Genomic DNA, 67,778 nt, shown 5'->3' with positions numbered 1-67,778 from the left:
GATCTTCAGGCAGGAGCGGCCCAATATAATTGGGGGCCTATGGCCATTTTGTCTTTGAGGCCTTCCCTGCAGTATGCCGGCTTAAGGCGAACTCACAGAGAGGCATTTTTTCTTTCCACTTTGTCTTTGAGGCCATTCCTGCGGTGGGTCTTTTTTGGGCCGGGGCCTTAGGCAACCGTCTTAGTTGTCTAAGAGTTGGGCCAGCCTTGTCTTCAGGGGTGCACCTCCTGAAAGAACAAAATATTTTATCGTTCCATCTCTAACCTTTGGCTTCCAAGGGTCGACTCTTGCCAATCTAGGGTTAACTCCTGGCCTATGCCAATCAGCTACCAAGTACTAGAGTTGATCATAGAGTATAAGGGTCAACTCCTATATACCTAGGGCCGACTCATGATGCCCAAAAAATTTAAAACCCTCTATTTTGACTTGTGGGCATCCAAGGGCCGCCTCTTATGATACTTGAGTCTGCTCCTATGATGTAGATGCCTCCGAACAACTTCAAATTTCTCTCCAACATTTATATTTTGATATTTTAAGCTTCTCCATGCTTCTCCAAGTTGCTCAACAAAATAAATTAAACTACTCCAAAAGAATACCAGCATTAGTAACAACTCAGTTGTTTTGTAATCATCAAAATCAATCTACTAGGTCAAAACAAATCACTTTGCAATTAAGAGATATACTCGGAATCCCTTATATTCCGATTGAAGAGAAAGGAAACAAATTCCTTCAATCCACTGAACTTGATCAAAATTTTCACAAAAGGTATAATAATAAAATAAGATTACCAAAGCAGGGCTCCGGACTCTCGTTCGTTTTAATAATTGATCCCAGAACTGATATGAGAGCTCATATTTATAGCAATGAGGTTCAAATGCCTAAACCTAGATTGAAATCTTACCCCAATTTAAAAAAAAAAAATCCTAAAATAGTAAGAAATTTTTACCTGTCCTGGGGATAGATTTCAATTCCTATATCAACTTTATATTTAGGCTCATTTCCTAATTTCTCCATCCTTCACTGGCTCCAAAGAATAAGGAAGGCAATCCTTCTTCTGCTAGTAGAGGCTAAGGAGGAAGGAAGGATATGGCTTCTAATAACCTTCCGTAACTAGACAACGCTAAAAATGGCGGAGAAATAGGTTCAGCCTTCACATAGCCAGCCAAAGTAAAGAAGGGACAGAGGCGGGTATGATCTAGGTCTCGCCCCTAATATTCTTTCTAAAGATTAAGCCATGCACCCAGAAATTTTACTGATAAGAAGAAAGGAAGAGGTACGAAATTCCCTATTTGAAATAGTTCTCCTCATGAGATTTGGCCTAAAATCCTTCCAAGTAGCTCTATTCACATTATGCTTGCATATATAAACATGATGCGATGAGCCCAGTCATCATATCTATCAAATATGTCATCTCTTATCTGATATATATTGTGACATATTTACCACATAGAGAGATGTATAAAGACAGGATCAAGCATTCGGATAAGGTCTCTGAATACGTTGTTACCAACTACGAACACTCGACATATATTGAATCCTAGATATCTTATAAAAACGGGGCCATAGTTTCACTTCTAAACAAACCACCAAGTAAATTTCTTCCTCAATTCTCTCGGTCAGCCCTCTTAGTTATTTGGTTTGCAAAGGCTTTGGTAAGCTTGGATTCTCTCTCTCTCTATCCCTCCTTCCCCCCCTCCCTGCTCCTCTATTTTTATGGTATTATACAGACCTAAACAAGCTCATATTTTCTATTTTGTCCTAGTTGCACATATGTTCCATGCTTCAAATTGACTAGAAAGTTGTTGTGACTCAAGATTCAAAGACCAGTTAAGCTCAAGACTCTGCTGAGCTGAGCTTCGGCTGAGAGTTAAATAGTTTCCTTGTTTCCGTTAATACTGTTCATCACAGTTGGTTAATAATTCCGTTATTCAGTTATAACAGAACATGGTTATATATATGTGCAATTGGGATCGTGTAAGATTATTCATTCAAGAAGTGAAAAGTAATCGGAAGTCTTTCTTCCGTTCTCCCTTGTTCTTCGAACTCCTTCGTTCATCATTTTCTACATGGTATCAGAGCTTCGAAAGCTCCCCACCATAGCTACCTCTGCAAATAGTAGCGCCAACTCAGTCCCTTCACCCATTCAGAGTATAGCGGAAGATCCAATGAGTCCATACTTCCTGCATCGCGGGGATAACACAGGTTTGCAGCTTGTTTTCTTGATCTTGAATGAGAAAAACTACTCAACCTGGAGCAGATCGATGATCATGGCCTTGAGTGTCAAGAACAAGGAAGGTTTCATCGATGGAAGTATTCCCCAACCTCCACTGAATGATCCATACCATGCGGTTTGGAGGAGATGTAATATGATCATGTTAGATGTATGCCCTAGAAGCCAATCTGGCTGACACATTGTTAATTCTAGGGACATAATTTTATACTTGACTATTTATTATTGAATAAATAAAAGGCATCTTTTCATTCATATTATTTATGTGTCTATGAATCGTCCAAGAAATTAATAAGATGATGATGCATATTCTCAAGAGTTGAGAATTTGAGCCATGCATCATTGGTGATTAATTTCTAAATGCTCCTGATCAATGGATCATCACGAGGATGGTGATCGATCCGATCAGTGCACAGATCACTTTTCTTCTGGATGGACGAGACTTGAGTCCACAGTGTAGGGACACTGAAGTGATAGTGCAGGTGCTTGTTAGAGAACAAGGGTACTGAGCGTGACCAAGACAAGAAGTCACTTGGATGTCTATCCACTCGTCAGTGACTTGCTTGATGTTGCAGTAGTGTGACTGGTCCTTTGACCTGCGGTGCTTCGGCTACTCACAATGAGGTTATTGTAGTTTGACTGCACACATACATGGTCTCTAGCCATATGGGTCCATGCAGTGTAGATTGGCTGCAGTAGGTTCACTGTAGGAGTAGGGTATGCACCTACAAGGAATCTATTGACCTTGATAGAAGAGGAGTGATCCTATGTGATTTGTTAGACTGAGTTCTAAGACCTTGGCCAGGGCAGTAATATAAAGTGGAGAAAGAGTTTTTCCACTATCGAACTCGAGTCGAATAAATCTTGACATATGACAGACGATGGGGTTTGACGAGTTGTCCATGACCTCCGTCCTGTAGGGATCCACGATAGTAGGACTGTATCACACGTTAACTGCACCTAGAGGTTCATCTTTCTATTCTACTGGGTAGCCACTACATGCTGCTAGGTGTCACTGGTGGATGGTGGGACTCATAGGGATTATCTTGATGATCGATAAACCCTAATGAGTTGAGTTGGAATCGTTCCAACCCATTGAAAGGAGTTTTCAATGATGTTGTGATAGAGATCATAATATATCTCACTACCAGTCAGAGTAGAACCTATGGGGTCACACACACTAGAAGTACTGACCGATCCGATGGTTGAATAGTGATTATGAATCACGAGTAATCAATTCGATTGATATTCGGTTGAAGAAGGAACAAAGGGAATTAATTAATTGGACTTAAATACAAATCCTACTTCGGGTAGGATTCCTAGAGTCCTAATTGGATTAGGACTGGGAATCCTAGTTGGAGTAGGACTGGGATTCCTACTTGGAATAGGATTCCTGCAATCCTAATGAGATTAGGAGTTTTGAATCAAAATTGGATTCCTACTTGGAGTAGGATTCCTAGAGTCCTAATCGGATTAGGACTTCGGATTCAAATAGAGTCCTAATTGGATTAGGACTAAAATTAAATATGTCCTAATTTGGATTAGGGTTTCTTAAGTCACAATTAATTATTAATCTAATGAATCAATAAGACTCCTAATTGGATTAGGATTGAAGAGTTCAATTGAGTCAAAATTGATTTAAGTTCTAATTGGATTAGGACTTACCTAGATTGGATCCTAATTGGTTCACCCTTGGGCTAAGCCTAATTGGATTAGGGCTTGACCACATTAGGGCATTTCAAACCCTACTTAATGTGGATTAGGGTTAACCATGAGGAGGGGAATATGCCCCTCCCTTTTCCATGTGGAGAAGGGAGAAGAGAAAGGTAATTATTCTACGGCTCCTAGATTGTAGGAGCCCTAGATGGTTATAAAAAGGGGCAAAGGGGGCCGGCGCCCTAGATGAGCTCTCCCTCTCCTCTTCCAAGCCGTGGCCACCCCTCTCCCTTCCTTGGTTCAGCCGCCATCAGCAAAGGGAAAAAGAAGAGGAGGCGTCTCCCTCCTCTTGGTCTTCTTCCTTGGCTCCAACGCAGGGAGAAAAAGAAAGGCTGCAAGGGGCTTCGTTCTTCTTCCTCTTCTTCATCCTTCTTCTTCCTCCTCTCAAGCACAATCAAGGGTTGATTGAAAGAGAGGAAATCAGCCATCAAAAGAAGTCTTTGCAAGGGAGCTAACACCCCGGGAAGACAAGAGAGCTTTGATCGGATCACTGCTTCGTGTGGATACCCGTAGAGGCCGGGCACTTGAACGGCTTCAAGCGAACCTTCATCCTAGACCACGAACTTTAGTTTGCGGTGATCATCTACCCGCACAAGGTGAAGATCTGATCTTCTAAATGCATTTAAAAGTTTTAATTCTTATCTAACTACGAACGGTTCATGAAACAACGTTCATGCGATGAACGTCGATCCCGCATATGCCTCTTCCGCTGCCATCTGATTTAATTTTTGAAATATCAGCGGCATGGGCGGGTTCCCAACAGATCATATCTGCATGGATCTTGAATTCCATACCGAAGGAGATGAGCACCAGCGTCATCTATATGAAAACAACACAAGAAATTTGGCTTGATCTGAAAGAGAGATTCAGCTAGAGCAATGGCCCAAGAATCTACCAACTACAGAAGACGATTTCATCTCTTTTTCAGACTCATGGCAGTGTGATCTCTTACTTCACCCGTTTGAAAGGACTGTGGGAAGAATTGGCCAACCTCAGACCTCGGCACCCAAGCGAGTATCAATCTGAAGAACAAAGTCATCCAATTCTTGATGGGATTGGATGATTCCTATTCAAGTGTTCGTAGACAGATCCTGCTGATGGATCCCTTACCACCCATCAACAAGGTGTTTGCTCTCGTTCTTCAAGAAGAGAGACAACGTGAGGTAACTGCGGCTATGACCCAAAGTTTCTGAAGCCTCTGCTTTCATTAGTAAATCTTGTGGTGATTCAGTTCACAACCAAAGTCAATTTCCTACCTCCAGCTCGAAGTCCATTCAAAAGAACCAAATCCGTAGAAAGGAAAGACCCATGTGTAGTCACTGCGGAAAATCGGGTCATACAAAAGAAAAATTCTATAGACTCCATGGATTTCCATCCAGTTTCAGTTTTACAAAAGGGAAAGGAGGGACCTCTTCTACTGTTGCAAACTAGATTTCCTATACTTCAACACCAGAATCCTTACCTGACCTCTCCAAGGTCAGTACCATCACCTCGGATCAGTGTCACAAGATCCTCACAATCCTGCACCCTCAATTGGAGTCCCATAAGACAAGCACTGTTGTACAAAGGCTATCATAGCCATCGATGAATCAGGTCGGGAGTTTACAAATCAAGTCGCCAATGCCTGGCTTTTCAGGTAACCTTACTTGTTCGATAGGCACTTTTGCTCAAAATCAAGCATATATCTCTTGGATCATTGACACTGGAGCCACGAACCACATGGTGTGTTCAACCTCCTTCTTTTCTACCATCGAATCCAATGTAAGTGCCACTGTTAGACTTCCCACCAGTGAGAGAGTGCCTATGACTCACATAGGATTAGTCAGAATTTCTAGATTCCTCACTCTAAAGGATGTACTTTGTATTCCAAGAGGTTATGCTGAAGCCTCCATACTCCCTGAGTGGTGTAAAGCGATGGATGCTAAATTAAAGGCCCTCATTTCAAATAACACTTGGACTATTACTGAACTACCAGAGCGAAAAGAGCCGGTTGATTGTAAATGGGTTTACAAACGAAAATTCAAAGTGGATGGAACTGAAGAAAGGAAGAAAGCAAGATTAGCTGCAAAGGGATATACTCAACAAGCTGGAATTAATTATCATGATACATTTTTCTAGGTTGCCAAGTTGATCACTGCAACTTTTAGCAATTGTAGCAGTTAAGGATTGTCACTTATACCAACTTGATGTTAACAATGCCTTTCTACATAGTGACTTGAATGAGGAGGATATGCATGAATCTGCCACCTGGTTATGAGTAGTAGGGGGAGAAAGGGAACCGGATGGTTTGTCGACTAAACAAGTCCATATACGGGTTAAGGCAGGCTTCAAGACAATGGTTAGCAAAACTATCTTTATTCATCACTTTCCATGGTTTTAATCAGTCTAAAGCCGATTACTCCTTGTTTATAAAGAGAAATGGCTGCTCATACATTGCTATACTTGTGTATGTGGATGACATAAGCAGGTAATGACATTGTATATATAAATCATCTTAAGCAGGTCCTTGATGCACAGTTCAAACTCAAAGACCTAAGGACTTTAAAGTTCTTCCTTGGACTCAAGATTGCTAGAAGCTCACATGGAATATCCATTTGTCAACGGAAGTATGCATTGGAAGTTCTTGAAGATGCAGGATACCTCGGTTCGAATCCGACAAAATGCCCAATGATGCAAAACTTGAAGTTGAGCCGGTTTGAAGGGGAACCAATTGAAGATGCTGCTGTTTAAAGAAGATTGATAGGACGACTGTTATATCTCACCATAACAAGGCCGAATTTGAATTACTTTGTGCAAGTGTTGAACCAATTTCAAGATTTGCCTAAACAGCCACACTTAGAAGTTGTTTATCATGTATTGAGATATTTAAAGGCCACACCAGGACAGGGGTTGTTCTTCCCATCGAAGTCTGAACTTCATCTAAAGGCATTCTGCGATGCAGATTGGGCAGCCTACTCAGATACACGTAGGTCGGTCATAGGCTTCTGTGTCTTCCTTGGTGAATCGCTCATTTCATGGAGATCAAAAAAGCAACACACAGTTTCAAGATCTTCAACCGAAGCAGAGTATCGCTCTATGGCCTCTACTTGCTGTGAACTTACATGGTTTTTGAATCTTCTCAAAGACTTGGATGTGGAACATACAAAGCCAGCATTGTTGTTCTGTGATAATCTAGCAGCGATCCAAATAACTGACAATCCAGTGTTTCACGAAAGGACGAAACACATTGAGATTGACTACCACATTGTAAGGGATAAGCTTCAAGTAGGAATAGTTCAAACTCTTCATGTATCCGGCACCGTTCAACTTGCTGATCTACTTACAAAGCTGCTTGGAGCTACCAAATTTTACAACCTGATTCGCAAGATGGGTGTCCATAACTTGTACGCTCCATCTTGAGGGGGAGTATTGTGACTCAAGATTTAAAGATCAGTTAAGCTCAAGACTCTGTTGAGCTGAGCTTCGGCTGAGAGTTAAATAGTTTCCTTGTTTCCGTTAATACTATTCATCACAGTTCGTTGGTTAATAATTTTGTTATTCAGTTATAACAGAACGTGGTTATATATATGTGTAACTAGGATCGTGTAAGAGTATTCATTCAAGAAGTGAATAGTAATCAAAAGTCTTTCTTCCGTTCTCCCCTGTTCTTCGAACTCCTTTGTTCATCATTTTCTGCAGAAGTTACTAGAAGGAGTTACAATAATGTTTCTAAAGTGTTGATGGCCAGAACTAGTGGCCAGTAACTAACAAAACAGCGAGAGATAACGGGTGATAGGAGCACATGGCATCCATGGAGAATGTGTTATTCCTTTTTGTTGCTGCTTTCAGTCTTCTCATCTCAAGCTTTGTTATTCTTGTTGGTATTTTACTGAACCTTGCGAACATTTGTTATATAACTATCTAGGTAGATTGATGGTATAATCCCTATTTAGCACTTTGTTTGCTACTAACAATGTTATAAAAATGCTATTTGTCACTGTTGTATTAATATTCTTGCAGCTATAATGTTGTATAATATAAATTATAATATATTATATTATATCAACCAAGATAATAAATGCTGAGATACCTATAAACTACGCCTATAAGATTTTCAAGATTAGATTGTATTAAAGATTGTTGAACGGTGCAGGAGCTCAAGGCATTGCCATAAACTACAGCTTGTTAGGAGACAACCTCCCCCCACCGAACGAAGTGGTTGGTCTCTTAAACTCCCAGAACATCAAATTGGTCCGCCTCTTTGACCCCAACCCTACCGTCCTTACCGCCCTCCACAACTCCGACAATGCGGTCATACTCGGCACCCTCAACAACGACCTCCAGACACTTCCCAATGACCCAACCTTCGCGAACACTTAGGTCCAAAACAATGTAATTCCGCACGTTCAGGTCGGCACCAGCTTCCGCTACATCACCGCTGGAAATGAGCTCATCCCCGGCGACCTTGCTGGTTACGTCCTCCGTGCCATGCAAAACCTCGACACCGCACTCACCGCTGCCAACCTCAACATCCCGGTCTCCACCGCCATCGCTCCCAGTGTCTTCAGCATATCATACCCACCTTCCCAAGGTGCATTCTCTGATGCATCATCCACTCTCATTCTATTTCTAACCTTTGGCTTCTAGGGGTCGACTCCTGCCAACCTGGGGTCAACTCCTGGCCTGTACCAATCAGCTACCAAGTGCTAGAGTTGATCATAGAATATAGGGGTCGACTCCTATATACCTAAGGCCGACTCTTGATGCCCAAAAAATTTAAAACCCTCTATTTTGACCTGTGAGCATCCAGGACCGACTCTTATGATACTTGAGTCCGCTCCTATGCTGTAGATGCCTCCAAACAACTTCGAACTTCTCTACAACATTTATATTTTGATATTTTAAGCTTCTCCATGCTTCTCCCGTTGTTCAACAAAATAAATTAAACTACTCCAAAAGAATACCAGCATTAGTAACAACTCAGTTGTTTTGTAATCATCAAAATCAATCTGCTGGGTCAAAACAAATCACTTTGCAATTAAGAGATACACTCGGAATCCCTTATATTCCGATTGAAGAGAAAGGAAACAAATTCCTTCAATCCACTGAACTTGATCAAAATTTTCACAAAAGGTAAAATAATAAAATAAGATTACCAAAGCAGGGCTCTGGACTCTCGTTCGTTTTCCTAATTGATTCCAGAACTGATATGAGAGCTCATATTTATAGCAATGAGATTCAAATGCCTAAACCTAGATTGAATTCTTACCCTAATTAAAAAAAAAAAAATCATAAAATAGTAAGAAATATACCTATCCTGGGGATAGATTTCAATTCCTATATCAACTTTATATTTAGGCTCATTTCCTAATTCCTCCATCCTTCACTGGCTCCAAAGAATAAGGAAGGCAATCCTTCTTCTGCCAGTAGAGGCTGAGGAAGGAAGGATATGGCTTCTAATAACCTTCCGTAACCAGACAACGCTAAAAATGGCGGAGAAGTAGGTTCAGCCTTCACATAGCTAGCCAAAGTAAAGAAGGGACAGAGGTGGGTATGATCTAGGTCTCGCCCCTAATATTCTTTCTAAAGATTAAGCCATGCACCCAGAAATTTTACTGATAAGAAGAAAGGAAAAGGTACGAAATTCCCTATTTGAAATAGTTCTCCTCATGAGATTTGACCTAAAATCCTTCCAAGTAGCTCTATTCACATTATGCTTGCATATATAAACATGATGCGACGAGCCCAGTCATCATATCTATCAAATATGTCATCTCTTATCTGATATATATTGTGACAAATTTACCAACATAGAGAGATGTATAAAGACAGGATCAAGCATTCGGATAAGGTCTCTGAATACGTTGTTACCAACTACGAACACTCGACATATATTGAATCCTGGGTATCTTATAAAAACGGGGCCATAGTTTCACTTCTAAACAAACCACCAAGTAAATTTCTTCCTCAGTTCTCTCGGTCAGCCCGCTTAGTTATTTGGTTTGCAAAGGCTTTGGTAAGCTTGGATTCTCTCTCTCTCTATCCCTCCTTCCCCCCCTCCCTGCTCCTTTATTTTTATGGTATTACACAGACCTAAACAAGCTCATATTTTTTATTTTGTCTTAGTTGCACATATGTTCCATGCTTCAAATTGACTAGAAAGTTACTGGAAGGAGCTACAATAATGTTTCTAAATTGTTGATGGGCAGAACTAGTGGCCAGCAACTAACAAAACAGCGAGAGATAACGGGTGATAGGAGCACGTGGCATTCATGGAGAATGTGTTATTCCTTCTTGTTGCTGCTTTCAGTCTTCTCATCTCAAGCTTCGTTATTCTTGCTGGTATTTTACTGAACCCTGTGAACATTGTTATATAACTATCTAGGTAGATTGATGGTATAATCCCTATTTAGCACTTTGTTTGCTCCTAACAATGTTATAAAAAAATGATATTTGTCACGTTGTAATAATATGCTTGCGGCTGTAATGTTGTATAATATAAATTATAATATATTATATTATATCAACCAAGATAATAAATGCTGAGATACCTATAGACTGCGCCGATAAGATTTTCAAGTTTAGATTCTGTGAAAGATTGTTGAACGGTGTAGGAGCTCAAAGCATTGGCATAAACTACGGCTTGTTAGGAGACAACCTCCCCCCACCGAACCAAGTGGTTGGTCTCTTAAACTCCCAGAACATCAAGTTGGTCCGCCTCTTTGACCCCAACCCTACCGTCCTTGCTGCCCTCCACAACTCCGGCATTGCGGTCGTACTCGGCACCCTCAACAACGACCTCCAGACACTTGCAAATGACCCAGCCTTCGCAAACACTTGGGTCCAAAACAACGTAATTCCGCACGTCCAGGCCGGCACCAGTTTCCGCTACATCACCGCTGGCAATGAGGTCATCCCTGGCGACCTTGCTAGTTACGTCCTCCATGCCATGCAAAACCTCGACGCCGCACTCACCGCTGCCAACCTCAACATCCCGGTCTCCACCGCCATCGCTACTAGTGTCCTCAGCATATCATACCCACCTTCCCAAGGTATATTCTCTGATGCATCGTCCGCTGTAATGACCAGCATTTTAGGATTCTTGGCATCGAAGAAAACACCACTCCTTGTCAACGTGTACCCATACTTTGCGTATGCGAGCCAGCCGGAGAATGTGCGGCTCGACTACGCGCTCTTCACGGCACCTAGCACGGTGGTCGTCGATGGTGCGTTGGGCTACACTAACCTTTTCGATGCGGTGGTTGATGCCATGTACTCTGCATTGGAGAAGGCCGGTCATCCGGATGTCAACGTTGTGGTGTCGGAGACTGGGTGGCCATCTGCTGGTGATGCAACCGGAGCGACGATGGAGAATGCTATGACATATAATAACAATGTGGTAGCGCATGTGACCAGCAACACGGGGACACCTAAAAGGCCTGGGAATGTGATGGAGACATATATTTTTGCTATGTTTAATGAGGACTTGAAGCCTGCTGGAGTCGAGCAAAACTTTGGGTTGTATTACCCGAATATGACTAAAGTATACCAAGTCAACTGCTGCGAGCACCAAACTGATTGTTTTGCGGAGTTACGGTCGTCGCAAGAGGACGGTCCAGCCACTTTCGCTGTGGCTGCATTGATTTATGTTATTTTATTTAATTTTGGTTGGGCTTTTTTGCATATTGTCATTTGAGGACCCTTTTTGTATTGTTTTCTTTGTAGCGACCTATTTATTATTTTGTGGCCCTATATATATATATATATATATATGAGGCCATACATTTGTTTAGGGTTAATGAACGATGAATGAAAATTAGCCTCCTTTCTTCCTCCTCCTCCTCCTTTCTCTTCTCCTTCCCCCCCCTCTTCTTCTCCTCTTCCCCTCTGTCTCTCCTTCCCTACCTTCGTCCTGCATTTGATAGTGGATTGGATAAGGGGCTGGTGAATGTTCAGTAAAAAGGGGCTATAATTGGATTTAATTATTATGAATGAACTAATAAAATAATTATTCTTACTTGATTTAGTTGTTACAAAATGTGCTTTTTATTAGTTTCATCTTGATCATGATCTTATAAATAACTAGCATAATTTTCTTCGAAGCTGGAGAGAAACGAGAGAGGTACACCAATGAAAGACAAGTGAGATTTAGTGGTTGTTTAGAACCATGAATCACTTCTTCCTCTTTAATCAGTCTGGTACCTAGAGCATGAGGAACACAACCAAAGAACCAAGGGATCTTCAAAATCCATCTACAAGCTATGAGTTATGCAATCTGCAAGTCATGGGCATGTGCAATGCAATACATGATGCATTAATGAACATGACCATGTCAAAGGAAACATACCATGATTTTTACGATAAAAAAGTTCCCAGTTTTGGACCGTGCGTTTTTTTTCTCGCTTTACCCCCGTTGAGCAAAAGCCGAACTAACTAGCGATGAAATTCTAAAAATATTACATATCTAGCAAGACCACCGATTAGAATCATTGATTGACAACCTGACCAATCTCATGAGCATCCATGCAACACAACAATATTACATATCTACATAATGCAGCAGATACTATGGAGGATAAGCAAGCGACTCAACTCAGCAGGCATTCAAATAAGCCAAAGGCTGGTCTTTTGTAACTCTAGAGGCTGAGCAGACTTTGGCCAACAATAAATAAATGCATGAACAGGGATGGGAAAAGACTACTAGAAAAGATTGTCCTTCCAAGGCAGAAGCCGAGAAAAGGAACCTACATCAAAATATTATTCCAAACTGCAACAAACTGTTCATGGTTCCATTTTTGGGATAATCTTAATCAGATTTATTTGTGCCAAAAAATGGAGTATGGGGTTATTCCTGGAATCAAACAAAAGAATCTGTTTTCTTCGCCAACTGAATATTGTTGAAAGACAACAGTTGTGATATAGTCTTTTGGTCTATACGGCCAACTGATTACAAGTTGTTGAATTCATCAATCATTATGCCAGACTCTGTTAATATCAATATATTTAGAAACACGACCATTTTACACAAATACTAATACAAGAAAATATAGCACAAGAATCAGATATACAGAATAGAACTACCAAGCATTCCAATCATTAGTTAGCACTTATCACTTTGTGCTGCTTGTTTACACAGCAGCCCCACATGCCATTTCTACCATCTGGCAATATTGATGGCCTTCGGTGCAAAAAAAACAAAACTTTGAACATTATCACCAAAAAATATTAAATATAACAAACAATACACAAAATACACTAGATATCTCATTTGATCATCCACTAACTCTGAAGACTCCAACCTGTGCATAACCATTTACTGTGCTTAACAAACAATACACAAAATACACTAGATATCTCATCTGATCATGCACTAACTCTGAAGACTCCAACCTGTGCATAACCATTTACTGTGCCAATGCCAACCGCAGGCTGATTGTTTCCTGATTCCATATGACCATAGGCAACCTCCTAAAACTCCAAAGCTTATAATGCTTATTCTCTGGAAAGCATGCAATACTCGCCTATAGAGCCTGAGGCCCAACCACCCTGCTAGGAATACATGATTACTCGTGTATCTCCACGCCAATTATCGTTAGGGCTACCCTAAGACAGGCTCGATGCTTTCAATCCTCCATCAGAAACTTCTATGCAGTTGGAGAATGAGCATGAAGTGGCATTCCTTCCTGTATACCAGCCCTATAGTCACCAGGGCTAAATTCATATGATGATGTCCGATACTCAGAAGAGTTTATCGTGAGTGTGCTGGCAGTGGAGTTGAAGGCAGGTTCAAGGTTCTCATTGACACTCTTTGTAGGCCTCTTCAGTCTTTTTGGCCTCTGTTGCATGACCTGACCCTCGTATCCACTCGCGCTTGGTTCATCCATCTCCGCAGGCAGATCCGCATGCTTGGCAGTTTTCTGAGGATTCTGTGGCTTTGGAGTTTTCTTTTGAGAATCTGATTTCCTCTGAGCAAAAGTCACAAAAAGGTTCACTAAACCAAACATTTGCAGGAAGATTTAAAACTTAGGATAAGATCATTATTGTGTATGTGTGCTAGCATTATTTTGTTCTGTGTTAGCATTCATAGTAAGAAAAATTAGCTTCAATGGTAAGAAAGAATCGAGCATAGTTTGTCCAAATCAGATTAAGACATTGATTCTTAATCAGCAGTTGGACAAAAGATCGACAAGTGAAAAGCATGAACACCATCCAGGTGTTGGAATCCCCAGCTATGGAGATGTGATGGACCCATATATGAACAACAGAAACATCTCTAAAGAATTCTCAACAGTTTTCATTGTAATGATTTCAGAATTTAGAAACTCAAGGGCCATAATTACCCAATTACCCCTTGCAGATCCCAGTTGAAGATCAGAAAATATGAAAAAAAACAAAATACTTTATGAGTAATACTATAAGAAAAATACCTTTTTGTTAGTTGCATTCTCTGGTTCATATTCTGCATCCTGTGTGAAGTCTTCCAAAGACACATCGCCTTCTGCATCTACACGTATACCTTTTGTTACTCGTTTTTTCTTCTGCCTGTCCTTGGCCTGATAAAGGATAAGTAGCATCAGTCATTATGCAGTACCCAAACTATACTCTTATGCATTAACAGGTATCTTGATGCATGGGATCAATAATATGAAACCCAACAGAGAGGAACTAATATGGACCTTCTCGACAAAGAAAATCAACACAAACAAATACCCACCTGCAGGGGTATTTCTCTTAGTTTCTGCTCTAACTGCGCATCATCAAGAAGTAGAGAAACAACATCCTCAGGCTTCAAAATTTCACCCTGCACATGGCCACCTGTCATGACCAGCTGTTGTACAGTATTCTTCTGGCTTGCTCTTTGCAAAATCTTTTCTTCAACTGTCTCTTTGCATATTAGTCTATATACAGTAACCTAAACAAACAATCAAGAAACCGCATCAAATGCAGGCTTTTAATTACACTATTACAATTGCATAAGCTAAAGAAACAAACTCCATATAGCAGAGTCGAGCTTTAAAGATGTATGCACTATATGCCTAAAGAATGACAAGCTATCAGAGAATCATCGAGCAATAATTTTCATTTTCCGAGTTGCTTTTCATCTCTAGTCAAATTACTGTGAGCTAAATTCAGAACAGGTGCAACATTAAAAAATTTGCATATGCAACACATGCAAGCATAAGCGATACCTACACATTATAATAACAAAATCACCCCTACAAATTTAAAAACTAAATGAACTCATTGAACTTCTGATCTACATGTCATATCCATCCAACTCAGGGAACGAAGAGGAAATAATAGATACAGAACTACAAACACATGAAGGCCAATCATGACATGCTTACAAATGTAAGACTCTGATTTTTCAGTCCATAACTTTCTTTTCTTGAAGACAGTTAAGCTAGAATGATTTTGAGCCTATTTGGATACCAGGAAGCTTTATCCTGTGCATGATCTCTAATGAGAACTAGAGTTGCTGACTAATGATGCTTAATTTAAGGAGTAATCACAGGAAGATGGGGAGTCTTCAAATAAATTAATCCTAAAATTTCTGGATAAAAGAAAACACTGAAAATATGGTTCACTTGATGTTCAAACTTTCAGGATTCTGGAATTCATTGATGTTGCCCATGCCATAGATCTCTCCATGTAATTGCTTTATTCCTTCAGAACTCTGCATCACTACAGTTAATGTCCGACAGAGAGCATGCCACGTGTTACATCCCAGTAAAGCAAGGTATAAGCACCAGATTTATAGTCCAATATACAAGAATCTAGCATTGTTAATACCTCATTTTGAAGAAAAAAGCATTGGATGATGAAGATGAATACCTAACTAACATCATTTATAAGCCAGATTAAAAGTAGAAATTTACCATGTAGAAGAAGGTCATGCTGGCCCATGACTCCAGAAAAGTAGCACTTCATCCTTTCATACAAACAAACTTGATTATCTAGTTGATTTCTACACACTTCAAAGTCAAGAGCCATTCTGGTCCATAACTATAGCATTTCATCAATTGCCCCGTATCTTTCATAGCCCAACAACCCACATGCAACCTCTTTAGGTTAAAGACCAAAACACACTTGTGGCGTAGAGAAACCACCTCAGATGCGGCCTCAGTTGTTTTATCATTTGTATTACACAAGTCTTGACTTGCCCATCTCTTGCGTTTACTTACATGTAAAAGCTCTATAGCTAAGAATGATTACACAATATGGGAACTGAAAACAGTAATGAGACATGGACAACCTCTTTCTCTCATGTTTTTCTATCTGAACTAATTTTGCAAGTCTAGCAATATTTATGTCATATATTTAATTTATACATATACCACATACTTTATATGAGTAATTAGATATCAGAAAAGGTGTGGGAAGAAATCCTGGGCTCAGGGATTTATAGCACAAAATGGTCATCTGAAAATCAAAACTAACTACATGATGTGTTGCACTTCCCTCTATTTACTCTAAATTAGCAATTAATGCAAAGGATGGGACTCAAGATTGTTTCGATGGTAAGTATGTGACATGATGAAACAATCGAGTTTTTAATTGGAAAATAAAAGATATGTGCACGCCAAACAACCAGTGCTTAAAACAGATGATGCACATATTGTGAGATGAACCAGCAATTTTACACTAACATACTTAGACATGTCAATGGGCCAAAAACAAACCAGGTTTGGCCCAAGCCTGAGAGCAGCCTGGCCCAAAGCTAGCCCAAGGATGACTGGCCTAAACCTATGGGTTTCTTATCAAGCTGAGCCTCAATTACGGCCTATTCCTAACTCACTAAAACCTCTAAGTCCAGACCCAGCTCCTCGGGCTTCAAGGTTTCAGGCCCAGGGCAAGCTAAAGGGCATGAAATCTGAATCTGCGCTCACTTTTTATAGGCTGGAGCCTCCACCAATCAAACTGGCCTCACATATTGACAGTCCTAGACAAGCTGAGCATAAGCAAAGGCCTCATGCATATAACAAAGGTACAATTGCTGTATAACAAATCACATTCTTCAAGAGTTTGATAGATAGCCCATTTGATTAAAACCCATGATAAGACAAAAATCAAGAATTCCAGTATTGGTCAAAATCTAGATTGGAGGATATCAGTTTCACTGACCTCCTTTGTCTGACCTAGCCGATGTGCCCTATCCATTGCCTGCAGGTCTAATGTTGGATTCCAGTCACTTTCATAGAAGATTACAGTGTCAGCAGCTGTCAGATTGATTCCAAGTCCTCCAGCTCTAGTGCTCAGCAAGAACACAAAAATGTCATTCCTGCAAAAGGAAACAAAAACTTGAGCCAAAGTCTAACTCAGAGTGTTCAATGGCTTCATCTAGTCTTGTGAACACAAGCTGATCAGCAACCGTACATAAACATAAGTTGTGATAGTGAAAAAGTAAATGCCTACCGGCGCTGGAAGTCTCTAACCATGTCACGGCGATCCATGATACCAGATGATCCATCAAGTCTGAAATATTTGTATTTTCTGTAATTCATATAATCCTGTAAAATGAATATATTAAGTGTTGAGAGAGAAAGAGACCAGGAAGAAATGTTAATTGTTAGCATCAGCTTGTAATTCATTTAATCAGGTGATAACGACAATATACATGTTACGTGTGATATTGTAGAATCCCATCAAGATCTCCTACGATAATCATAGGACCATGATAAATCAATAAACTCCTAAATGTAAGCCTAGATATCTGCTGTTAATCTGGTGGTTAATGACATCAATATAAAAATACATGCAAAAAATCTAGTCTTGAAAACAAACATTTCCTTGACACGAATTTCATAAAGCAATTTAGATGACTGGGACATGGGGCTATCTTGCACTTCTATTTCAATTATTTAGTAGAGTTAATGTTCAAATCCATGAAAAACTACACTAAAAAGCATAATCAACATGATAAAAATAAGGTTAAACATACAAGTTCACCTGAAGCTAACAAATTTGATACAGCTACTCATCATGTGATAGTAAGTTTACAGCATGTAATCAATGTTCGTTTTACAAACTCATAATTTTGTTTCCCATGATTAGTAGAAAAGTGGCTGACCAACTCATCAAAGAAAAGGTGATAAGAGGCTATAGTTTTTTAAAAGCAATTTACTATCCTTTTTTGTCTTGCCAAACACTTGAAAAGAACTTCTCACAAGCTATGACATGGACCAATGATGATGATGATGCAGAAGAAGAAGAAGAAGAAGATGCAGGTGCAAAAATTGGAAATGAGTGCGGGTGCAAGGAAGCAGATATTCTAGAGACACTTTAAGTAAGGAAGTGTTTAGGAGGCAGGTGCAGGCTAGAGATGCCAGAGAGATCCCGAAGTAGTTGCATTACCTTAGGTAGTAGATTCTAGCTATTAAGGAATTAACTCTCTGCTAGCTGGTTCGAGAAAAATGCTGGTATTCTACTGTATAGAAGCAAATGACTAAACTGACAATCTGCTATGTTAAATAATTTTTCTAAATACCGATAATATTATATTTTGAGTTCCTCATTTTGATTTCCATCCTCATACAAAAATATCTTTGAGCCTTTCACATCCAAGTTGTTGAACCACAACAGACATGCTGAATGTTATCAACCAGATATTTTCACTTTAAAAATTTACACACCCATGACAATAGGTACTTTTGCAGGACAGAACATTCCATGAAAGTGCCAACACCAGAATTATCCATATAAAAAAAATAAAGGATAAGAAATACCTCAAGAATATTCAACATTTTTGTCATTTGTGCAAACAAAAGCACACGATGATTTTCTGCCCTAAGGCGTTTCAATAATATATCCAGTGTCTGAAGCTTTCCAGAATCCTGTGTAAGAGAATTTACATAAGTAGCCAATAATAATACTCACAATATAGGTATGATGCTAAATCACTACCACAATAATGGCTAGATATAACAATTCAGTAGAAGAATTAGAAAAGTGAGGCCATTACCAACATGAATGCTTGAGTTCCATATGGATTTTAATTCTTGGACATTTTGAACATTATTTGGACCTAATATATCATTTTAATTTCTACCTTAAAAACAAAAGGGTAGCTCTTATATACCGTGAGCATTTTAGCAGGATCAAAGCTTCGCATCGGTGGAGAGGAACCAAATATGCTGTATGGGAGCTCAAGAAGAGGCTGAACATGTGATTCTGAAGGCATCTCTTCTATTAAATGATGAGGATTGATAGGCATTCGGGGACCATTAAACTCGGAAGTACGAGCAAATCCAACAAACAGTTTTTTTGTCCAAGGATGGTGCCATTCCTCAACCATTTGGTAGGCAAAGCTCCTGTCAGGGCACTGAGCATTAATCTGTGAAGGAGAAGAAAACAACTATTAGTAAAGAAAGGAAGCATACGTCATACACATGAATATAAGAAAAAACTGAGACAATGGAGTTTATGTTTAAAGACCCGAAAAAACATATGAGTAACAGACTAAGCTGTAGATTCAATAAAGTGGCCATCTTATTCTACAGCAAAAAGAAAATTTATGACGTGGGTATTTAAGAAACTGAAAGAAACAAATGAAACTTACAGGTGGAGCTCTGGCTCGTGGAATGAAAGTATATACTGCATGCAGAAGCCTGATATTGGATATGAACCTATCCTGATGAGAGGTGACTAATGCCTCATATGGGTCATCACCTGGACCAGTTGCAAGCCTTCTTCTCAGTAAGCTTGCCTCAGATTTTGTTGGCAGCAGCAACATCCGTGCGACAGCCCTAACTGTTCCTTTACCCAGTTGATTGTATTGAAGATCATCACCTTCTGGATACATGAATAGGTCTAACAGATCATCAATGAACTGTCTATCCCACCTCATTACAGAAAATACCAACCTTTCAAGTACAGAACAATTAGCTAAAAATGAAACTTCTGCCGGGGATAAATTTATCAAACGAGTAAATCCAAAAGCTCCAGTAATCATGCAAGACTCATTTGAGCATCTGTATTGCGGCACTGTAGACTGATAAATGATGTCTGGTGAAAACATATTAAAGAGTCTCCTGAAAGATTCATGCTGAATGCCATTCCCAAAAACTAATGAAGGCATTTCAGCATTTTGGATGATCTCTTGATGGACCAGCTTAGGCACCTGAATAAAAGGAAAATCCAGTAATGGATAGTAGAAAAGGGGAAAAGAAGAAGAAATGTATAACAGAAAGCACAGAAGATAATAGATAAATGAAAGAAGATATTATAGAAAAGAACCTTATAAATTATAGGATTCCAATCTCCTGCATAGTGTATATCTTCCAGTTCCCCAAATGGAGGAGGAAGAAGAGAATTTGGGATATCCGCAAAGTAAAAATATGAACTTCCCTCGTTACGCTCAAATAACTCCGGATGGTTGCATACCTATCATTAGATAGCAAAAGAAACATTCCCTGTATCAACACAACTAACCACTCGAGACTAACAAATCACCAATATAGAAAGCCTTTTCCAATTACTGTTTCACAATGGCACTGATCTATACCCTGCCTAATTTTGGATGCACTACTAAACCATACAAATTGCAAGAATTTAGAAAATGTGTGCATGAAATAAAAAAAATCACCTTTCGTAATTGAATAACTATGTTCATCAAATTAACTATCTTCTTCTCATTTAGATGGCCACGACTACCATCAAACAGCTCAGCTAGGGATATCTTGTTCTTTATAGCTCGATAAAAAGCCTGCTGCCGGGAACTCAATTTACAGTGAACTGTGACTTCTGTCTTCCCAGTCATCTCTGTTATGACATCTTTCTTAACCCGACGCAACATAAAAGGCTTTAGAACTGCATGCTGTTATAAAAGAAGAAGAAGAAGAAGAAGCAAATTATGTACTCTCCAAAATTCCTATCAAGCTTTAGCAATTAAAAATAAAGAGATTGATCCCAAGATCAAGCCCCCACCCCAACTAATGGAAATGAAATGCAATAAATGTACAAGAAAGTTTTCTAGATATGCCAAGAGCTCTAGAAATAGTGCTTAAAATTAATAAGGTACAATAAATGGATCAATCTAAATTGTGTTTAGATTCCCAATCTTTCTCAAGTAACATTGTAGCTTGGTAGCTGGTACATTCCCTTTTTTTAATTTAAAATGATTAGTCAATTTGATTCCGAATAAAGAAAATTGGTACTTTGTGCAAGCCCATCAAGTCTAGTCATAAGTAATTAGTATGAAATTGCTGATAAGTATTTAGGCTTGCAAACTTCCATTTTTCAGGTAGTTAAGCCGACAAAATGATTCTAACTCAAACACAAGATTGTCAGTTTAAATTATAAATCTTATATTTCTTACTGTATTGCTTACCAGTCTATTAAGCTGATGCTCATTCAGAGTGCCTCCATGTTCTGCATGGTTCTCAATTCTAACAGAAACAACAGGATATATGAGCATGAGAAATATGAAATCAAAATGTTCAAAGACTGAAAAGGTACAACTGATAAAGAAATACCCTTTTGAAAACCATTCATTGAACTGCTCATGGCTGTCAAATAAAGTAGGCATAATGAAATGAAGAAGAGCCCACAGTTCAGCCATGTTATTTTGTATGGGTGTTCCAGTCAGAAGCAAGCGATTTCTACAGTTAAAGCTGAGTAATGTCTTCCATCGAATACTACAGGAAAAAAAGATAAAAAAAAAAAGGGAAAATGTGTAAGAAAAAGTTAAAGCCAGATTGCAGGTCAAGTGGAAAAGCAAAAGCAAATTGCCTGTTTGAACTCTTTATTGCCTGGGCTTCATCTAACACCATATATTGCCATTTCACACGCCGTAGGTACTTTTCATCAGTCACAAGCAACTGGTAGCTAGTAATTAGTATGTGAAATCCAGCCTCCCTAGAAAATAATAAAATAAGTCCTTATTGATCGGTACAATGAGAATATGGTGGAAGATCACCTAAGAAAATATCTGAATGTGATCAAAAGGAATCAGAGCTATGGCAGCTTACCTTCGATATAGTCGCTTAGGGTTGATATTTTTTCTAAGTACCATTCTTTCTTGAAGCCCGCCCCAATATGGAAGTGTTTTCAGATCAGGAGAGAATCTACTAATTTCATCAGCCCAATTGTTCAAGACAGATGATGGAGCAACCACCAGAAAAGGACCCCATATATTCTTCTCCTGCTCAAAACAATTATTTACAGCAATTTGAAAAGCATGTAAGAAAAGCAACTTTAATCAACTAAAAAAACTATTTTAAAATCTTGCACTGTAATCAAAATTGGTGACATTGCATGGATGGTTAAGAATTATTAATCTAACAATCACTTCTACAACCAAGAAGCAGATTCGCCAACCTCAGCTAAATGAGCCAAGAACGCCATTGCTTGGATGGTCTTTCCAAGGCCCATTTCGTCAGCGAGGATACCATTCAAACCCTGTAAGGAAAGACAATAAGATTAAAGTGTGAATAAGGGAGGGAGGGAGGGGGGAATCCCAATAGCGGCCTATACAAACATCAGATAAAACCCATTATCAATCTAGAAGTTTCACATGGTGATTCTTCCAATAATTACCTGCTCATAACAATTAACTAGCCACTGCAGTCCCTTTAACTGATATTCTTTAAGAGTGCCCTTGAACAACTCTGGTGTCTGCACAGTCGATTTTATGGGCATTGTCGAGCTGAAAATATAATCAAGCATGACCAGTTAATTCAACTAATAAATAAGAGACATTATGGTTGCTACAAAAGCATCCAGGATTCTATTTTCTCTTGCTCCTTTTTCTCTTTGTTTTTCTTTCATGGGGCTCTTGTGTATGCTTGTTGACGTGGTATTAGTGAGTATGAGTTTAACTTACGGGTTAAGTAGGTCTATGTTACTAGACCCAGCAATGGATGAATCATCCGCTGGAACATTAGCTTCAGCAGCTTGACGCAGCTTCAAACATTCATTATCAAATTCATTTGTTATCTTCTTTTGCTGGGAGACAGCTTGTTGAGCTGTCCTCAAAGCTTCTCTTTTTAATTCTGCTTCCTCAAGATCTTCTTCCTCTCCTGGTTTGACATCTCCAAGGATTGGTCCCACTTCTGGACCTTTAGATTCAACTTGTGCAAGGGATAAGTTTTCAGCAGGTTGTGCAGTAGACTTATTCTGCATAAAATGACTATACAGTTCCGTTTGTGATAACAGAAAGTTGAGCCTCTGCTGCTGTCTCCTTGCTTCACGGAGCTCTTCCTCACGCTTCAGCGCTTCAGCTGCATCCCTTTCTTCTTTCTTCCTCAGTTCCGCCTGCCAAGGGACAGAACAAAGCATTTTGTTACATAAGTTCTCCTGAATTAGATCTAGCATACATCCATACATACAAATGTATATATGTATCGATATATATGTGTGTGTACATACATACATACATACATACATACATACACACATATATACTTTGCATATATATATATGTGTGTGTGTGTGCCTCAAAATCCTAGCATGACATCTAGATCCATTTTGATGCTTCAGAAAAAAAAAAACACAAAAAAAATTGTGCCAAACTAACTTTTCCTTTGAAAGTCAATCAACAAATATATAGAAACGAGACAAGATCTTCATATGATGTTTCTTAATTTAGAGAATGCATATAATAAAGATCCTACAAAAGTCTTACAGTGGATGTTAGAAAAGAAAGGAATTTCCATTAGATGTACTAATATGATTAAGAGCATGCCCAATGGAGCAGTTATTAGTAATGAGAACTACCGGTGGTAATACTAGATAATTTCCAATCACAATAGGTTTATATCAAGGATCTGCTCTAGCATTTGAACTAGTTACAGATACGCATACTACATATATTCAGGACGATATTTCTTAGTGCACGGTATTTACAGATAATTTAATCATAATGGATGAAACAGAGGCAGGAGTTAATCATAAGTTATAATTATGGAGGGATACATTACAATCCAAAAGATTTTAGATTAAGTAGGACCAAGACGAATTAAATGGAATGTAATTTTTTTAAATTTAGAAATAGAGATAAAAATTGAAAATTGCGGATCATGAAGTTCCTAAGAGCGATCATTTTCGGTATTTAGGGTCGATTATTATAAGGAAGGCAATTTAAGAGAATGTTACCAATAAAACTAAAACAAGTTGGATACACAGAGAAGTGCAACTAGATACTATGTGATCAAAGGATACTTTCCAAGTTAAAGAAAAAATTTTATAGTACAATCATATGACTACCTATGTTCTATGATACAAAATATTGGGTAGCTAGAAAATAACATGAGAATAAAATAAGTGTGGCTGAAATGAGACTATTGAGATGTATGAATGCTAATAAAATAAATAATAGAATAAAAAATAAAGTCATTCGTAGAAAGATAGAGGTAACACCAATTGAAAATTAATTGAGATGACAATTTAGATAGTTTAGGTGTATATACAACATAGACCGAGAGATGCACCGATACAAGGAAGTGATTTGATACATGAGGAAAGAAGGGTAGAGGTAGACCAAAAGTCACATTCACATAGGGTGAACTAGTAAGGAAGGATTGATATCGCCATATCTTTCATGAAAGTATGGCCCTAGAGCAAAATGGAGGAAAAAGATTCATACGACCAACCCTAACTAGTACGGGATCAAAGCTTAGTTGAGTATCAAGTTATTTAAGAACAACACAGCATACCTTCCGTTTATTCCTAATAAAGAAATATCCAAGCTATCATATAAGTCAAAACATATGATTGAGCAATTTTACAATTAATACCAAATTGTAAAATCTCCAAATCATTTTTGAGTAAACAAGCCAACCTCATTGGAAAGACACATGCTCTACCCTAGGAAGCTTGCTCATTGGATAGATTTTCCTATTTAAGAGAAGCCTGAAATCAGCAAGAACATCTCAATGATTTTCCGGTTTTGCCCCCACTATCCTGAGTTGTTTTTAATGCCTTAGTCACAAGAAAATATGATAATGATAATAAATTGTGTTCTTAAAATATAGTCTTTTTGGGTAACAAACTTCATCCGCAGAAATTTAATACCAAGCAAAATGACCTCGGAATTATTAGTTGAAGGTACAAAGTCTAAAAGGAGGGAAGATGAGTGTTTGCTTGTTGCAAGGGTGGACAAAGTTATTAATGATGATAAAGAGAAATTAATAGAGAAATTCTTTGGCGGACAAACTTCACCAAAGAAGGTAGTCGTAAAGTTATTAATGATGATAAAGAGAAATTAATAGATGATATTGCAATCATTCAAAGAAAGTAACATAAGACATGAAATTGAACCAATATGAAATAATGACAAGACAACCACCCTTAGATTTACTAATTTGATGAGCTCTAATTTTAACAAAATTGTTATCATTTTTGTTTACTGAATGGTCAGATTATCTTAATGTTGGACCGATGATCTTATGCTTTCAATGAGGTCAACACATCCTTCTTTACATAACTCAGTACACCCATGTAATCCGATGGATGTTGACCTGAATCCCTTAGAAGTTAAAAACAAATCCTAAGAATATGACTATTTTTTAATTATTCATAGGCCTAAACACTAATCAGATCATAGTCATCCATTAGCTATTATATTTAGAAACACCACGTAAATAATTCATTTTTGTTCAAAATTCAGGTTAGAACTAGAAATTCAAGCAAGCCATTGAATGACTCAGGGCATCTCTCATCAACTCTAACTTTTTAACATTCCCCTACCCTCTCTTGCATTACTGGTCAGTTTGCACGTCACAGAAACTCATATTTTAGTTATTTCCCTTACAGACTTGGGGTGCACAGCACTCTATATGTAAATATATATAAAGAAAAATAGATGGAATTTATAATACCACTATAAACATGATTGTGTTCTTATAATCAGCACCAAATAGCTTGGAATGGTTAAACTTTCATTTTATAACCCAAGACATCTGCAAAATGACAAATTAAACCATAAACTAAGGGATCGAAATTTTTTGAAGGTTGACCATCTTGACATATGATTAATGTGCCAATTCTTATACCTAATCAAATACCAAGACAAACGGATAAATGCCATAATTAAAAAAAAAAAAAAAACTAAGCAAATGTATTAACCTTGTACACTACAAGGCTTGCTTCGACCATCCCAAAGACATGAGCTAGATAGCTTATAGACATCAAACATAGCCATGATCATTGCACACAAGGAAAGACTTCGACTAAAAAGAGAGGTGTATCCCTTGACTACCATTATGTGATTCTGGAAAAAAAATACATAGAATAATAAATTGGTTTTCATTATGTTATTGATTATACATATAACATATATCTACATACACTCTATAACTTGAGTCCTCATAAACACCGCTATGGGACTGCAATCAAATTTTAAAATAATAAAAATGTTTACTTAGAAAAGAAAAAAGATATATACCTGCTCCTTATCTACTCTTTTCCAGAATATCAGCATGTCCCTAGCAAGCTTTCTAGTACGGATTGCAGCACCTCTCATCAATTTGAGTGACCTGCTCACCTTCAATTTTACCTGGATATTGTATCATGAAACTTGTTAAAGCAAAAGATGATTCAAGATTCAAATAAATGTAAAATTCACTAGGAGAGCAGGGAATATCAGAAAAGTTCTCATTAACATGTAAAACTGCAAATTCGACACAAAAAATGAGTACCTCTCTTTGGCAGGTCTCTGAAAAGCGCTTGGCATCAGCAAGCTGTTTCTTATGAAAATTAGTAAATAACCTGTGATGTTTTGGAATGTCTCTTCTCGCAATATTAACCCACACTTTCCCAATCTTCTCCAGCTCCTCTTTCTCAATTACTGAAGGATCTTTCTTCACTATTTGCTTCTTAGGCAAGCTGCGCTCAATAATCTGTACTCAAATATAAGAAAATAAATTGAAGAATGCTTGTTATAATACTAAAAAATAATACCTTCTGAATGCAATTTTTAGTGATGAGAAGTGACCTCGTATGTATCTCCCTTTTCCAAGACTTTAACATAATAAACCTGTACGGTACCAGATTCAGACATAATCGACCGTCGTATCCTCCCAGCTGCTCCTTCTGGAACTGAAAAGGGATCCAGGCCAACATCACATACTTGGAGAGTGAACTTCTGATTCGAATTTCCAGATGAAAGTGCATTTAACCTGGCCTGAAGTGATTCATACTGTGGTTGAGGCTCAGCCAACCAACTTTGATTCCGAGCCTCAAACCTTCGATCTGTGCCAACCATAGCTGCCAGAGATCGTAAATCCAATGTACCCTTTAGGAAATGCTCCTCTACCCAAATGTCCGAAAAACTTGGCAGATTTAGGGTAGTCACAAGTTTATCATAAGTTGGAGGTATCCTATAAGTGATACCCTCCCCGATATCTAGATAAGCAGAATCAAGAGACGAAGCAAACCTGCTAACCCCACTATAATCCAAATCAAAATCTGCTTCATAATGCTCCAGTGACCTTTCAATCTCATGCAGTGCTACCTCTTCCTTAGCAGAAAGTATAGGCTCACTACTGAACTTCCCCACCTTTGTACTATGACTGTGTTTCAGACCTTGCATTGCCATCCGAGCAGAAGCCAACCCTGATGAGGAATCTCTAAACCTCACTCTCCTATACTTTTGCATATGCTCACCGAGCATTGCACGGTACTGATCCTCAGTGATACGTGATTCATACAGCTCATCATCCTCATCATTGCTATCAGCATCTTTTGGCATGGACGAGTTCAAAGCAGCCTCAGTCTCAACTAAACGCCTCTTCCGCCTCCTACTCAAGTCTGAAGACCTATTGGTGATGGCTCCATTACAACAGTCCAGCATGGCTCCTTGACCTGATTATCAATCGACCGAACAAAAAAATCTACACATTACATATAATGACACTAAAGGGAAGCTAGCAAAATTCTCATACCTAACAGTCATAGTAAAACAGCATTAATTTATGAGAAAATATATAATTAAATCATAATTGAAACTAGAATTCCAAGTATAGCTACAGGTTCCACTAAATAATGAATAACAGAATGATGAATGAAAACAAACTGATAACAAAGATAAAGGCAATGGGTTACCTTCACTACTTCTGCTCTCACCCGGACTACTATTGCCGTAATTATCAAAATCATCCTCTGGCTGGGGGACTTGAAAGTTCATCAAAGACTACAAATGAAAACCATGAAGAGCAACAATATACACAATAAATTTCTCTCAAAAAAAAAAAGAATATATATATAATAAATTAGCAGTAAAGGTTAACAAATAAAACCAAATTTAAGCCCATAAACCAGCTCCAATAATGAAAACAATCGCAATAAAACCCACAAGCGCAAACAAAAAACAGTTAAAGCAGTGCAATCTGTGGGAAGCCATCCCCCTAATCCATCAACAAACGGAGTATAAAGAAAGACAACAAGACAAGAACTAACTGGATTTATGACCAAAACCACAACCACCAGCACACTGAAAAACAGAGATATAAAGAAAGACGATAAGAAAACAAAATAACTGGATTTATGACCAAAAGAACGACGACCAGCATACCGAAATATGTACTCAAGAAATTGCAAAAACCCTAACTTTGAATGAAACCCTACATTACCTACTTCGATCAGACATCAAGAAAACCTCAAGCCGAACCCAAAAGCAGATCCCGAGCACTGCCTCCCGAATCCCCCAGCCGAAAGCTTCGATTTTTCCCAAAAATGATTGGATCTTTGAGCCCAAAACCACAGCGAAATCGCAGAAGCAAAGCAGAATCGGGGCGAAAAGCCGGAATAATTACCTCGAGATCGAAGAGTTTGGAGTAGGATAGGCCATTGCCGGGGTTCTTGTGGTGGCGCCACGGGTCCATGGGGGCGGGCGGCTAGGATGTCAGGCCGTCGTCGCCCGGGCGCGAAGGGGACGTGGGAGCCAAGTCCTAGGGCGGTCCAAGGGGGGCCGGGTATAAAGCGGGGAAGGAGCCGGGAGCGCGGGGGCGAGTTCGCACGTGCGGGAGGCACGTGAGAGGGGGGGAGAGAAGGGGAGAGAGGGGAAAGGGGGAGACTTCGAGGGGGAGAGGGGAGGGAGACGTGGGAAAGGGCATGGCGAGCGTGTGATGGTAAAGAAGAGACGAAGAGGGGATTAGAGAGAGACGGTAAGCAGGAAAGCGAGAGGAAAGGACTAACGTGCGCCGGCAGTGTTAATAGTTCGTAATCGTGCGGTTTGTAGCTAGGGTTTGGAAATTGGGTTTCCAGTGGGAGGGATTCTTCGTCTCCTGGGCTACGGGAGAGAGAAGGGTATGAAATTACATAAATACCCTCCAAATCTGGGAGTGTACATACGTTTTATGCTTTCAAGACTGCGCGAGCTGGCAACCTTCTTGTGGCCACGTGGGAGGAAGCGAGGAGGAGAAATGGTTTGAGAAGCGTGAGTGCTCATATTATTATGTTTTAGTGGAAACCTTGAAAGGAATGATTGATTATGTTGTAAATATGATGACCTTCGTATATTTGTTATTTATGACAGAAGAGGGAAGATCAACCGTAAGCACCTAATAGCAATTTTTGGAGATATGAAACCTTGTTTAAAAATAAATATAGTTTAAACTCAAAACCTAAAGCTAACTCGCTTTATTAAATAAATAAATAAATAAAAGATCTTGTTCGACAAAGAAAGCCTTGATCAAACTAGCTCTCATTGAGAATGATCCTCCCTTTCTCTCCCTTCAATCACCGGTGACGTTTTCCAATCTCATCCCAGCTGCTGAAGGCCTCTAGGACCTAGGCCTTCACCCACCCGTCCATGGAGTAAGAAGAAGAGATGAGTTCAAAAGCCAAGATGAAGGTCAAGGAATGGAAACTGGCCAGGTTAACTAAATGAAGGCCCGAGGCCACCTTAAGATGACTCCGAATCCTACATTTTATGGACCTAGAAATCTCACCAATATGGATCTAAGATGATTGTCTCCACCACCTTGACAATGGACCACCCAACAGGATGGCATTTGCACCAGTCAAAACCTAGACCATATTTCTACTCTTCAAACCTTGATGAACTCCAATTATTATGGGCACCATAATATTAACCGAGTTGGCTAATATAATACTAACAAAGTTGTCATCATAACGAAGTGTTGTTATCAAAACCAAAAATTTGTTATAGTTGGGCTCTATATATGTCACGCCTCGAACTTAGAGCGGAACAAATGCTGTATACATGTATAGCAAACCATACAAGAATGCAAAGCTATAGATCATATCAAAGCAATAATAATTTCTCAAAATTTAATCTAATCAAAAATTTATTCAAATGGTTCTAACAATAGTTCCAAAGTGACATAAGTCAATGTTTGCTAACTATTAATATAAATCAAATAAAATATTCTAATAGTTTAACTAAAACTTCAATAACTGAAATGTCTTCAAAAGAATTAGCGCACTTCCCAAGCTTCGAGCAATCATGCATCCGAATCTGAAAAATAAAAAAAATATAATAATGAGCTACACTAGTCCGGTAAGCAACATAACACCCCAAAGTAGGGTCTAAGCATATCAAATAATAAATTAAAGAGCAAAATATTGATTGAAAAATAAATCAATTCTTGAGTAATCCATATATCTCTTTTTTAGGTATACTTTGTTTTCATACAGAAATACCAAAAATCCAACAATAGGTTATGGCCATATAACTCAGTGGCATGGGTCAGCACAAAGTGCCAAACACCACTATTATTAACCACCGGTAGTGCAACGTCCAACTACTAATATTCTAATAATCGGTGGTACGGTGTCGAAATCAGTTTCTTAAATTACAAGTCAATAGGGCCAACAAATAATCTTCATTGGTAAGGCCAGATCATAGTCGTGCTGAGAATTGATACATATAAAATAAATTTTATAATTTTTTCACGCATATTTTTCAAATTTCATAACATAATATATAACATAATTTAAAATAATTACAATCATAGCAATAACATGCCTGACCCATTTGATCAAGTGTAAAACACATGTCATAATTAAATTAAATAAACTAATTATTATTTTTATCAAGAATTTGAAAAACATACTTTGAAATATTAGGTTATTTACTTCTTCTCACTTCAAAAATTTCACTTCAGTTAGACAAATCAAAGGCACATATTTTTATATCATTAAAATATTATTAATTTCATCATCATTTTAGGAGCCATGCAAAGTCAAAAATTAAATACTACCGAAAACAACCTCATGCGGCAATCGGCAACGGTGGCATGGCTCGATATCCACCCTCCGGCGAAGATCAGGACGACAACAACGACCACAATGGCCGGCAGTAGAGAATAAGAAGAGAAAAGCCGATGTTAGGTTGTCCCAATATAGAGAGAGTTGGTATTCCAGTTCATCGGCCGACAACTGAGTCTTGGCTATGGTAGTAGAGCTCGTTAGAAGCTTGATCGAAGCTCCAGCAAGGACCTCATCCTCAAATCATGGTGCAGAAGACGGAGAAAAAAACAAAACAGGAGAGACAAAAACAGAGCATTGGGTCTTCATCCAAATCTAGCAACTCGCCAGCAAAAATCGAGTCGATGAAGTCATTGATAACAGCCGAGGAATTCTAGGATAAATACAGAAGAGAGACGGGGTTAGTTACCTTGTGTCAATGAGGCAAATCTACAGTGGTTTTGATGCCGGACCAAATCTGGAGGGAGGGCTTCAGCGGGTTTTAAAACCAGAACAGAGAAGAGGGAGAAGAGAAAGAGGAGGAGGAGGAGAAAAGGGAGAAGAGAAGTAGAGAGAAAGAGATTAGGTGGGGAGAAAATTTCTAATTCTTCATTAAAAAACTTAATCAACTTAAAAGTTCCCTTTAAATAGGGCCCCATAAGAACAATTAAAATAAACCCCTTACATAAAATAATTTCCCACAATTAAGCCCTAAAATGCAAATAAACCCAGAATAAAATAAACAAATAAACCACAAATAAATCCCTAAACACAAATAAACCCAGACATAACAATAAGCAAATATGCAAATAAAATGGGGAGCTAGCTGATGTCCCCATCAACTCCTTCCGGGTGAGAAAAACTCGACCCCGTCGAGTGTAAATCGGGTCGGCTGTCGTACTGCTCCAGAAGATCCGGGTCAATGCGCTGCAACTCAGCTCGCGAAATCCACGACACATCTGATTCGGGTCGACTTTTCCACCGAATAAGGTAACGTTGGTAGCTTCCTCTCCTGGTAGATATAACCTGCTCATCTAATATATGTTCTATGTGTTCTCTGCGTGCATGAAACTGTGGAGGTGGAGGCTCACTAGCAGGTGCTAGAGCAGGGTGATCAACAACAGTGGATGTATCAACAAAAGGGTCAGAAGGAATGAATGTTGATTTCTTGTATGGGACTAAATCTTCAATATTAAATGTCGCACTAATCCCATAGTCTTCAGGAAGATCTACAACATACGCATTCGAACTGATTTTCTTTAGGACTTTAAATGGGCCCGCACTACGAGATTGCAACTTTTTGAACGTCCCCGAAGGAATTCGTTCAGGTCTAATTCTTACCATGACTGAATCACCTACATTTAATTCTTTATAACGTCGGTGCAAATCAGCAAAGGATTTATATTTTAAGTTATTAGAGTGAATAAGTTTGCTGATCTCCTGATGCAATGAATGCAGGTGTGAAGCAAATGATTGTGCAGACTCAGAGACTCTATGTTGATGAGACATGGGAATCAAGTCTATGGGTTGTCTAGGTTTATAACCATTTACCACTTCAAACGGACTCATGCCTATGGTCCTATTGACCGAACTATTATATGCAAACTCGGCAGTTGGTAACACGAGATCCCAAGTCCTAGTATGCTCACCTACCAGACATCTGAGAAGACTCCCTAGGCTTCGGTTGACAACTTCGGTCTGGCCATCAGTTTGGGGATGATAGGCAGAGGAAAATTTTAACTTGGTACCCATCATGTGCCAAAGAGTTTTCCAAAAATAGCTCATAAATTTAACATCCCTATCGGATACAATAGATTTAGGAAGACCATGGAGTCTAACAACTTCGTCAAAATAGAGTTTCGCAATTCTAGAAGCATCAGAAGTCTTAGAACATGGGAGAAAATGAGCCATTTTAGAGAATCGGTCCACTACTACAAAAATGGAATCGTGTTTGGTCGAGGTACGTGGAAGCCCTAACACAAAATCCATGCTAACATCTTGCCACGGACAATCAGGAACAGGTAGTGGAGTGTAAAGCCCAGTGTTCTGTTTACGTTGTTTGGCTAATTGACATGTGCGGCACTGAGCGACGATCTTGGCCACGTCTCTCTTGAGACTCGGCCAGAAGAAACGTCTCTCCACCATCTCAATGGTTTTGTCTCTCCCGAAATGCCCAGACAGTCCTCCAGCGTGTACTTCCCATACTAGAAAATATCTCAAAGAAGTTCGAGGAATACACAAACGGTCAGAGCGAAAGAGATAATCATCGTGTAAAAAGAAATCATCGTGCTCTCTCTCTACTCCATCTCGTAAGGTCAGGTATACATTACTAAAATCGGGACAGGTGGTATATTGTTCCCTGATCCTTTCAAAACCAATTACTTCAGTGCTCATCATGGATAGGAGGAAGATCCGTCGACTGAGCGCATCAGCAGCCTTATTCTCAACTCCAGCTTTATGTTTCAGCACAAAAGTATAGGCTTGTAGAAACTCAATCCATCGGCCATGTCGAAGGTTTAATTTCTTTTGAGAATTGAGATACTTTAAAGCCTCATGATCTGAATACAGGACAAATTCTTGCAGTAGCAAATAGTGTCGCCAATGTCGCAAAGTTTGTACTACCGCATAGAATTCCTTATCATAGGTGGAATAACGCAACCTGCCGTCACTTAACTTTTCGCTAAAGAACGCGACAGGGTGACCTTCTTGGCTTAACACACCACCTATGCCAACGCCAGAGGCATCACATGCGACCTCGAATACCTTAGTGAAATCAGGGAGGCGCAAGACAGGTGCTTCGGTCATCCTATGCTTAATATCTTTAAATGCTTGGGATGCCGACTTAGTCCAGATAAAGTCTCCTTTCTTCATGCAATCTGTGATGGGAGACATTATTGAACTAAAATTCCTAATGAAGCGACGATAGAAAGTAGCCAGACCATGAAAACTGCGTACTTCGGCTAAGGTCTTGGGCTCAGGCCAATCGACTATCGCGCTTACTTTTTCTGGATCAGCGGAGACACCCTTGGAAGATACTATGAACCCTAAGAAAGTGACGTGATCAGTCAGGAAGGCACACTTCTTAGGGTTTGCAAAGAAGCTTTCTCTCCGCAGGACTTCACAAACCTGCCTTAGGTGTGAGAGATGGAGCTCTTGAGTTTGACTATAAATGAGGATGTCATCAAAGTATACAACGACAAATTTGTTCAAGAAAGGTCGAAAGATCTGTGTCATCACCCTCATAAAAGTACTTGGAGCATTTGTTAATCCGAAAGGCATTACTACCCATTCGTAGAGTCCATCTTTGGTTTTGAATGCTGTTTTCCATTCATCCCTAGGACGAATCCGAATCTGGTGGTATCCACTCTTTAGGTCGATCTTGGAAAAAACTGTAGCACCAGACATATAGTCTAAAAGGTCGTCCAGCCTAGGAATGGGAAAACGATACTTTACCGTGATTTTATTGATAGCACGGCTATCGACGCACATCCTCCAAGAGCCATCTTTCTTGGGAGTGAGGAGTGCAGGTACAGCACAGGGACTCAAACTCTCACGAATATACCCTCGAGTGACGAGTTCGTCAACTTGGCGTTTCAGTTCAGTGTGCTCGTTTGGATTGAGTCTATGGTGGGGAAGATTTGGCAGTGACGCTCCAGGAATGAGATCAATTACGTGCTGGATATCACGCATTGGAGGGAGTGCCTCTGGAAGATCAGTGGGGAAGACAGAGTGAAACTCCTCCAACAGAGGAACTACGGCGGCCGGATGTTCGGCATTTGACTCCACATTGATAACTCTAGCCACAAGAGCGAATACAGGTGAATGGCTTTCGATATCTTTCATTACCTCTTTCGAAGTAATGATGTGAAGTGACTCATCTTTTTGTGGCGTAGCACCCTTCTTCTCAGGGCCGGGTTCTCTAGGAGGTAATGAATTCAGTATAATTTTCCGACCCTGGAACATAAAACTACACGAATTTGATCGACCATGAAGTGTGACGTCCCTATCGTATAACCAAGGTCTTCCTAGAATGACTTGACCTACGTCCATCGGAAGGCAGTCGCACCAAATCTCGTCTTTATAATATAGGAATTGAATCGGGACAAGGCATCTTTCTGAAACCGAAATGGACGTCTTATCTACCCAGGCTACTTTATATGGATTAGGATGAGGGGTAGATTTCAGGCCAAGGCGAGAAACAACTCCAGACGCAATGGCATTGATGCAACTCCCGCTATCAAATAAGATTTTGCATGTTTTACCATTGATCTTAATAAGTGTATAAAATAGGGAGGTTCTTCGCCAGTCTTGTTCGATCTTTGTTTGGGCTAGTGTGCACCTAACCACATGGAGCCTATGGTTTTGGTCATTCCTATCAGTGGGCTCATTTTGGTATTCAGTCTGAACAAACTCTAACCCAGTCTTTTCGTCTCCAAAGTCATCTACAAAATCCTCGATGTTTGGTTCATAGACTTCTTCGACACATTCAGTATCTTGGGTTCCTGCTTTCAGTTCAGTCATTAAATAGGTCTTGGCATTACATTGGGACGCAATATGGCCAAACTTTTGGCACCTGAAACACTGGGTTTGGTTTCTTAAGGGCGGGTTGGACCCTAATATGCCTTTTCTTTTATCAGTTGATGTACTTTGAGCAGGCACCGGGAACGTCCTAGTCGGTGTTTGGCTAGAACCGGGCTGGGAAGGATGGTTGGAGAGTGGTCTGGGTTGTGGGAGATTGCTTTGGTTAGGTCGGGCTCCTGGGGGTAAGAACCGAGAGTCGGTACGTCTCACCACAGGGACTCGTAAAAAACTATCCACGTCTTGAGCCAATTGGTATGCCTGGCCAAGGGTAGTAATCTCTCGGAGGATCAATTCTTTCTGGATCTCCTCACGGAGTCCAGCTCGAAACCTAGAAAGAGTAACAGTCTCCTCTTCGATTACACCACACCTCATGTGAAGCTCCTCAAATTGTGCAATGTAATCGGCAACAGTTGAAGTTCCTTGAGTTAGTTTCTGCCACCTATCCATAAGGCGTTGTCGGTAAGAGAATGGCAGATACTTCTCATTCAGTTTTTCTTTCATATCCTCCCAAGTGGTGATGCGTGGAAGCCTCTGGGTCTCACGCCGATGTTCAACGTTATGCCAGTACCAGTGAGCTTGCCCAATAAGCTTCATTTTGGCAAACCGCACTTTTCTATCTTCAGTCATATCGTACCACTCAAAATAATTATCCATGGCTGCTCTCCAATCAAGGTACACGCTCGGCTCTAATTGACCAGCAAATGTGGGGGCTTCTACTCGCACGGTACGAAGTAGTCTCTCGTCAAGATCGCGCTGGTGATCAGGATGATGTTGGTTCCTAGGGGGATGGGGAAAAGCTGCAGGCGGTGTGGTCAAACCAAACTCGGGGTAAGCTGCGATTGGGGATGATGGTTCCGGAGTCCTAAGGTGTTGTATTTGAGCACGGATCTCACGTTTGAATTCGTCGTTATCAGCTCGTATTGCAGCTAATTGTTCCAGAATATCTTGTATGACTCTGGGGTCCATGGTGGATGAAGGGGTCTGGGAGTCAGTGAGGAGGTACTCTCTACCACTACGGGTGGGCATACAGGAACTACTCTAGTTTGTAATATGATATGCAATACTACTAATGAACCCTAATTGTCCAAAGGTAATGCAGGACAACCTACTGATGCAACCCACTAATGCAACCTACTATGAATTCGGAAATCAGCAACTTTTCACAAAAAAAATAACTTAAAATTAAATGTTACTAATTTGTATTTTGGTTATTTCAGAATTAAAGTAGAAAATTAGTCACTATAAGAAGTTAGGTTGCAAACACGTTTTACAGTCATTCAAAGTCTAAAAGTAATATGATCTATGGATGTTGATGATGTCCTGACACTAAGGTGTGCTAATTTAATATTTAGATTTAATTGGTAGGTAGGACGGGTGTGGTGGAAAATGTTCTAGGTTTTGCAGTTTGACAAGAAAATAAGTTTCAAAATAGGGCTGTCATGCAAGAGAACTAGAACATATTTAGTTAAGCAAGCCCAAAGGAGGAAGAACCTATTACCTGTGGTGAATGCAGTTGACCAGAATCGTCTGCTCGTGGAGTCTCGAACACGAAGTCAGTACTGGGCGAAGTTAGCTGGAACCGTAGACCCGGGGCTGCAGCACAAAAACCTTCTGAATTTCTGGAATGGGCTGAAGAAGATGCTGAATCGGGCCAGTAGAAGGATCTGCGGTCAATTGGGCTTGGACCGTGCTACAGTACAGCACGCGGGCTGGGCTGGCGGCCTGCTGCAAGGAACTGGATCAGATCGGGCTCGGATGTGGCCTGATGGGCAAGTGAAAACAGGGCCAGATCTGTTGGGCCCAACTGTGAATTTGGTGGGTGTAAAGTGGGTCTGATGAGGCCCACAATGATGACCCGACTGAGTGCAAGAAGGGGGGGAAAAGGGAAGTCGATGGTACTCAGCGAAGGACGGAAGCGGCCGACGGGAGAAGAGCTTGGCTGGTGGGCGCCCGGACACGGAACCGGCGGCGGTCTTCCAGCGGCGGGTGCGGTGGTGGATGGTGGAGGTATGGAACAGAAGGCGGCGAGAGGTGGCGGAGGTCTCGGGCGATGGCACTGTGGTCGACCGCGAGAAGGAGGCGGCCGAGGATGCGGTGGTGGCAATCGGGCGGTCGCGGGAGCGGCGGGGACAGCGACGGCGAAGCGGCGCGGCTCGGTTGACGGAGGAGAAGGAGGCGGCGGAGGTCCCGGGCGATGGCGCTGTGGTCGACCGCGAGAAGGAGGCGGCCGAGGATGGGTGGTGGCAATCAGGCGGTCGCGGGAGCGGCGGGGATGGCGACGGCGAAGCGGCGCGGCTCGGTTGACGGAGGAGAAGACGTCGGCGGCAGAGAGTCACGGCAGGGGCGGCGGCAAAGGCGTCGGCGGCGGAAACCCTAGGGTTTCCGTTCGACAGAACAGAGGTAAGTTTTTTTTTTTTTTTTTTGGGAAACACGTGCAGGTCACGTGATCCTAAGGTTTTTTTTTTTTTTTAGCTGGCTGGATGTGGACCCGGGTTATCGGGTTTTGGGGTAACGGGTTTAGAACTTACCCGTTACCACCCGTCTCCATCTTCAACCTCCCGAACGAGTCGGGAGGGCGTTCCGGCCGCTTCGGCGGTCGTTGCGGAACGGCCGAACGGCACGGTGATGGTGGCTCCGTTGTCGGCGGCGACAGGCGGCGGCTGGTCGTGGTGGCGGCCGGAATCTTGTGCGCGGTGGTCGGCGGATGCGTCGACAGTGCCGAGGGACAAGGTGGCAAATAGATCGGCGACGCTCTTCCTCTTTCCGGCAGCGGGAGTCACACGCGGGCCTTCAACGCGCTCCGGTGTCCGTGGTCGACGTACGGCGTAATACTCGTGCGGCCACAGAAATCCTGGAATCCGGCGACGCTCGGCCATACACCGGTGGTGGCACGACGGTGAAGACGCGGCAGAGGTGGTGGTGGCGTCGGTTGCAGGCTCCGGTGGAGGGCCAGAGGCGGCGCTGCAGGGAGGGCTCCGGAGGATCTGATGGAAAGAGGTGGTTGCAGCAGGGAGGGGCACAGAGGAACTGCTCGGCCACGGGGAAGCTTCCTTTTTTTTTTTTTTTGGACACTGACAGAGGGAAAGAAGAAGGTACCGAGAGAAGCCCGGTGAACCAGGGTTGCTCCCCTCTGTCCTTTCTTGTGAGAACCGAGAGAGCGAGAGATTTTTTATTTTTTTTTTTTATTTTTTTTTTGCTCTCGGTTTGGAAGAGTAGCCGGGAGATGGAAGTGCCCAACACAGTCTTCTCTATTTCACAGGAAGGCTCGGACGATCTGGATCGGGCTTTGGCAGCAGGGGCAAAGCCTCTTGCTCTGATACCAAGTTGATGCCGGACCAAATCTAGAGGGAGGGCTTCAGCGGGTTTTAAAACCAGAACAGAGAAGAGGGAGAAGAGAAAGAGGAGGAGGAGGAGAAAAGGGAGAAGAGAAGTAGAGAGAAAGAGATTAGGTGGGGAGAAAATTTCTAATTCTTCATTAAAAAACCTAATCAACTTAAAAGTTCCCTTTAAATAGGGCCCCATAAGAACAATTAAAATAAACCCCTTACATAAAATAATTCCCCACAATTAAGCCCTAAATGCAAATAAACCCAGAATAAAATAAACAAATAAACCACAAATAAATCCCTAAACACAAATAAACCCAGACATAACAATAAGCAAATATGCAAATAAAATGGGGACCTAGCTGATGTCCCCATCAGGTTTGTTCAGAAATTTTGATGGAAAACTTCATACTTGTCACCGGTGATTGATCAAGAATCAGAAGTGGGATCATGAGAGGAAAGAGAGAAGTGGATTTTATAGATCGATTTTCAAAGTCTCGCCGAAGTCAGGTGTCAGGGAAACTTCTTCTTCCGTCGCGCGCTCGGGAAGAAGAGGTGAACTCCCATCAGGAGTCCTCCTCTCCCACTGCATTTTTGTTTTGTTGGGGCCTATTTTAGTGATGGGCTGGGCCAAAAGGCTGGGCCTTACAATATACCCTGTACATAGATGTACATACAATGCAAATATACAATTTCCTAACTTTCTCTGTTTCTCTCCTCGTAGTATCAGTGCATCGCCATTGCTAAGGAGAATCTCCTCCTCCTCCACCACCACCACTACCACCACCAGGATCGGCTCAGGATACCAGCGCCCCTTCGATGGTCGCCACGCAGATCGATTTCGTCACAAAGGCGAGCACGACCTTCATCTCCACCCTGTCGCCCTCCTCCACCGCAAAGAGCACCAGGCGCATGAGTCCATGTTTGTGCCTGGACTTCATCTCCATCTTCTTAGTCTCCTCCACCGTGCGGAGCACCAAGCACCGTCCATCACCATTTCCTCCATCAAGCCTTCATTTTTGGACCACTGGACCTCGCCAACTACAGACCATTCTACACCAGGGGCCTTCTACGCCATCATGTATGCCTAAGATGATGCTAACTTCATCAGCACCACCGCCGCCACCGAACACCAGCCCGTGCTCCATCAAAAGCTTCCCATCTCCCAATCCTTGCTTCACGGCCTTCACTCTCCTCTCCTCTTGCCTGACCGCTAACCATCAAACACCAGCCTATCTCCCATACCAGCCTCCACTCCATCACCGTCTACCCATGTCTTCCTTCATCCCTTGATCCATTAAATAATCAAACCAGATGGGAAAGAAGCGGGGATTTAGGGAATTGTTGACGAAATCAAGTAAAGAGAGAGAGAGAAGGAAATCTGCTACGGTATTCTCTGCAGTTGCCCGTATTCTGCTTTAGTTGCTCGCCGGATAAGTTTCCTACTCCTTGTCGTTTTTCCTTCGGCTTCTATGTTGGCAATAATTATGTCTACCAGTGAGACTCATTCTGAGATTTCTAGACCTTTTGAAATAGTCTTGAATGGTCCAACTATATTGCTTGGTCTCAAGCTATGCATAGCTTCAAGAGCAAGCAGTTGTAGCAACTTGTTACTAAGGATGTTACAGCCACCCAAGCTAGATGATAAGGATGATGCTAAATATTCTGATTGACTTGAAGCCTCAAACAATCACATGGTTCAGAAATACCTCTCTTCCTACTATCTATAAGAAATTTAGCTATTATGAGTTTGCTAGAGAGATTGGGATATATTGCAGAGGTGGTATATTACTACTGATCTTGCTCAAAGATATCAGCTTCAGGGGTGATTCTTCACATTGTTTGCATCATGAGCTTCGCCAATCTGTTCGAGATTTTTATGCTTAGATGTGCTTTCTTTGGGATCAGTTAGCTCTTTTAGAACCAAAATGGGACACTATTACTGATGCACAGAAGTTTCCCGCCTATATGAACAAGGATCAATTGTTTTAGTTATTGATGGTACTCAAAGATGAGTTTGAGCGTATCCGTGCATCATTACTCTATATGGTTCCATTACTACACTTGGTCAGGCTATTGCTCGGTTTCATAGGAAACTGTTCTTGGCTCCCTCATATCTCAGCATACAGATGTTGTGATGTCTATTTCCCTAGCGTATTCATCTATGGCTCCTGTTATTCCTACTTCTAGTCCTATCATTAATATTGCTGCAGCTTCTAGTTCTTCAACCTCTACCAACTATTCCACACAATAGGAATATTGCTATTAAAAATTACCGGGCATCACATTTCAATGTGTCGTAAACTGGCTTATAAGAATACTAAAGCTCCTAGATGTACTCGGGTGCAGTCTCATTAGTTCAGAAACACTCCTCATCCTTCACACACCACTGCTGCTGTTATTGATACTGCCACTAAGGATTCTTCTCCTAGTGAGCATCATTTCTCTTTCAAGTGATTCACAAGCCTTTTTAACTCAATACTCATCCAACTTTGGTAAACATTCCCCTTCTATCACCCTAGGTACCCCTACTTGGTTTTGATACCGCTTGTGTAACCATATGACTTCTGATCCTACTACATTTTCCTCCAAAATCTCCGCATTACAGTTGCCCAGTATTTATACTGTTGATGGATTTATTGTCACGCCCCGAACCCAGCACCCGGGTTCGGTACGCGACCGGCCGCATGAGCCCTAGAGCAGTGCCCTAAAGATCATGCAAGGCCTATGATTAACAAAAATTCCAATAAATTCACAATTAATTAATAATTCAAATAGACAATCCGACATGCCCAAATAAACACATTAGTTCAATTACAACATCTTCAAATGTTCATCGACATCAAAGAAGGATAAACAAATAAACTAACTAATGACTCTGGTACTCGCACGCTGCGCCCATCCCATCCAAATTTAAGCATCCTGCAACTCTGATAAAGAAAAAGAAGAAAAAAGGGGGGTGAGCTTTACAGCCCAGTAAGAATCCCTACACATCCACACCAACACAATTATAATGAGAATTTGTAAACCATGACAAATCAATGCACATATCATAAAATCATATACCGGCTATCAAAAGCTCGAATAATCAGTATAAATATGCAAGTCAAATATCAACAAAAATCCAGCAACTCATGTGTGATACGTCATACGATATCTCAAAATCTTCAATTAATGTTTTCAATGCTTTTTCTTTCCATTCTCTATTAACTTGATCCGGATTAATTATCTTTCCGACTTTGGGTCAAATCTCAGTCACATTTCTCAGTCTGTGGTGGGGCAACCAAATTATCATATTTTCAGCCTGTGGCGGGGCCTGCACATTATAGTTCCACATTTCTAGCCTGTGAGGGGGCCTACCAAAGTATCACATTTTCAGCCTGTGGCGGGGCCTGCACATTATAGTTCCACATTTCTAGCCTGTGAGGGGGCCTACCAAAGTATCACATTTTCAGCCTGTGGCGGGGCCTGCACATTATAGTTCCACATTTCTAGCCTGTGAGGGGGCCTACCAAAGTACCACATTTTTCAGCCTGTGACGGGGCCTGCCATAATAACAAGATAAACCCAAAGTCCCTTTTCATACAATCCAGTTTACATCCACACATCAATTCCTTTATATTTATTTCCGGCTTTAAACTAACCACGGTCACGTTTCCAGCCCGTGACGGGGCAACCAATATCACATAGTTAGTTTAGTGCACCACATCCATCAGTCCAATTATGTAGGTGTAAGTTATGCGCATGCATGCATCTATCATTATACCAATCACAAGCAGAGACGATCAAAATACAATTTAAATATAAAAACCATTTTGTTTTGCCTGGATCATAGCATATCAAACATATATAATTATATATATATAGTGCAAAATATTTATATCATGTAGGATTGGCGTACAAGGATTCTTACCGAAATTGTAGACTGACTCAAATACGGTCCGAATCACAACCTACGCGCTGGGGTGCTGAGTCCCCTGATCAAACCTCCTGGCTCCGCCGACTCTTCCCCTACAACATCAATTATAAATCACAAACTAAATTATTTAATATTTAAATATTCTAAACCATAATTCACACTACTATGGGGTCCATCACCAGGTCCCCAAACATCTCAATCCCTCCAGATCTAGGGCAGTCGGGGTGGCCCGACTCCCACCTTGCACCATCGGCCTATGTCGTCGCCAGTCGTGGCCGCAGCCATGCCGGCGACGATGGCCGGTCCCGATGAAGAGACCAACATAAAGGGATGATTCCTCTCTCTTCATGGTTGGGAATACATCTCCCTCCCTCAAATCCTTTTTGATCCAAGGGCAACAACCATGGTGGCTGTGCCCTCTCCTTCCCCAACCCGACAACACCACTGGCCGAACCATCGTCGGCCGTCTTTGCTGCAGTCGCCGGCGATGGTGGCTGGCCAAGAGAGGGAGAGAAGAAGAAGTTTCTTCTCCTTCTTCTTCTTCTTCCCCCAAAACCGGCAGACCTCCCCTCCCCTCCAGCATCACCGACAGGAAGCCACCATGATGGTGGCTCGGCCTTCATCCAACGGCAGCCACACAGTGGCTCAGCTTCCTCTGTCGTCGCCGGCCGGCGGCCAACCCACGCGAGAGGAAGAGGAGGAGAGATGGGATCCCGAGGAAGAAGACCTCGGATCCGCCATCTCCCATCTCCAACCAAAACCCTAGAAATCCTTCACCACATCTCCACACAAACCTGATCAACTCCCAATGCCATGGATCTCGGCCTACCGGCGGCCGGCGACGGCAAAAATCCGGAAGAGGGAGGCCGAAACAGGGGTACCCTGTTTCGGATCCCTCTCCGACGGCTCCACCGGCAAAAACCCTTCCAACATGACCCAAAAAAAAACTAGCAAAAGGAGCTATGCTTACCTCAGCCTGATGGGGTGCTCCGGCGACCTTTCCGGCAAGAAATCGGTGGAGGAAATCTTAAGTTTTCACGCACGGATCCAAGGACTCTTCACTCGACTTGTGAGGGGTCTTCGTTGAAGGAAGGAGGCTTTATGGTATCCTCCTTGACCGGCTGGCTCGCGAACTCCGCCGCCTCCCTCCCACGTTCGCCCTCTTCTCCGGCGAACCACCTCACGCCGCTGCCCCCCCTTAACCCTCTCTTCCTCCACGATCGTGCCTAGGGCACGATCGTAATAGATGGACGGGCCCGGTCTTTTCGGGCCGGCCCGTCCATTTCTCTCTTTTTTTTTTTTTCCTTTTTTTTTCTGAGGTATTACATTTCTGAGTATTACATTCATAAATTTTACTTACCATTATGAAACTACATTCTCATTCAACATCCATCCTAATCAAACTCGTTGGCGCATTTACTTCATCAGTTGGCACAACATTATAAGGCATACACTGAGTATAAGTATCATCGTCCTCCTCTTCCAACCTTTTTTCCATATCATACAAGTCCATAGGTTTCGTCTTAATAACAAGAGACCAATTTTTATCTTTTGAGTCTTGCACAAAAAACACTTATCGAGCTTGAGATGAAAAAATAAATGGATCATCTTTCAATAACACACCAGTATGTATCAACCTTGAAAAATTTACAAGTGTGAATCCATTTATGTCTTGCCTCAAACCTCTAGGTGAGTTTTATCCACCCAATCACATCGAAATAATACTACCTTAAACTTTCCATAATAATCCAGCTCATAAATATCTGTTAGAGCACCGTAATAATTTTTTCCATCCGTCTCAACCATAACCCCACTATTTTGGATTTTTCTAAATTTCTCACGCTCTTTAATATGAAATTTAAAACCATTTATAATGAACCCACCATATCTGTTGACAATATTATTCGGACCTCGAGTAATGACTATTAACTCCTTGGAACAATTCCTCTCCATCATCATTGGTACCTAAAAAGAATTATAGAAGTAATGATTAATTTCTCTCTATAAAAATTAAAAAAAATAATATATTAGACATCTAACCTGTTTGAAAAGCCATTCTGAAAATAACTCAACCAACCATCGTTGCTCAATCCTTGGTGTAGGATGAATGTTATGGTTGAGACTTCACTGAGCTATTAAAAATTTTCTACACGATCAGAAAATCTTTAATTAAGTACCAATATTACATTCTCCTGACATGATAGTAAATTTAGATTTTCATTAACCGTACTAACCTGCGAGACTCAGATATTATATCACTATAAAGTAAGATATAGCGATGTGCCTGTGCCAACGATTTCTGCTCAAGAACAACACTTTCAACTTTTTCCAAAACTCTTCCACCAGATGAGAACTTGTAAACATCTGCATTCTCTATGAAATCACAATTCTTTTGAGGTCGATTGAAAACCGTTTCAACACCTTCAAGATATCTCGAACAAAATGTCAAACACTCCTCAGCAATATATCCTTCAGCAATCGATCCCTCAGGATAGGCTCGATTGCGTACATAATCTTTTAAGCGCACAAGAAATCTGCAACAATAAATTTTTAAAATAAATATCAAAATCAAACTGATTATTAAATATGGCTATTAGAGTTTATTAAAATCACCTCTCAATAGGATACATCCATCGGTAGTGAACCGGTCCACCAAGTTTAGCTTCCGCCGCTAAGTGAATGAGTAGATGAATCATAATAGTAAAAAACCCAGGAGGAAAGATCTTTTCCATATGGCATAGTGTAAGTGTAACATTAGACTCCAACTGATCAAGCTCCTTAGGATCAAGAACTTTGGAATATAATGCCTTAAAGAATGATGACAATTGAGAAACAATTGTGAAAACTTGTTTCGGTGTTGACGATCTTAAAGCCAATGGAAAGATATCTTGCATCAAAATGTGACAATCGTGACTTTTAAGATTTGAAAGTTTACGCACTTTGAGATTTACGCGAAATATTCGATGAGTCCCATAAGGAACCTTCATATTTTTCAGAACCGTTAGAAAAAGATCTTTCTCTTGAGTAGACATTGTAAAACATGCAGGAGGTGTATAAAATTTATCATTGGCAAGCTCTGTCGGATGAAGCTCTTGTCTTATGCCCATATTTTTCAAATCAAGACGCGCTTTCAAGTTATCTTTGGTCTAAGTAAGCCCCTTATATCATCTTCTTCTACAGAATTTTGTTCCATGTCACTGGTTCCAAAATTGAAAGTGTCTTCTAGATAGGAGGGTTGGTTACATGAAGGTGTGAACTCTCCATGGAGTACCCATTCAGTATAACCCTTTTAAAAACCATTCCATACCAAATGTTCTTCAACAATTTTTGGATCAAGAGCAGAACCGTTTACACATTTTTGACATGGACATAAAATCTTCCCGTTCATATTAAATATCTCAAAAGCAAACTTAATGAAATTCTGAACTCCATCCAAATATTCAGTACTGGATCTCAACTTATTTATCCAACTTTTGTCCATTCTATTAGAATACCAATTGAACTGCAATTCATATAAAAAAGATAAACAAAATTAGGCGGTTCATATTGGAATTTGGTTTACATGAAGGGAATGGAAAAAAAATATACTTAACAAACACATAGGGTGGAATTGGATTTACCAACTCTGCAAGATAAATGAATGTTCCAAGATTGAGTACATGATGTTACAGTTCTGCGTGCAAGTATCTGGGTGATTCAAGGTAACAAAATCATGGAATTGGAATTTTCATCAACCAAAAATTTCAAAGATCACTACATCTTACTCTCAACCTTTTTAAGGTTTATGTTCTTGGATATAAAATCCTAGTTCTTGAAGAAGGTAGTTTCCAAACCGCATGCTACATTTGTTTTGGTTGGTTCAAAAGGATTGTTTCGTTCTGCAACTGAAGAAACTTTGGTATGTTTAAGAGCCAGGAACTAGAAAATAAAAAAGAGATCAGTTAAGCCTCATAGGGGCTGCTCTAAGTTGCTGAAATAAATTTGACGTCCTTTTTTTCTCAAAAAGATCCTATACCACGTAGTCTCATACATTACATCCTTCTGTAACCTGTAGAGCCACACCAATAAATGCACGCTCCATTAGCTCCCTAAGGAATGTGGCATCAACAACATGACATTCCAAGTCTAAACCCTTAAGCAGGAACAGAGGTCAAAAAAAGAAGGGTGGAAACTTGAACCTATATCAATTCTTATGAAAGAAACTTCTGTTCAATTGAACCTTTATTGATCCTTATAGAAGTAAAATTATGTTCAAATATTTCATGACCTTTCAATTCATTCTTTAAGATAGCCTCTACTACTGCTTACTGTGACTGTTCTCGCAACCTAGATGAGGGCATTAAGCAGAGGATGGATGGAAGGAGGGAGGGGAGGAAAGCAGATTGCTATTGATGTCCTGGGTTGTTGTCCATAAAATGGAAAAGGAAAAATGTGAAAACCACCATATCGAAAAAAGAAATAGCACTCCTGCAACAAGTCTTCAAATAGTCTAAAAAACAGTATAGCATTGAATGAGTCTTCAAATAGTCTTGGATAACCACTCAAACTTCTATAAATAATAATAAGCCACTAAAACAAGGAATAGGATACAGTAACTAAAATGTGGGCAGTGGTCACATACCATTACAAAAATCATCATCATCAGCACCACCATCATCATCAAAGCCTTACATATCAAATATGAGATTTACTATAGAGCATAAGTCTAAAGTTTAAGAATAATAGAATATCATGAATTCACTAACAATAATGCATCAAGTTCGTCATTGTTAAAATGAGCTGTATTAAAATATGCCCTTTCCCACTTATCACACACAAAAAAAGGGCAAAGAACCTCCAGTTAGTCCACTTCAAGCAGGAACCAGCCTCCATTGTCAATGGGAACCAACCTCCAATTGGCCCATTTCAGGGGGGGAAATCAGACTCCTTTATATCTTCTAGAAGAAGAAGAAGAAGATAGTTTTTCAAGCTCTAAGCTTCTTCATAGCCAACAACATCGACAAAGAACTCTAAATGGGAGGCTGGTTTCCTCTCTAAGTGGACCAATTGAAGGTTGATTCTCATTACAAAGAACCAGATTTCCTCTTTTTCAGACTCCAAGGAAAAAGGCACACAACTTACGTAGATAACCCTTGCAACTAAGCATTTCCATCACCTAATATTATGTATGATTGAACAACTACTACATGCCACCATCAAGTCACATGCATAGGAAGAACATCATGTCCTTCAACATTGCAAGTCCAGCTGAATGGATATCTAGAACACCAATTTGTAAATATTCATGAACACAGACTACTTCTTGAAGCTACATATGCTGGAAACAATCATATGCAATATAAACCACAACTTTATCAGGGCATAATCTACTATTTATGCCAAAATATGAATAACGAACAGAACATCAATAGCAATGAAACAAGATGAATATCCACAGAAATTTGCACATGTTCAAACTTGCACTCGTTTTCATAACTTTTGTCCTGTGCAATAAGCCACTTTCCTTCCAAAGAGCACAAACAATATATAATCAATAATGGAAGCTGGAAGCTGAAATCAGAGGCATCTACAGTAAAATTAGAAATATCTATAAACCTGGAATATAATATGTTGCAGGCAAAAATCCTTAGGCGGAGGCGGGCCTGAATCGATCGGGACTTAGGGCCGGTCGGTCGACGCCGGAGAGGAGGGAGGAGGAGAAGATCCTCGGGCGGAGGTGAAGCTCGATCAAGGCTTGAGGGCAAGAGAACAAATTAAAGAAGGAAAAAAAACCCACGAACACCCGAAGAAGAGGAGGAGAAGGAGGAGAACAAGTGAGATGGTGGGAGAGGAGGGAGGAGGAGAAAACTACCTCGGGCGGAGCGGGTTGGGATTGGTCAGTCGACGCCGGAGAGGAGGGAGGAGGAGAGGAGGTAGGAGTCGGACGGTCCGCGCCGGAGAGGAGGAAGATGGGGGCTAAGGCAGTGTCGGAGACGAGGAAGATGGGGGCTAAGGCAGCGCCGGAGAGGAGGAAGATGAGGGTGCTCAGGAGTAGCTAGGGCAAGTATGCGGGCTCGGGGTCGGCCGCTGGATTTTAAGCGGGCTTCGGCAACACTTTTAAGCGTCGTATTAGCGTTTCAATTAACCACGCTTATACGCGTCGTCTTAGGACAAAAGAACGACGCGTTAAAGCGTCGTTTAATCTTAGGTCCACGATGACGCTTTTAAGCGTCGTTCATTGCTTCAAATTACCGATGCTCCTAAAAAGCATCGGAAAAATTGGGCACGGGAGCAGAATTTGCTGACGCTTTTTCCTAGTGTCGGCAGTTAAGCGTCGGCTTTTTCCTCTTTTACTATAGTGTACATTATTTTACTAGGCTAAAAGCACTTCTTTTTCATCTTCATGACCATCATTGTTTCTCTATTATTAATTCTCTTCATGAACCTTGCACCTTTCATGAGGCAAATTCTGATCCTCTTTGGCAATAAGCAATGGTAGAAGAACTATAGGTTTTGGAGAAATCTAACACTTGAAATCTGGTTAATTTACCTCCTAACAAATCTTTGATGCAATGCAAATGGGTTTATAAAATTAAAACCCGTTCAGATGGATTAGTTGAGTGTTATAAAGCACATCTTCTTGATAAAAGTTTTTACATAGAAGCATTGACTATGCGGAAAAATTTACTCTAGTTGCTCAACTAACCTTGATTAGGAGCTTTATTATTGTTGTTGTTTCTAGGCAATTGCCATCTTGTCAATTGGATGTCAAGAATGCCTTCCTTAATGATAATATTTTAAAAGAAGTCTACATACAACCAGCACCAGCTTATCCTCATCCACTAATAAGGTATTCTTGTTTCGTCATGAGTTATATAGTCTTAAGCAAGCTCCTCGTACCTGGTTTGCAAAATTTAGTGCCACTGTCTCTCAATTTTGTTTCACTCGTAGTTCTTATTTTTTTTACTCTTTCCATCCATAAAACTTCTAAGGGCATCACTTTACTATTACTCCATGCAAATGACATGATTACAGCCAGAAATAATCTTATTGCATTCGTGATCTCAAATAGTACCTTAGTCAAGAATTTGAAATGAAAGACTTTGAAGCACTAAGTTACTTCTTGGGCCTTGAGGTTACATATAGCTCTAATATGTATCATTTATCACGTGCCAAGTATGCATCTAACCTCATTTCTAGATCCAGATTAGCAAACAACAAGATTACTTCTACACCTCTTGAGACTTATGCCAAATTAATACCCACCAATGGAACTCCTCTTTTGGTTGTTATTTATTACATATACATAGTTAGTGGTCTTGTATATCTCGTAGTTAATCATCCTAAGATAGCTTATGTTGTTCATATCATCAATCAGTTTATGACAGCTCCTCGACCACTTATTATATATGGTGTTGTTTTGCATATTTTACATTATATCAAGGATACTCTGTTTCATGGCTTGCATTATACTACAAATTCTTCCTTGCACCTATGTGGCTACTCTAATATTACCTATGTGGCTACTCTAATATTGGTTGGGCTGGTGATCTTACTCATCGATGCTTTACTACAAGCTATTATTTTCTTTTGGGTGACTCTCCTATCTCTTGATATGGTAAGAAGCAGAGTATTGTCTCCAAGTCAAATAGTAAGGCTGATATAGGGCCGTTGTTGATGCTACTAATGAACTTCTCTGGATTAGATGGTTGTTAGAGGATATGGAAGTCACTCATCATGGTCCTACTACTCTTTATTGTGATAATCAAAGTACCTTTCAGATTGCTTATAATAATATTTTTTATGAGCATACTAAACCTATTAAAATTGACTGTCAATTTATTCTCCAACATCTTCACCATGATACTGTATAGCTTTGCTCTATTTCCTCCACTGACTAGATTGCAAATATTTTCTCTAAGGTTCATCCACTCGGAGAGAGAAACCATGAGAGAGGAGAGAGAGAAAGAGAGAGGAGAGAGAGAAAGAGAGAGGAGAGAGAGAGCTCTCTTCTTCTTTTCTAAAATAGGGGAGAGCCATTCTTCTCCTTTCCCTCTTCTCGGACCAGGGGTGGTGCGGCCAAAGGTGATCGGCTCTGGTGGCGGCAACCCAGGGTGGTCTCTCTGCCAAGATATCACCGGCGACGATGGTCGGCCAACGCAAGGAAGATGAGAGATCAACAAAGAACGTGATCAATCTCGGCCTAGATCATGGCCGATTCCATAAAGCAACGGCCGCATTTCTTCGGGGTCCTAGATAGTGGAGGAAATTGGCCAAATCTTGGTGGCCAGTGGCGGCGAAACTGAGAAGATCAAACTGAAATAGGACACTCTATTTTTGGATGAAATTCCGGCGATTTGCCGGCTTAATACAATAGGGTAGCAGCTCTAAAATGAGGAAAAGAAGGAGGAGGCGCGTAGGCAATTACCACAGTCCGGCAAGGTTCTGGCGGCTATTTCTGACGATGAATCGAAGAGGAGAACTCGGAGGAAGAGCTTGGGAATCGGTTGCAATTCTCAATGATTTTGGTGGAGGTAATCTAAGGAGGAGGTGGGGATTAAATAGGCAAGTTCTTGGAGTTCGATTCAAACTCTGACGTCCCTCAAGAAGTCCTCCCTTCCTCCACAAAAGATCCTTCTCTAGAAGAGGTATTTTTAAAGTGCTTTAATATACCAACATATAATCCCCACTAGTAATCCCCACTAGTAGGGCGTCGATATGCCAACATATAACCCTCACTAGCAGAATGTTGATATACCAGCGAATAATCTCCATTGGCAAATCCGTTTTGAAGCAAAAAATCCGTTTTCAAGCAAAAAATCATTTTCTCATATTCAGTGTTCCATAAATTCATAAATTCATACATAAGATACATAAATTCATACGACCTTGAAATCGATCGAATATAATTTATATCGAAATTAATACGTTCAATTAAGAATCATACAATATTTTAGAAAGAGGCATATATAATAATAAAATACTATGCATCAACTTCATAAATCAAGACTGATTCATTTAAGAAAATATATAATTTCCTATTAGATATAGAAAAATGAGTTACATTACTTACCTTGCGAGTGAATCCATAGTATCAATCCAATCAGTTTCAAAAATTCTGCTAAGATCCTGGAATTATAAAATTATCAAAATTTATCATGATCATTCCAAAGAATAGAAACCCTAATTTTAATACTCTGTCACGCCCCGAACCCAGCACCCGAGTCCGGTACGCGACCGGCCGCATGAGCCCTAGAGCAGTGCCCTAAAGATCATGCAAGGCCTATGATTAACAAAAATTTCAATAAATCCACAAGAAATTGATAATTCAAATAGACAAATCCGACATGTCGAAATAAATAAATTAGTTCAATTACAAGATCTTCAAATGTTCATCAACATCAAAGAAGGATAAACAAACTAACTAACTAATGACTCTGGTACTTGCACTATGTGCCCATCCCATCCAAATCTATGCATCCTGCAACTCTGATAAAGAAAAAAAGAAGGGGGTGAGCTTTACAGCCCAGTAAGAACCCCTACACATCCACACCAACACAATAATAATATGAATTTGAAAACCACGACAAATCAATGCACATATCATAAAATCATATACCGACTATCAAAAGCTCGAATAATCAGTATAAATATGCAAGTCAAATGTCAACAAAAATCCAGCCACTTAAGTGTGATATGTCATACGATATCTCAAAATCTTTAATTAATATTTTCAATGCTTTTTCTTTCCATTCTCTATTAACTTGATCCGGATCAATTATCTTTCCAACTTTGGGCTACATCCCGGTCACGTTTCCGGCCCGTGATGGGGCAATCGATAGTATCACATTTCTAACCTGTGACGGGGCAATCGATAGTATCACATTTCCAGCTTGTGATGGGGCAATCGATAGTATCACATTTCCAGCCTATGATGGGGCAATCGATAATATCACATTTCCAGCCTGTGATGGGGCAATCAATAATAACGAGATAAGCTCAAAGTTCCTGTTCATTTAATCAATTCACACACACATCAATTCCCTTTTCCATCTTATATCCGGCCTAGACTAACCAAGGTCACGTTTTCGGCCCGTGACAGGGCAATCAATATAACATGGTTAGTCTATCCACCATATCCATTAGTCTAATTATGTAAATGTAATTTATGCTCAGGATTGTATCCATCATACTATCAATTACGAACAAATATAACCAAAACACGATTTAATACCATCATATCATAAGAACCATATTTATAAATCCAATTATGCAGGTGTAGGTTATGCGCATACATGCATCCACCATAGAACCAATCATAAGCCAACACGATCAAAATATAATTTAATATAAAACTATTTTTGCTTTGTCTGGATCATAGCATATCAAACATATATGGTGTAAAAATATTTATATCATGTAGGATTGGCATACAAGAATTCTTACTCTTTGTTGAAAACTCAAACAACTAATCATCCGCCCTCACGGCGATCTATGAACCGGAATGCGTAGGACTCTGCTCAGCATTCTCTCGTCCAATAGATTGTTTCCCTACAGAACCAAGTCATCGTTAAAATTTATCAAAGATATATGATGATCTAGGATCCCTGTTTAATCCTCTAAAGGGTCCTCTAAAATTTAGCATCCCAAGACTATCTAGAGTCCTCAAAGCCATGATCTCCCCAGATCCAAGTGTAAGGAGAGAACCCAACAACAAATAATATAATAAGAGGAAAATATAATAAGAGAAAGGGAGTGGAAAGACCCTCTCTCTTTCTCTCTTCTTCCTTCTTCCTGAATGGAAAGGGGAGAAGGGGGTTCGGCAGTAGGTGGCCCACGGCCGGCGACGCCCCCTAGTCGTCGGCCTGTGGCGGTACCGGCGGTGCCACACCCGACAACGGCCGGCCGGAATGGAAGAGGAGAAGGCCGAACAGAGGCTCGGTTTTTTCCATCAATCCGGTGGCTTGCCGGCCGGATTCCAAGGCGACAGTGGCCCAAAGACAAAGGAGAAGGAGGAGACGATGCTTACCTTGACTCCGGCGAGTTCCTCCAGTGAGATCGGCAGCGAACAACCCAATCTCATGGATCCCCCTTTTTTTTCTTTCTTTTTTCTTTTGAACGACACTCGGTTGATGCCCTAGGATGAGGAGAAAGGGATCTCTTATAGATGGAGTTTGGTTCAATTTAGGTAAGATTTAATCCCCCTTTTCCCTCTATTTTTTTTTCTGGTGGATTTGGGAGCAGGAAGATGGGTTTGAAACAGGGGAGGGAGAAGACCCGATCGGGAGTCTCCCTCAACCTTCTCATGGGTCGGATTGTATCCCAAGCCCAATAAAATGTGGGCCTTTACATTCTCCCCCTCTAAAAAAAATTTTGTCCTTGAAATTAGCATACTTGAGGTTTCAAATAGTTGCGGATGCTTGACCTTCATCTCCTCTTCTAGCTCCCAAGTAGCCTCTCTTTCCGAATGATTGTTCCATTGTACCTTCATAAAAGGAATGGTTTGATGCTGTAGTACCTGATCTTTTCAGTCCAGAATTTTGTGTTGGGAACTCTTCATAGGTCAAATCCTCATGAAGATGTAATGGCTCATATGCTACCACATGACTCGGGTTTGCGATGTATTGCTTCAACATTGACACATGAAAAATATTGTGCACACTGGATAAAGCCGGTGGTAAAGCCAGTTGATATGCCACCTCTCTAACCTTATCCAAAATCTCAAAGGGCCAACCTACTTAGAGCTCAATTTACCACAAACCCCAAATCTCATCACTCCTTTAGTGGGTGACACTCTCAAGAAAACATGATCCCCAATTTAAAATTTCAGTTCTCTCCTATTATCAACATAACTCTTTTGACGACTCTGAGCTGTACGAAGTCGTTCTCTGGTTACTTGCACCTTATCTGTCACGCCCCGAACCCATCACCCGGGTCCGGCACGCGACCGGCCGCATGAGCCCTAGAGCAGTGCCCTAAAGATCATGCAAGGCCTAAGATAAACAACAATTCAATAAATCCACAACTAATTAATTAATTCAAATTGACAAATCAGAAATGTCCAAATAAACAATCGGTTCAATTACAAGATCTTCAAATGTTCATAAATAAAAGATAAATTGACTTCTAACTATCTAGCAGTCTGACTCCAGATCGAGCTCACTTCTTGTCCCATCCGACAGATTCTACGAATCCAGTGCCTCTGAAAAAAAAAATGGAAGTGTAGTATGAGCTTTTCCAGCCCAGTAAGAATCCCAACAGCCATACACAACAAAATCATAAAATAATCAAGTATCAAAATATATATATCATTTCATCATTTCAAAAGCTCAACAAACAACAAATGTATGTAATCAATACATATACACAAATCCTTTTTCACATTATGTGATCCATTCCCGTATTACTCAAATTCCAAAATTTTCAAACTTTTCATTTCTGGCATTGGACTAACCAAGATCATGTCCCAGTCCAAGACTGCACAAATCCCACGCATAAGCTCGTGGCAGCTATCCCACGCGTAAGCCCGTGGACGCTATCCTACGCATAAGCTCGTAGAGGCTATCCCACGCGTAAGCCCGTGGAGGCTATCCCACGCATCAGCTCGTGGCCGCTATCCTACGCATAAGCTCGTAGAGGCTATCTCATGACAAGGTTAGTCCAACCCATATTACATGTCTAGTTTTACATGTTCAATCACATTCCCATCACATCACATATTTTCATAAATTTTCAAAAAAATATGTTATTTCTTCCCAAATGAATTTATCTCAATATTTTCATTATAAACAACATGCACGCCTCATAGGTGCCGCATCAACTCATAAACAATAACAACATAATAATGAAAATATGTTGATAAAAATTCGTCTCATATGTATCATATCATCTCACAAGCAATAACATCAAAACCGTAAATAAATCCAACGATAAATCAATATATGCATAGAAGTGCTAAGATGTAGGGATTCTTACAGAAATTGTAGACTGACTCAAACACGGTCCGAATCACAACCTACGCGCTGGGGTGCTGAGTCTGATCGGTTCTTTCAATTTTGAAATTAAACCACGCAATAGCACGTATCTTGTAGGATAGTGATTACGGGTGTCGGTCCACAGGGATTGAAGAATAAGTTATTTTTCTTTTAAAAATAAATCAAAAAGAAGGATTTGCTAACTTGATTTAACTAAATCAAACTATGAGTACGGATTGAAATTTTATCAAAGTAAATAGATCTAGGGTTTGGAATCCACCACATAGCATTGCATCAAGGATTGTGTTCTTAATCTTATCTTTTGGAGAGGCATGCAATTTTGGCTACAAGCCTTATAAAATAAAAACATAAAGAGTTTTAGGAAGATCCATCTTCGGTATAGCATGAAGTGTCTACCTAAGTATGCTAATCTAGGGTGTAGCACATCTCATCTTCCTAGGCATGGATCATCTTAGACTACTTTAGCAAACATGAATAGTAAATGGCATGCTCAAGGTTTAAACATCATACAATAATTTTTCATTGAGAATGAGAATTTAAACAAACTCCAAAAAGATTAAAAGAGTAAGAACTACAATGCCCTGTTACATTGCTAGGGCTTCATCCAACCCTAGACTAGACGTTTAGCCGCGCATGGTGGCCGGATGTCCTTCCATCTTCAAATGAAAGCCTTCACCTCCCATTCTTTCCAATATATCACAAACTATTCTCTCTCCTCCCCTCTCTCTTCTTTTTTTATTTCTTTCTCTCGGCTTTCTCCTTCTTCTTCTTCACCGAAACAGGGGTTCCCCTGTTTTCTTTCGAACCGAGCCACCCCCCCCCCCCTTTCTTTCTTCTCCACCGAGCTCTTTATATAGGACTTCCCCACCCCTTGCAGCCGACTGAGGATCGAAACGGCCGTGGAATCGCTGGGCGCTGATCACAGAAGAGGATCCCTCCTGGATGGCGAGAAACGGACGAGGCGGAGGCGGGGGATTGGCTCCGGATGCGTCACGGGCGGAGGAGGAGGCGGGAGATCCGGTCGCTGGCTGCATCGTCTTGATCACAGACGGCTTGGATCACGCTTGCCGTCCGGGTGTGGGAGTTTCCGGAAGAGGGTGCTGCAATGAGGCGCGATGGAAGGAGCTGGATTACCGGCTGCTGAAACAGGGGAAGAAATGCTGCTGTGAACCGTTGGGAGGAGTGGAAGAAGCCGGGAGGGAGCTGATCTGGATGCGCTGGAGATCGTGATCAACGGGCAGAAGAAGATGCGGAGGTGGGGGTCTTGAATCCGGAATGGTTGCACGGCTGGACGTGGTGCGGAAGGAAGGAGGCGCGGGCTGCGGCGGAGGAGGAGCGATCGTGGCTGGGCGGTGATCGCGGGATGATGGGGACGTTGAGAGGAGCTGGAGATCCGGAAGAGTGGAGAACGCGGATCCGTGGTTGCACCGCATGGAACTCGTGGCTGGAACGGGAGGGAGGAGCGAATCTCGGCCGTGATGCACTGCGGGGAAGAAGATGAACAATGCTTATGTTTTGTTTATTTTATTTTATTTTTTTTTAACACTGTTCATATGAACAGTATTTTCATGGGACACTGTTCATATGAACAGTGAATCCGTGATGCACTATTCATATTTTATTTATTTTATTATATTCATTAATTTCCTTTTTTTGTTTTAAATTTATAAATTTTATATGAAGGCAGGTAAGGAATTGGTTGGGAATTACTTTGGGTTTGAGGTGGGTCATGATCGTTGATTTGGCTTGAACTTGTTCTCGAGCCCAATGTCATTTAATTCTTACTAAACCGCTTCAGATTGGACTCAACCAGATCAGACCGTGACTTAATAAAAGGGTTAATCAAATATTTTCTTATACAATTATAACTTTCAATCAAATCAGGACCAAAGCCCATTTAGTTATAACCTTAGTCGGGTCAACACAATCTCCTTATATATTTTTCTGTAATTTTCATTAAAGATTGCAATCAAGAGAGAGACAAGTTCAGAATCTGGTTTAAGAAAAGAATTATTTACCTCTTACCATAATTTAAATTTAATTCAATGTTTATTCAATTTCATGGTAAAACAAGTAGTTATCCGTTTAAGAACATTGATAAGTGCTGGAAAAAGAATATTAAATTATAGATTAATCAGCACTTATCACACCCCCAAACCTACATTTTGCTAGTCCTCGAGCAAAATAAAACTAGAAAAGAAAAATTCTAACTCACTTTCGCAGGCATCGCGATTGCATTTACCATATGCAACAAGGCTTTAAACCCCTAGGTTACCCTAGTGGACGAGTTATAGTCTCGTGAGGGTTTCCAGTGAAGATACCCACAAACTTCAATATTAAAATAAATCATTTATTATCATCATTATTGTTATTATTATTATTATTATTTAGTCGATTGATCTATAAAGTGAAAATCAAATTCCAAATGCATACTAGTAAAGAATTTCAAAAACTTTTTTTTTATATATTAAAATCTAATTTAAGATACATAAATGATAAGAATTTCAAAACACACACAGTTTTATTTACTAAGTCAGCCCAAATTCTAGGTCAAGATGCAATTCAAGTTGAAGTCATTAAGTTTCCGTTAGGGAGTTGTAAGACTTATTTATACTGGAGTGCTCGGTGAAATCTGGACCGTACCCAAGCTAAGAGTTCGGATCTCCAAAATATTGCTAATACCAGTAGTTTCCAAGGATTGGTCGAAGGAACCTATTCACTGATTCAAAATCATCTTATCTGCAGGATTTCGAGAGTTGTGGATGTTTACTTTAGTACCTCACGGGCTTTATCTGTAATATTCCAGTTTACTCGAATTTCTACAACGACGGCTTTCACACTATTGTCTTTTCGGTCAATACAGCTCTTTTTTTTTTTTTCTTTTTTTTTAAGAAAGATATATAAATTGTGCACTTTTACTCTTGTGGTGATTTCTCCGTGTAACGAGCAATCAGTCGACAACTCTCACACCAGTTGGCATAAGGTGTCGGGCATCAAGACTCCCCTACGGACTTATGCTCGGAGTCCTCATCACAAGCCCACTTGACCTTTGACAATAGGTAGCCCTTTTCGATGTTCCTGACTAAATCCATTTTTATTGATTTTTTTTTTTTTATATTGGATTAGATAAGTATGATTCATCAGGGTCCAAGGTTGCTACTATACTATCAACATAATGTCGAGCCTAGACCTTAGAAGGGTCGGCCAGTGTGTAGTGAAATTCCAAAGTATTAATTAGCTTACAACTCCCTAAGAGAGACTTAATAAAAAGAACTTAAATTTGTATTACTTTCCACTAGTCATTGGGCTTTTAGATTTTATATACCTTGTGTGTTTATCATTCTCGCATAAATGTATATAAATTAGGTTTTTTTTTTTTCTTTTTTTAACAAAACTTTTTTTTTATTATTATTTTATGAAAATAAACACATTTTTTTTTAAAAAATTATTTTTAATTTTTAATTTTTTTTTTTAAAGATGATTTTTTTTTATTATTATTTTTTTTTAACTTTTTTTTTAATGAAAATCAAGATGAATACCCCCAAACCTAAACCTAACATTGTCCTCAATGTTAAGAAATAATCTAAGAGAATTGGGTTGCCTCCCAACAAGCGCTAAGTTTATTGTCTTCAGCCAGACACAGTGGGTCCTTAATTATTTTGATAAACAGGGTTCGTTAAATTAAGGGATTCGATCAATTGCCCGTCGGCAACACATTCTACATAAGGTTTTAACCTTTGACCATTGACTTTTAAAACATGTCCACCATTGAGGTGTTGGATCTCTATTGCACCATAAGGAGAAACCTTTTTCACTACGAATGGTCCATCCCACCTAGAGCGAAGTTTACCCGGGAAGAGTCGCAACTTGGAATTGAACAGCCAAACCTTTTGACCAGGTTCGAAGGACTTACGGTTAATATTTTTATCATAAAAAGCTTTAGTCCTTGCTTTATAAATTTTAGCATTTTCATAAGCCTCATTACGCAATTCTTCAAGTTCACTTAGTTGGAGTTTTCGGTGAGGACCAGCCACTGCCATGTCTAAGTTAAATTTTTTTATAGCCCAGAAAGCTCTATGTTCAAGTTCTACCGGTAAGTGACAAGCTTTACCAAAAACTAATCGGTAGGGGGACATGCCAATAGGAGTTTTGTAGGCGGTACGGTAAGCCCAGAGTGCATCATTTATCCTTTGAGACCAATCTTTCCTATCGGGACGTACCGTTTTCTCTAAGATGTGTTTTAACTCTCTATTGGACACCTCGACTTGTCCACTCGTTTGGGGATGGTATGGGGTAGCAACTTTGTGGGTGATGTTATATTTGCGAACCAAAGCCTCGAAAGATCGGTTGCAAAAATGAGATCCCCCATCACTGATAATGGCTCGGGGTGTACCAAAACGACAAAAGATGTTTTCATGTAAAAATTTAATCACAACCTTGTGGTCATTAGTTTTAGTGGCGACAGCTTCTACCCATTTTGAAACATAATCAACCCCTACCAGAATATATTCGAAACCAAAGGATGGTGGGAAAGGGCCCATGAAGTCAATACCCCAGACATCAAAGATTTCTACAATTAAAATAGGATTGAGAGGCATCATATCTCTACGAGAGATAGTACCCATCCGTTGGCACCGTTCACAAGTTTGGCAAAAGTTATGGGCATCTTTGAAAAGTGTGGGCCAATAAAATCCACTTTGTAAAACTTTTGCTGCAGTTTTTCTACCCCCAAAATGTCCCCCACAAGCTTGTGAATGGCAGAATGAAAGAATACTTTGAAATTCACATTCAGGGACACATCGACGGATGATTTGATCGGGACAATACTTGAATAAATCAGGATCATCCCAATAATAGAACTTTACTTGTGAAAAGAATCGGTTCTTATCTTGAGTTGACCAATCATCAGGAATTCGTCCTATGGCAAGGTAATTCACTATGTTTGCAAACCATGGCGTTTTTATTCTTTGTACCTCAAATAATTGTTCATCTGGAAAAGAATCGTGCAAGGGTGAGGTATTTTTACAAGAGGGCTCAAGAAGAATCCTAGATAAGTGGTCCGCTACGACATTTGCAGTTCCTTTCTTGTCACGAATTTCTAGGTCAAATTCTTGTAGTAAAAGAATCCATCGAATCAGACGGGGTTTGGTATCCTTCTTTGCAAGAAGGTGTCGAAGGGCAGCATGATCAGTGAATACGGTAACCTTGGATCCTAATAAGTAAGATCGAAACTTGTCTAGTGCGAATACTACTGCTAGCAACTCTTTCTCAGTGGTGGTGTAGTTTAATTGTGCATCTGAGAGTGCTTTACTAGCATAGTAAATGACATGAGGTACTTTATCTAGCCGTTGCCCTAAAACTGCCCCAATAGCATAGTCGGATGCATCACACATTAGCTCAAATGGAAGCGTCCAATTAGGGGGCCGTATGATAGGTGCAGTGGTCAATTTCGAGCGAAGATTTTCAAATGCCTCCTCGCATGTTTTATCAAAGACAAAGGGAGTGTCCTTGGCAAGAAGATTGCACAAGGGTTTGGAAATCTTACTAAAATCCTGAATAAAGCGACGGTAGAAACCAGCATGGCCAAGGAATGATCGGATTTGTTTCACAGTTTTTGGTGGAGGAAGATTGGAAATAAGATCGACTTTGGCTTTATCTACTTCAATGCCCCTCTTGGACACGACGTGTCCTAAAACTATGCCTTCTTGAACCATAAAATGGCTCTTTTCCCAACTTAGTACTAGGTTGGTCTCCTTACATCTTTTCAAAACTAAGGTCAAATTGTCTAGACAATCATCAAAAGATAGGCCAAAAACTGAGAAATCATCAATGAACACTTCTAGAAAGTTTTCCACCATATCTGAAAAAATGGCCATCATGCATCGTTGAAAAGTTGCGGGTGCATTGCATAGTCCAAAAGGCATCCTCCTATATGCAAATGTCCCAAATGGGCAAGTAAAAGTGGTTTTCTCTTGATCGTCCGGGTAAACAGGTACTTGATTATATCCAGAATAACCATCTAAGAAGCAGTAGAAACCTTGACCAGCCAACCGTTCCAAAATTTGATCTATGAAAGGTAGAGGGAAATGGTCTTTCCTAGTCATCGAATTAAGTTTTCTGTAGTCAATACACACGCGCCAACCCGTGGTTGTGCGTGTTTGTATCAATTCTCCTTCCGTATTTTCAACCACAGTGATACCTGATTTCTTGGGTACCACTTGTGTCGGACTCACCCACTTACTATCAGAAATTGGATAAATGATTCCGGCATCTAATAACTTCACCACTTCTTTCTTGACTACCTCCTTCATATTAGGATTGAGTCTTCTTTGCATTTCTCGGGTGGGCTTTGCATCATCTTCGAGATGAATTCGATGCATGCAAACAGAGGGGTCAACCCCTTTCAAATCGGCTACAGACCATCCTATGGCTTGTTTATTTTCTTCTAGCACCCTCAAAAGTTTACCCTCCTGTTCAGTAGATAAGTTGGCTGCGATAATTACAGGGAGGCTATCTTCTGGTCCTAGAAAGGCATACTTAAGATTTGTTGGAAGTGGCTTTAACTCAAGTTTAGGTGGTGAATCAATGGAAGGACAAAGTGGCGTGCTAGCAATGGGAGGAAGAGGTTCAGGTCGGCTCTTCCAAGGAAGGGAACTCACAGGAGATTGATTGTCAAGTAAGATGTTAACTTCTTCTATGGCCTTGTCTATATCAAAGTTGTCAATGTCAAAATGGGCCAGACATGCCTCTAAGGGGTCATCTGCTAAGATATAGGGAAGGGCTTCCTCTACAAGATCATCCATTTCGTCAATTAGGCAACACTCGTCTTCCCTCACATGTTGGTCAGCGGCATGAAACACATTCAATTTAATTTTCATGTTCCCAAATGATATATCCATTGCCCCAGTTCTACAGTTGATGCATGCATTGGCTGTCGCTAAAAAGGGACGACCAAGAATCACAGGGATTTGTTTTTTTAGGTTGGGCACATGTTCCATGTCAAGGACGATAAAATCTACTGGAAAATAGAACTTGTCTACCTTGACAAGAACATCTTCAATCATCCCCCGTGGTATCTTCACAGATCGATCAGCCAATTGTAAGGACACCGAGGTAGGTTTTAATTCACCTAACCCAAATTTCTCATAGACTGAATAGGGTAGAAGATTCACACTTGCCCCTAGATCTAAGAGTGCTCGGTCGATGGAGTTATTTCCTATGACACAGAAAATAGTGGGGGCACCAGGATCTTTGAACTTTGGAGGGGTGTTGTGTTGGAGAATGGAACTTACCTGCTCAGTTAGGAGGACCTTTTTAGGCACATGTGTCCTAGATTTTCGCTTTTGGGTGCAAAGGTCTTTGAGAAATTTGGCATAGGAGGGAACTTGTTTGATGGCATCAAGGAGTGGGAGGTTGATTTTAACTTGTTTGAAGACCTCTATCATCTCTTCTAATGAAGTTCCCTTTTTGCCAAATGGTGAGGGTGAAGTAAGAGCTTCAGGAAATGGAGCCTTTGGAATGTGGGTTGTGGCAGATGGTGGACTAGCTGAAGAAGGTTTTGGGTTTTCATGTGAAACATTCCTCTCCTCTTCTTCATCTTCCTTATTGTTACTCTCCCCAACCTTATTATCTATTATACGACCACTCCTTAGGGTAGTCAAAGCATTGGCTTGCTCATGATTTAGTCGGGTTTCTTGAGCCACGTATTGTCCTCTTGGATTACTCATTGGTTGACTTGGAAGCTTACCTTCCTCTCGTTTATTTAATGCATTGGCTAGTTGACCCATTTGGGATTCTAGCTTAGCAATTGATTGTGTGTGAGAGTGCAATAGTTGTGTATTTGCCTCCAAACCTTGAAGGGCAGTCAACACCTTCTCCTCAAAGGCTGTATTTCTTTGGGTTGGAGGGGGAGGGTATTGAGTTGAGGGACGGTAGAGATGAAAATTCTGAGGATTTTGAAAATTTTGAGAGTGGGGTTGGGCAGAGTTCGAAGCTTGCTGTCTCCAAGAGAAATTTGGATGATTCCGCCATCCCGGGTTATATGTATTGGAAAATGGGTCATTACTCGGTCTGGGCTGTGTTTGAGCAGCATTGATATGTTCTTGTACGAGTTCGGGAAATTGGGGTGCTGAGGGGCACTCATGAATAGAATGTGATGGGCTAGAACAGATAGCACACACTTGTGCTTGGGAAGAGCTAATGACATGTCCCCCTACCATCAGTTGGTCAATCTTATGGGACAATGCATCTACCTTGCTAGACAGGTCCATAGAATTACTTATTTCACAAATGGTTCCTCTTCTTTGAGAATTCGGGGGTGCTTGACGAGAACATGAAGCATGGTGGAGGGAGTTTTCATTAAGATTTTCAAATAATTGCCATGCTTCATGCTCATTTCGAAGCATGAAAGTCCCCCCGCATGCAGCATCAATCATATGACGGTTTCGTTCAGTCAATCCATCATAGAAGCATTGCACTAGCTGCCACTTAGGTATTTGATGATGAGGGCATTTACGGATTAGGTCCCTAAATCTCTCCCAAGTTTCATGAAATTCTTCTCCCTCAGTTTGGGAGAAGCTTGTAATGGCACGTCTAAACTGGTTCGTTCTTCCTATGGGAAAGTATTTTTTAAGGAATTCTTGTTGCATTTGATCCCAAGAACGAATTGAGTTAGCTTCTAAAGAATTCAGCCATTGTTTGGCTCTATCTTTAAGGGAGAAGGGGAATAATCTAAGTTTCAGAGCATCATCAGTAAAATTCTGAATCTTGACAGTGGTGCAAATCTCAAGAAATTCATCTAAATGTTTGTATGGGTCTTCATTGGTGAGCCCATAAAAAGATGGGAGCATTTGGATCACACTAGACTTTATTTCATATTGTACAGCTGCTACCTCAGGTAATCGAATGCAAGATGGGGAAGTGTAAATGGTGGGAGTAAAGTATTCCCTCAGGAGTTTGGGTTGTTCTTCAGCCATCTTAAGAGGTGGGGATGATCCTAATGTTTTGATCTTAGCTCGAATGTTCCTAAGGGTTCGTTCTATTTCAGGGTCAAAAGGTAATAGGTTTTGTACTCTAGAACGACTACCGTGCATACACTAGTACTCGATCAATCAAGCATGCAATAAAAGAAAAACACATCAGTCCTTGATTTGTCCTAAAATCACTAGACAGCTCCTAACTGGTTTGAAGAGGGCACCTAAGCCTCCAATCCGGTCTAATGAACCGAGTTGACCAGGTAAGCTCCCAGGTAAGTGGAGGGGTCACGATGCGTTCGCAAAGGTCCCACTTAAAACCCACTTGCCTCGAACAGATGAACTGTCTCCCTTATAGGGACAAAGCTTGCCTAGACATCAACTAAGCCACAGAGCGAAATTGGTGCAACTTTCGGTGATCTTCGTCCTATTGAGCTCGAATGTCCCTAGGGGCCAACGTCTAATTGATTTTAATTAAAGATGACACTATGTGAGATTGAGTTCACCTAAATTGGGCAAGAGTCCGGTGATGAAATCCGGCTCTTATCTTGTTGGGGTGATTGCCCTTACTATGTGCAAATTGATTTGTGTATGTGTATCAAGCATGCATTCACAATTTTGCTATAATTAAAATCAAACAATCACCACAAAATTTCAAACCAATAATTAATTTAAATAAGAAAAGTTTAGAGGTTACCAAAGGAAATTTCCCCAGCAATTTTAAATTTTTTTTTTAGCAAACCTCCAAAGCATTCCTTTCTGATAGCCCAGATCTCCTCTTCGATTCCGGATCAAATAAGACCAAAAGAAAAATTAAAAAAAAAAAAAATTAGTAGAAGAGAAAAAGGAGATAAGAAAAGTAACAATAATAGAGAATAATTTTTTTATATATATATATTTTTTTGAAAGTTTTTTTTAATTAATTAATTTTTTTTTTATGATAGGAAAAATAACTATGCAAGCAATCCCCGGCAACGGCGCCAAAAATTGATCGGTTCTTTCAATTTTGAAATTAAACCACGCAATAGCACGTATCTTGTAGGATAGTGATTACGGGTGTCGGTCCACAGGGATTGAAGAATAAGTTATTTTTCTTTTAAAAATAAATCAAAAAGAAGGATTTGCTAACTTGATTTAACTAAATCAAACTATGAGTACGGATTGAAATTTTATCAAAGTAAATAGATCTAGGGTTTGGAATCCACCACATAGCATTGCATCAAGGATTGTGTTCTTAATCTTATCTTTTGGAGAGGCATGCAATTTTGGCTACAAGCCTTATAAAATAAAAACATAAAGAGTTTTAGGAAGATCCATCTTCGGTATAGCATGAAGTGTCTACCTAAGTATGCTAATCTAGGGTGTAGCACATCTCATCTTCCTAGGCATGGATCATCTTAGACTACTTTAGCAAACATGAATAGTAAATGGCATGCTCAAGGTTTAAACATCATACAATAATTTTTCATTGAGAATGAGAATTTAAACAAACTCCAAAAAGATTAAAAGAGTAAGAACTACAATGCCCTGTTACATTACTAGGGCTTCATCCAACCCTAGACTAGACGTTTAGCCGCGCATGGTGGCCGGATGTCCTTCCATCTTCAAATGAAAGCCTTCACCTCCCATTCTTTCCAATATATCACAAACTATTCTCTCTCCTCCCCTCTCTCTTCTTTTTTTATTTCTTTCTCTCGGCTTTCTCCTTCTTCTTCTTCACCGAAACAGGGGTTCCCCTGTTTTCTTTCGAACCGAGCCACCCCCCCCTTTCTTTCTTCTCCACCGAGCTCTTTATATAGGACTTCCCCACCCCTTGCAGCCGACTGAGGATCGAAACGGCCGTGGAATCGCTGGGCGCTGATCACAGAAGAGGATCCCTCCTGGATGGCGAGAAACGGACGAGGCGGAGGCGGGGGATTGGCTCCGGATGCGTCACGGGCGGAGGAGGAGGCGGGAGATCCGGTCGCTGGCTGCATCGTCTTGATCACAGACGGCTTGGATCACGCTTGCCGTCCGGGTGTGGGAGTTTCCGGAAGAGGGTGCTGCAATGAGGCGCGATGGAAGGAGCTGGATTACCGGCTGCTGAAACAGGGGAAGAAATGCTGCTGTGAACCGTTGGGAGGAGTGGAAGAAGCCGGGAGGGAGCTGATCTGGATGCGCTGGAGATCGTGATCAACGGGCAGAAGAAGATGCGGAGGTGGGGGTCTTGAATCCGGAATGGTTGCACGGCTAGACGTGGTGCGGAAGGAAGGAGGCGCGGGCTGCGGCGGAGGAGGAGCGATCGTGGCTGGGCGGTGATCGCGGGATGATGGGGACGTTGAGAGGAGCTGGAGATCCGGAAGAGTGGAGAACGCGGATCCGTGGTTGCACCGCATGGAACTCGTGGCTGGAACGGGAGGGAGGAGCGAATCTCGGCCGTGATGCACTGCGGGGAAGAAGATGAACAGTGCTTATGTTTTGTTTATTTTATTTTTTTTTTTTTTTTAACACTGTTCATATGAACAGTATTTTCATGGGACACTGTTCATATGAACAGTGAATCCGTGATGCACTATTCATATTTTATTTATTTTATTATATTCATTAATTTCCTTTTTTTTGTTTTAAATTTATAAATTTTATATGAAGGCAGGTAAGGAATTGGTTGGGAATTACTTTGGGTTTGAGGTGGGTCATGATCGTTGATTTGGCTTGAACTTGTTCTCGAGCCCAATGTCATTTAATTCTTACTAAACCGCTTCAGATTGGACTCAACCAGATCAGACCGTGACTTAATAAAAGGGTTAATCAAATATTTTCTTATACAATTATAACTTTCAATCAAATCAGGACCAAAGCCCATTTAGTTATAACCTTAGTCGGGTCAACACAATCTCCTTATATATTTTTCTGTAATTTTCATTAAAGATTGCAATCAAGAGAGAGACAAGT

At 40.5% G+C, this 67,778-nt stretch overlaps 2 protein-coding genes and 1 non-coding gene across 3 annotated transcripts; 2 read left to right on the top strand and 1 right to left on the bottom strand.

The window, feature by feature from the left end:
* The first annotated feature begins 7,727 nt into the window (after positions 1–7,727).
* LOC120107962 (putative glucan endo-1,3-beta-glucosidase GVI) lies at positions 7,728–12,816 on the top strand. The gene is made up of 5 exons (XM_039121489.1): positions 7,728–7,806; positions 8,079–8,236; positions 8,336–8,516; positions 10,483–11,538; positions 12,740–12,816. The coding sequence occupies exons 1-5, from the start codon at positions 7,728–7,730 to the stop codon at positions 12,814–12,816; spliced, it is 1,551 nt and encodes a 516-aa protein (XP_038977417.1).
* A 109-nt stretch (positions 12,817–12,925) lies between these two features.
* Positions 12,926–29,159, bottom strand: LOC120103992 (chromatin-remodeling ATPase INO80-like). The gene is made up of 22 exons (XM_039121490.1): positions 28,678–29,159; positions 27,968–28,055; positions 26,859–27,727; positions 26,563–26,763; positions 26,310–26,420; positions 22,749–23,179; positions 22,463–22,571; positions 22,244–22,324; positions 21,895–22,067; positions 21,656–21,781; positions 21,400–21,561; positions 21,255–21,312; positions 20,511–20,741; positions 20,162–20,308; positions 19,485–20,045; positions 19,005–19,259; positions 18,652–18,759; positions 17,342–17,436; positions 17,051–17,207; positions 14,640–14,837; positions 14,353–14,478; positions 12,926–13,890 (listed from the first exon to the last, which is right to left on the bottom strand). The coding sequence occupies exons 1-22, from the start codon at positions 28,744–28,746 to the stop codon at positions 13,570–13,572; spliced, it is 4,677 nt and encodes a 1,558-aa protein (XP_038977418.1). The 5' UTR covers positions 28,747–29,159; the 3' UTR covers positions 12,926–13,569.
* A 35,209-nt stretch (positions 29,160–64,368) lies between these two features.
* Positions 64,369–64,474, top strand: LOC120107967. Its single transcript, XR_005509540.1, has one exon. It is a non-coding gene; the product is annotated as a small nucleolar RNA R71 (small nucleolar RNA).
* Positions 64,475–67,778: the final 3,304 nt, after the last annotated feature.

The sequence above is a fragment of the Phoenix dactylifera genome, unplaced genomic scaffold, assembly GCF_009389715.1.
Source record: "Phoenix dactylifera cultivar Barhee BC4 unplaced genomic scaffold, palm_55x_up_171113_PBpolish2nd_filt_p 001094F, whole genome shotgun sequence".
NCBI lineage: Eukaryota > Viridiplantae > Streptophyta > Magnoliopsida > Arecales > Arecaceae > Phoenix > Phoenix dactylifera.
The sequence above is the reverse complement of the archived record's forward strand: the minus strand, read 5'-3'. Positions and strand labels throughout refer to the sequence as shown.

Excerpts from the sequence above, each read along its gene's own strand:
- LOC120107962 (XM_039121489.1), top strand. The coding sequence starts at position 7,728 with ATGGCATCCATGGAGAATGTGTTATTCCTTTTTGTTGCTGCTTTCAGT. Across the intron at positions 8,237-8,335 it reads TCCACAACTCCGACAATGCG|GTCGGCACCAGCTTCCGCTA; the intron begins GTCATACTCGGC and ends CCGCACGTTCAG. Across the intron at positions 8,517-10,482 it reads ATCATACCCACCTTCCCAAG|ACTGCGCCGATAAGATTTTC; the intron begins GTGCATTCTCTG and ends AGATACCTATAG.
- LOC120103992 (XM_039121490.1), bottom strand. The coding sequence starts at position 28,746 with ATGGACCCGTGGCGCCACCACAAGAACCCCGGCAATGGCCTATCCTAC. Across the intron at positions 22,325-22,462 it reads TAGTTAATTGTTATGAGCAG|GGTTTGAATGGTATCCTCGC; the intron begins GTAATTATTGGA and ends CTTTCCTTACAG. Across the intron at positions 19,260-19,484 it reads CACGAGCCAGAGCTCCACCT|ATTAATGCTCAGTGCCCTGA; the intron begins GTAAGTTTCATT and ends TCTCCTTCACAG.